Source organism: Solanum lycopersicum, chromosome 8 (assembly GCF_036512215.1).
Source record: "Solanum lycopersicum chromosome 8, SLM_r2.1".
Lineage (NCBI taxonomy): Eukaryota > Viridiplantae > Streptophyta > Magnoliopsida > Solanales > Solanaceae > Solanum > Solanum lycopersicum.
The window spans coordinates 30,753,604-30,825,692 of NC_090807.1; the positions used below are offsets into that span (position 1 = coordinate 30,753,604).

General features: G+C 33.4%; 3 protein-coding genes across 19 annotated transcripts; 1 reads left to right on the forward strand and 2 right to left on the reverse strand.

Annotated features, from left to right (window-relative positions):
- Nucleotides 1-219: 219 nt before the first annotated feature.
- Nucleotides 220-927, forward strand: LOC138337899 (secreted RxLR effector protein 161-like). Its single transcript, XM_069288336.1, has one exon. The coding sequence runs from the start codon at nucleotides 220-222 to the stop codon at nucleotides 925-927; it is 708 nt and encodes a 235-aa protein (XP_069144437.1).
- Nucleotides 928-13,566: 12,639 nt separating this feature from the next.
- Nucleotides 13,567-26,603, reverse strand: GPS (geranyl pyrophosphate synthase). Of its 2 annotated transcripts, XM_069287636.1 has the most exons (13): nucleotides 26,243-26,603; nucleotides 24,570-24,662; nucleotides 23,889-23,969; nucleotides 23,741-23,812; nucleotides 22,776-22,907; nucleotides 21,536-21,622; nucleotides 20,663-20,734; nucleotides 19,202-19,287; nucleotides 17,269-17,401; nucleotides 16,446-16,535; nucleotides 15,648-15,746; nucleotides 14,432-14,634; nucleotides 13,567-13,940 (listed from the first exon to the last, which is right to left on the reverse strand). In XM_069287636.1, the coding sequence occupies exons 1-12, from the start codon at nucleotides 26,363-26,365 to the stop codon at nucleotides 14,455-14,457; spliced, it is 1,248 nt and encodes a 415-aa protein (XP_069143737.1). In that variant the 5' UTR covers nucleotides 26,366-26,603; the 3' UTR covers nucleotides 13,567-13,940; nucleotides 14,432-14,454. The 2 variants fall into 2 exon arrangements, with proteins under 2 accessions (XP_069143737.1, NP_001234089.1); NM_001247160.2 differs by lacking the exon at nucleotides 13,567-13,940 and having other exon boundaries at nucleotides 14,214-14,634; nucleotides 26,243-26,486.
- A 29,641-nt stretch (nucleotides 26,604-56,244) lies between these two features.
- Nucleotides 56,245-71,297, reverse strand: LOC101268594 (putative ALA-interacting subunit 2). Of its 16 annotated transcripts, none has more exons than XM_069287648.1 (12): nucleotides 71,024-71,291; nucleotides 70,508-70,730; nucleotides 68,806-68,867; nucleotides 68,639-68,713; nucleotides 68,452-68,568; nucleotides 62,782-62,852; nucleotides 62,258-62,555; nucleotides 61,505-61,562; nucleotides 61,273-61,419; nucleotides 58,144-58,178; nucleotides 57,468-57,575; nucleotides 56,245-56,598 (listed from the first exon to the last, which is right to left on the reverse strand). In XM_069287648.1, the coding sequence occupies exons 2-9, from the start codon at nucleotides 70,596-70,598 to the stop codon at nucleotides 61,283-61,285; spliced, it is 909 nt and encodes a 302-aa protein (XP_069143749.1). In that variant the 5' UTR covers nucleotides 70,599-70,730; nucleotides 71,024-71,291; the 3' UTR covers nucleotides 56,245-56,598; nucleotides 57,468-57,575; nucleotides 58,144-58,178; nucleotides 61,273-61,282. The 16 variants fall into 16 exon arrangements, with proteins under 16 accessions (XP_069143749.1, XP_069143750.1, XP_069143747.1 ...); XM_069287649.1 differs by having other exon boundaries at nucleotides 58,144-58,228; nucleotides 70,508-70,727; nucleotides 71,024-71,280; XM_069287646.1 differs by lacking the exon at nucleotides 58,144-58,178.
- Between the last annotated feature and the right edge of the window lie 792 nt (nucleotides 71,298-72,089).

The following is a 72,089-nucleotide window of genomic DNA, read 5'->3' on the forward strand; positions in this document are numbered from 1 at the left end:
AGATTGAATAAGGCACTATATGGTCTGAAACAAGCTCCAAGAGCATGGTATGAAAGGTTGTCAAAGTTTCTGTTGAAGAATGGTTTCAAAAGAGGCAAGATAGACAATACTTTGTTCTTATTAAAAAGAGAACAAGAATTGCTTATCATTCAAGTTTATGTGGATGACATAATTTTTGGAGCTACTTCAGAACACCTCTGTGAAGAATTCTCATCACTGATGGGAAGGGAGTTTGAAATGAGCATGATGGGTGAGTTGACATTTTTCTTAGGGCTACAAATCAAGCAATCATCAAATGGAATTTCAATATGCCAGGAGAAGTACATCAAAGAGCTTCTGAAGAAATTCAATATGTTTGATTCAAAACCTATTGACACTCTTATGGGAACAAATTCCAAGATGATAGTAGAAGAATCTGATCCTCTTGTGAATCAGACAATGTACAGAGGAATCATTGGCTCCTTGCTATATCTGACTGCTAGCAGGACTGATATTGTTTATAGTGTTGGAATGTGTGCCAGGTTTCAAGCATGTCCTCGTGATTCACATTTGAAGGCTGCAAAACGCATTCTCAGATACCTAAAGAAAATAGGGGACCTGGTTCTCTTTTATCCTGCAGCTGATACTTTTGATCTGGTTGGCTTTGCAGATGCTGATTTTGCAGGTTATCAAGTTGACAGGAAAAGCACCTCTGGAATGGCTCATTTCCTTGGATCATCACTTGTCTCTTGGGGCACTAGAAAGCAGAACTTTGTAGCTCTCTCAACTGCTGAAGCTGAATACGTAGCTGCTGCAGCTTGTTGTTCTCAATTGTTGTGGATCAGGCAACACTTAGAAGATTTTGGAATCCATATCAAAGCAATTTCTCTCATGTGTGACAACACTAGTGCTAGGAACAGATTGCAGACATCTTCACCAAGGCTCTGAGCAAGGATCAATTTGAAAAAAATAGATTAAAATTGGGAATGTTGATCCCCAAGTGATGCTTTTAGCTTCCAAAGTAGAACTCCCTTGATGGTTAGAATTGCAGTGCAGGTATCCTTTGTGTGAATCTTAAATACTTGAACAAGATTAATCTTTGTATCTTTTGTAGGTATACTCTCAATAGGGACCTGCTCAGCAAAAGAAGAGGCTAGAACAATTAAGGAATGAAGTTAAACTCTATCATGGTACCTGGTGCCTGTCCAGGTTAGCATTTATACATTAAATTTAAACTAAAAATTTTGACCGTTGAAAAAGCCACGTGTCAGTCATCGGTTACTCTGACCGATAAGTCCAATCGTTTCTCCATCAAACGACGCATCTACTCAAGGACCTGGCACCTTTTCACGTCTTTTAAAAAGGGGTCTTTTCTTCTTGAAACTCTCATCCATCTGTTAACTTTATCTCTCTCATTTATCACAAAGGCCTCTCACATTCAAAGACAAATCTGTCTTCATCTTCTTTTTGTTCTTCAACGACCCCTTCCAGTATCACAAATATGTCTTCTTCTAAGAAAATGTTGGACGCCCTTAGTGAAGTTGAGCCTCTAGCATTCTACTCTCCAACAACTTCTCAAGCCAGACTTCCTCCCCCACCCAGTCCTCCTCAAAATACTCCGGACAACCCTTTCTTCTCCATTGACCTAAACACTGCTACAGTACCTGGTCCATGTGAAGACATGTTGCCTGACAACATGTTTGAGGGAGATCTACAAGAACACAGGGCTTAAGGGTCTAATATCCTGGCAGCGAGTGAGGAACTCGTGATTGAGAGCCTGGTAATGATGAGAGAAGAGGCCAGAGCAGAACATACTAACGCCCTGGATGAAGAAGAGGTAAGGCCTTCTCGACCCATCTTCGATAAAACCCCTGCTTTAGGGCGGTACTCTTCTTCCTCTTCATCTGAGTCTGCAAGTGAGGAAGAACCATTAAAATGGAAGATGGAGAGTCGCAAAGGAAAGGAGAAGGTCGTGGAGGAGCCTCCTAAGAGACGACCTAATACAAGGTCTGCTGCACAAAAATTGATGGCTGATGCCTTGAAGGCAAGCGCACGATCTGCTGCTGCAGTCAGAAGTGCACGAACCTTCAAAGTATCAAAGTTTAAGATACCTAAAGAAAAACTGGTTGAGTTGTCTGGAGAAGAGGTTGAAAAGAAAAATAACAAGAAGAAGTCAAATAAGAAAAGGGAAAGGGTTGCAAAGAAGGTTGAAAAGTCACAGTCAAAAGGGAAGAAATCTGAAAGGAAGAGGAAGCGGACACAGGAACCTGGTCCTCAAGCCAGGAAAGTTGAGAATGTCAACTTGCAGGAGGTAGTTGACAGTCTGAGGAAACAAGCAGTTCTCGCTGGAAGAGTGTTTGATATGGGGATTATTACTCTTCCGGGCATGGACTCTCTGCATGACATGGTAGAGATCCAGTCTTGGCTGCACCTGTTCAACAAAAAATCTCCCATCTTCCATGAAGAAGAGGTTCGTGAATTCTATTACAATGTTCAATTTCTGGAAGATGGGAGTCTCCTCACACGTGTGAACAATTTTGCTATTTCTTTAAATGAGGAGGTGTTGGGCAAAATCCTCAGTGTGCCTACAGAGGGGACCCGGTCCGTGCAGGGAAAAACTTGCTCTTCAGAATTTGCATCTCTGATTTCTAAGACTCCCACAACCAAGGTTGCTGGGATCTATAAGAAAATTATGAAGAGTGACTATCAGCTGGTCTTCGAGTTTGTCAACAAAGTGATTCTCCCTCGCACTGAAATGAGAACACTTGCTACTGCTGCTGACTTGTACGTCATGGAGATGCTGTGCAGCTTTGAGGCTCTGTGTCTTCCTAGTCTCATGATTGAACACATTCACAAAACAGTGATTGAGAGGAAAGGAGTACATGGAATGGGGTATGGATACTTTTTCACTAAAGTATTCAAGCACTTTCAGATTCCTCTTGGTGTTGGCAAGGTGGGACAGTTAAACAAACTATCTCTGAGCATACCTTGTTTGAATGTGAATGTATTGAAGGCAGAGGCTTACCAAAAAGCAAGATGGCTCAACTTCTTGAGGACCTGGATCAGCTTAAACATGAGACTGAAGAACTCACTGTGCGGTTGAGTAGTAAAGAGGCTGAAATTGTTGTACTCAAAGCAGAGCTGCTTGCTGCACAAAGTGAGGGACCTGGTTCTTCAGTTGTATACGCACTGGAGAAAGAGAACAATGAGTTGAAGGCGACGATAACTGCCCTGCAAGAAAAGGCCATCAAGGATAATGATGCTGCCAATGCACGACTCACTCTTGTTATTCAGTCTCTATCCAAAACTCCCCCCTCTTCCTAAACTGTGACTCTATCCTTCCTTGTGTCTCTTTTGTTGTGTGGCTAATCATCGTGTTAATGGATTTTTAGCTTGTTTTTAATGTATTTATGTTATAATGGCATGTTGGTTTCTTTATTCCTTTGTTGTTCTTCCTATGTTCTTTTGTGAATGCGTTTCCTCTACTGTTTGATTGCTATTTGCTCTGATCTTGTTCATTATTTGTGTTGACTCAATGGTTTACTGCATATCCTTTTTATGATGCCAAAAGGGGGAAGTAAACTGTAAGTAGCTAAATAAGGGAGAACATACATTAAGAGGGAATATACAGAAAGGGGGAATACAAAGTCAGGGGGAACGATTCTGGTGAAGATTTCAGATCATATCATTGTTTGTCATCATCAAAAAGGAGGAAAATGTTATTTGTAGTTTTGATGATTTGACAAACTTAGGGACCTCATAAAGGTACCGGGTTTTCTACTTGAGTACTGCAGGTGTCTTCTTTGAAGTATTGCAGATAAAACAAACCCAGGGACCTAGTAGAGGTACCAGGCCCTCATGATAATAAGCCAGTCAACTGCCAGCTGGAGACGTACAGAAAGTAGGTGCACACTTCCCGATGGCGTCAGAAAAGTGTGACCTTTCCAACCAATGGCAAAGAAGTTTAGGAAAGTGACTTGCCCATATAAAAGGCACTTTCCTAAACATTTGTTTTTTAGTTTTTGCAACTTGATAAACACTTTTCAAGAACTCTTGCAAAGGCTAACACAAAGCATATGCAGAATCATTCCTAGGACAACAGCAACATCTGAAGCTTTTCGTCTAGTTGTTTAGGAATTTATTCTCTTGTTCTTAAATTGTAAACCACTCCTAAATCTATAAAGGAATTGGTGTGTTGTGTTAAAAGTCTAGGTTGTCCAGGTGGGATAGCTTAGTGGGTAGATTGTTTTTCTACTTTGGCTTGTTGAGCAATAGAGTTCTATTGCTTAACGGTAAGATTGATAACTCTTTCTTACGTTTGGTGTAATCGTGTTTCGCTTTTGCTTTTGAAGATTAGTGAAAACGATTGAAAATCCTGTGAGACAGGTCGTGGTTTTACTCCCTTAAGCAAGGAGGTTTTCACGTAAAATCATTGTGTTGATTTTACTGCATTTAACTTTCTGGTAATTTTCTGAATTAAAGTAAGGGATCTGATCCATTGCTCGTTAAGTGAAGGCATACATTCTATCAATATTGTTTTTATGTGATCCAAATAAAATTGTTTCTATGAGATTTCCTACATACGTACATACTTCCAATTGACTACTTCTTTGTTTTATGTAGATTCATGATTCTTCGTGTTATTAATTATTGTCTCTTTTTGCGATCACGCATGGTGGTTCCTCGAATGAATTATATTTTAATGGAAACAATTTTTCATCTTAACCCTTAGCTTTTTAAAAAAAAAAACTAAAAACTTTCTGCAAATCTTTCTTCATTTCGTAAATTTAATTAAACTACTTTCAAATTAATTTATAAGTCAAAACTGGTGAATTAAATATTGTAAATACTAAGAGCTGCCACCACCAAATACAAATAGATAGTTGTATAGAGAGAAATAGAGTGAGAATGTTGGTTAAACCCTCCGATATTATATAAAATGGTCGATATATTAGCTAGCCATCATCCTGACTTCATTTGCTGCTACTAATTAATATTTTAAGAAGCACAACATGCTAATTTTTAGGCACCTTGTCCCTGGTCTGCTTTATTTTTCGTATACAATAATGATGTATTTCATGGTCTAATCCTGATGATCAGCATTTTTTAAGTCAGACTCGATAAGCCTTTGATTTATATTCCGTGCTATGAAAAAGAAAACCTCATCAGCAAGTGCTTGACCTTTGAATGTAGGAACAATCTTTTTGCTTTCGTCCACGTCAGCCGACCAAAATTTTGTTGTTTAAGCAGTTTCTAATTGATTATATAATATGAAGCACTGCTGACCAAGGGTATTTTAAATTAATTAGTAGTTTAATTCGTTCAATATCAAGCTATATGGTTGCTTGAAAGGCATGTGTTGGAATGTGTGCATTCACTTATTAATCAAAGACCAGGTTCCTTGACTCAACAAGAATATTGATAAAAAATTTGTGTTCACTTATTTCGATGGAACCAGGTCCTCAGCACAGTGTTAAAATAAGTGTTGAAAGTAAAGATTGAACGAACAACTTTACGTGAAAACTTCCTTAATCAAGGGAATAGAACCATGACCTATTCTCAACAGGCTTTTCAAACTGCTTTTACTAATCTTCAACAAGCAAAATTAAAAGCAGTTACAAAATGAGATTAGCTTGCTAATCCTCCACACTAAGCAGTATCTCCTATTACTTAGATGAGCCAGAGCATATACCACACTGCCCACTAAGCTACCTACCTCTAGATAACTTAGACTTTGCTAAGAGGATACCACACCACCCACTAAACCACCTAACTCTAGATGATTAGAGTTTGACTAAGCAACAAAGCTATGCTTCCCACTAAACCAGGTAAACTCAACTGATTTAGGCTTTTAGAAGCAGAATAAAAATCTAATTCCTTTATAGATTAGAAATAGATTTACAATATAAGCACATGAGATACAAAGCTCTAAATACAAAAAAAGACTCTTTAATACTCCATCTGGTCCCTTGTTGATATGAGCAATGTTCTTCCTTGAAGATGACAAATCACCACAAACTCGTTGAGACCATCCCATTGGCTGAAGTCCTACTGTTAGAAAAGTTGTGATCCTGACACATCAAAGGTGACAACTATTCTGACGCTTGTCTTGTCACCTTTTCATTTCGCAGTCTTCCAGGGATCAGGTCCCTTGCAAACTTCTTTGTGAGATCTTTGAAAGACTTGTCGGCTGACTTCCTTCTTTGAATTAATGAATCTATTTGTTGTTTGTCATGTTGGCTAAGTCAATCAAAAAGAGTTAATGACAGTTGGACAAACAACTGTGTCCATTCTGATTGGTGTGGCACGCTGGCGCCTTACCAACATCTAACACGACAACTTTACAACTATTCCCAATAATGGATCTGGACAAGAGAACTTAACAAGGGACCAGTTCCATTTGTTTGTGAGACACTGAAACAGACAATCTCGTCCGCTCTTTCTATTGATGTAGGACACTGCAGTTTTCACCTACCACATGACATGATAGCTTTACAGTTGTACCTCATTTGAATCTGGGTGAGAACACTCTGTCAGGGACCAGGTCCTTACATTGATGAGGATCATCAAAACACCTAGAATATAACATTTCCCTCTTTTTGATGATTACACACAAATATTCCTCACGCTGATTTTATTCATTCATTTTGCTGTCAGCAGTTCCAATAACAAGGATCGGGTTCATTGTTAGATCGATGGGTTTATTAAATCATCAAAACTTCATATCAAGTTCGAACTAACATCTCATATCATCTTCGAACTAACAATATGAAATATGTTTGAGATGGATAAGGTATAAACTGTCACGACCCGAAAGTACCCCCTAGAAGTTAGGGAGAACCCTCTTTCGTAACCGAGCGTACTTGACCCTTTGGGGTCTTGTACAACCCCTTTAACTATCGTTCATTACACATGACATGAAAAGTAGTGCGGAATTTAAAACTTTTCAAGAAAATTTAATAATAACTAGCCTTTCAAAAATATTTATAGAATCTCATCGTCACAAGCCAAACTTAAGACACGACATAATATCTTAGGGACACGGCCCTTTACATTAAAGTAAAATACATATTAAGTCTTTAACTAAGAAATTAAGAAAAGGACTATGCCCTCGAATATATGAGGACATACTTTGCCTTGAGAGAAACCTTCCCAAGCTCTTCCTTCTAGCCTTCAACCTTCAAAATGCTTTCAACCTATACTTATAGTATAGAAATGTATGGAGTTAGTACAAATAATGTACTAAGTATGGCATATCAAAATCATGTAAAAAGGGACATTTTAGTAAAATAAGCTTTCATGCCAAATAATTATAATATCCATGAATTTAGAAACAAATTGACATAATCAGCATCATTTTACACTTAGATAAAGACTCACATAAATTTTAAACCAAAAGACACTTCATAGTGAACTTACCACAACTTAACAGTGAACTCAAATGAACATTACAGTGAACGATTTGAACAATTATAGTGAAGGCCTTCCAGTGAATGGCACATATGAACTCGTTTTCCTTTGAAGCTTCCCTAACCCAAGGTTATTCTAAGATTCCCTGAGGTGAACCAAGAAGGGATCATCCATACACCCCCTTCAAGGCACACCAAAGCGACCCTTAAGACCACCAAATCTTAGGCTTACCTCATTTGGAATTCAAATCCACGCCCTTGGATAACATGTGCAACACACTCATGGAAATATAGGTCACACTAAGTGTAATGTGAAAGTAGCATCCCATACTATCACTCCCACTTAATGATCCTAATAGATACCATTAACTCAAGCACTTCACAGTAATCATCCATAACATCACACCATAACCCTCATTCACACGGATTTCATGAAAATGCTCTTCGCCCATAGAAGGTATAGGTCACATTAAGTGCAATGTGAGAATAGCATACATACTACTACTCCAACTTAGTGCTCCTAATGGTTTCTATTGGATTGAGCACCTCACGATAGTCATTCACAACATCACTAAATAAACATGATAACTTAGTTCAATCAATTCTTTTGTGGGAGTTAGCTTAACCGATAAAGACCATGGGAGCTAGACATGGAATCCCGATAGTAACCCCTATCGGATGAGGAATCCTCACTTGACTAGAGTAAGGTCATGCTTATTAGCTTTCACATGGCTTTCCCAATAGCTACACCTATGCAAGCACATAGTTAAGGGATAAGGAGATTGCTACTAAGTAACTCACTCTCTACTAACGAGGAGTAGTCATCTCAAGAGGTACATTGGAAATACAACATCTCAACTCACGAAGTGTAATCCACTCCCTTTCATATCCTTTCGGTTCTAGGCATAACTCCGCACAGATTCTCAACATTATAAACTATAGGTCAAGGATAACTAGTAAATACCACATCTCAACTCATGAAGGGCATTCATCCTCCAACCTATGTTAGACAGCTCATTAGGAATAATGGGATTGCTACTAAACACTTCATCTCAACTCACGAAGAGTGTCCACCCCAAGACTCCCCTCTTTACTCAACTTAACTTCATACATTCAATTAAGTGTGTGTATGTACATGTGAGCACACCTTTCATGTAAGAATCATTTCATTTATATCAATTTCTATACATGTTTTAGACCTTCATTCATCAAAACACACACTTTACAAGCTTCACATAATTATATACTTCATTTAGACATAATGTAGGTCACATATACAATTCAAGCTTCACAAGACATAATGCAAGACTCATTTTCAATATCACTTCATTTCACCCATTTTATCCTTCAAAACCATATTATAAATGCATACTAAGTAATATCAAGTTCATCAAATAAACACCGCCACCAAGAAGGTGGACCATACCACTAAACAGCAATTTGTAATAAGAACTATATAATATAAGAAACTCACCTTTCTATCAAGCCATCATCACATATAATCAATTTCTCAATATTTCATCATAATAAGGCCCTTAGGACAGTAGCTAAACCTATAATAATAACATAAGAAAATCAAAGTTCATACATTACCCAAACATGCTCATTTCTTAAACTAAAAGTTTGAAATATGCATATACATGAGTTCATTAGGTTTTTAACATGAAGTCATCAATTCATACAAAAATAAACATTGTTGAATCATTAGAACACTTTTACAAGAAGACCCATGCTTAAAATCAAAGATAGAAGGAATTAGAGTTTGAAAAATCCTTTTTGAAATCTTTTGGAAATGACTCCTTGAATGGAAGAGGGTTCAAGGAAGGATATCATACCTCAAAAAGAAGTAAACCCACTAATTTTTGATAAAGACACGTCCAAACCAGATCTTCTTGCTCTCCTTGTGTCTTAGCTCCAATGGTGACTTTGAGAGAGTTTTCTTTAGAGAGAGAGTTTGAATATTTGATGTGAGGGGTCTTGTCTAGGTCTAGGACTTAAAACTAACCTAATATAACTTAAAAACCTTAAAAATTATCAGCCTATGGTCATAAAAGACTTGGGGTGAATACAAAACAACCCAAGACTTAACAGGCAACGTGCAGTTTTTGGGACAACCACCATCGACGGACCAACCAACAGTCCGTTTGTCATGGGACGAGCTGTTGGTGAGGTCTCGTTGGTTGGGGCTGCAACTCCCCAACTTACAGAGATTCTTGTCCAAACAACGGAGCAGCTCGACGGGCCGTTTCCTGGTCTACTGGCCATCGATTGGCTCGTCAATTGCACACTGTTTTGGCAGTGTTGGTCCAAGTCTTGGGCCTTTCATCTAGGGTCACTTGTGGGTCATAAGTTGGGTTGTGCCCGGACGTTACACCCCTAAACTAAGTCATCTAGGTCTTAGGAACACCTCACATCAATTTCAAGCAAAACAAAGATGTAAAACTCACTCAAACACAATAAGACGCAAGAACACTTTCTAAGGCATATCTTCCGAACGTCATGCACGTTTGACCTCCAAACTTAACCAAACTTCACACACTGCCTAAGAACATTAAAGTAACTCATTTTAAAACAAATTTAACTCAAGAAACACTCACGAGGCTCTAGTTCACCTTAGTTCATTCTAGGGCGTTACATAAACACAATATTTTACTTCAAGGAGTAAATTAGTACGCAAGCACTCTTGCTCTTTTAATTTTATTGTTTCCAAATGAATCTATATCCCCTTTCTGCGTATATGCAATCTTTGATATCTACCATTCTATAATAACTCACGTAAATTTAACAATCTTTGGCAATGCTTATTACAATAAACAAGGAGCCATCTTTGAACATTTCAACACTCTTTAACAAGTATAGGTTTCTTACTAACACTATGTTTGGTTCATTGTTATCCATTATATTTTATTGTATCGTATCGTTATTATACCTATAATGTTTGTTTTGATTGTTGCTTAAAATATATTGTACTGTATTTCTAAATTTCATTGTTATGTAACAATGAAAATCCCTATTTTATGGAACAACCAATTTGGTGTGTTTCCGTTGTTACTTTATTTCTTTTTCCAATTATAAATAATATTTTACCCTTTACCTTAATTATTTAAATCTATTCAAATCTCCTAACCTAGAATAATTAAGGATATTTAAGTAATTTATAAATTACAATACCAAACGATACAATCAAACCAAACAATTAAAATGTTACTAAACAACAACAAACAATACAATCTAACCAAATGTTGTATCTTACGTACAATACAGTACAATAGAGTACAATACAATACAATACATTATGAAACAATGGGTAACAATGATCCAAAGAAAGTGTAAGTGAGTTAATATTCTTCTACTGTGGTTATTTATACTACAACCTATCATGTTTGATAGTAATGTATATTATTCGCAAATCTAAAACAAAGTACAAATGCAATAGACAAGCATTTACTACAAGGCAAGATCAATGACACAATAGCACGCAAGTGAATTTGGTAGTCATGACCAACAAATCCAAACTCATACAAATGCAAAAGAATATGGTCATGTTCATTCTGTTGGATAATCCTTGTACAGATGTTGTATTTTCATTTCTCATTTTCACAATTTGCTAAAACTAATTTCGCACAATTGCTAAGGGGTATATATTTTAGTGTTGTGATTCCTTTATTCTTTCTAATGAAATTTATACGAATGCAGATTATTTTTAGATTTTGAAGTGCATATACACACGTGTATGCTAATTTAAGAAATAATAGCTACTATTCAATAACTATAGTGAAAATCATAAATGTTTATCTAATTATGTGTACTAAAATTGCTCAATTGGATAGACATCAGTCTACGTGCTGTCATCACGAGCAAGAATTTCCTTTTAAATTTATTTTTTAAAAAAACTAATCTTTCTCTTTCATGAAAAGATTCAACTTTTATGAAAAATTGTGACTTTAATAAACAGTTATGACTTTTATCAAAAGTTGCGACTTTAATAAAAAGTTATGACTTTTATGAAAAGTTGTGACTTTATGAAAAGTTGTGACTTTTATGAAAAGTTGTGACTTTATGAAAAGTTGTGATTTTAATGAAGAGTTGTGGCTTTTATAAAAGGTTGTAAACTTTCCGAGGGGTTGCAACTTTTCAAATAGTTGTAACCTTTTTGATAAGGCTCAATAAACAGTTTCTCACACTATCCTTTGTTCTCTTTAAGTAGAAGGATTTCCTCTCATTTTAAAACAACAAAAATTCTAATTTTCTTCTTCTACTTCCGCAAAGTTTAATATTCGTGTATTTTGCTCTTGTTGAGTGACTTACTGACACCATTATTTCTATATCATTATAAGTCGGTGAATAAAATTGTTCCATCCTAAGAGGATGTAATTCTTTAAACTTCTGGTGTTGGAGGGGAATAGTTTTCTTAAGTGGAAATTGCAGTGGACTCGATTTTTTCTTTCTATTTCATTCTATTTTACATATCACGGTATGATTTGTTACACTGATTAATTTATGCTTATGATATTAATTGTTGTTTTTGAGTACATGTTTTAAACTCTGTTTTTATGTTTCTACAAAGTTATTTTCTCCGGTCATATTGAAGATATACGCATATAATGTGTATATTCATTGTGTAGAAAATAACTATTGTACTCAATTTCAAGAATTTATGTTTTAATAATTTATATTAAATCTTATAACTTAAAATTACTATATGTAAGCTTTTACGTATTGTCTATTTTTACATAGATATGAAATTTCTCACTTATCAATTGAAAAAATTCATCATACAAGTTCAAAAGTTATAATTGGTTTCATGCTCAAGCGTAGTTTCTTTTTTTTTTTTAATGGACAAATTTCTGAATTTCCTCATAAGACATATATCAAATTGTATAATCTATGCAACTTAAATGTTTCTTTATATTAAGAAATGTCTTTATATATATATTCTTATATTCTTCTTTATTTTTCTTTTGATGTTGATTAAAGAACCAATAATTTATTATTTCGTGAATAATTCATTCATTAGAGGTTCTTGAGCTATGTGATAACGACAAATAATCAAATTCATGTTGAAATATTGCTAAAAGAATTTTAAGAACCTATTCTTTTATTTTTAATGTATTAGTAAAAAAAATTAATTGCAAATTCAATGCAATATTATTTAAAATCGCGCGAAGTGCGGGCAAATTATCTAATTGTCAAATAGTTGAATGAGCATGAGAGAAGGGAATTTTAACAATGTGCGTAGGGTAAATCGGTCATTGAAATGAAGATAATGACCGGAGAATTTTCCATCACCAGAAGATCTTTAATGACCAAATTCAAAATTCGGTTAACTTTTAATAATGGAGCTTTTAACGACTCGTGACGATCAAATATTTTTCAATAATGACTAATAACAATCGAATTTGGACTTTTAACACAGAATTTCTATCGCTAAAAGTCATATTTCATGTAGCGGTGACATGGATTCAGTTTTTCAATATATCTAATTGTTTTGTTTCTTATGTATATTACCTTCATTTCAATATTATGATACATTACAATTTTATCAAGAGTTGATGGTGGCTCCGGTAAGAATTTTAGGTCAAGATCCATAGATGACGCTAGTGGATGAATTAGAACTTTCAATAAGGGGGTTCAAAATTTGAAGGACTAAACACAAACTAATTGAAGGGGGTTCAACATCCACTATATATATATATATATATATATATATATAGTAACCAGGCATAAATAGTAATATTATCTGTCGAAGGGGGTTCGAATGAATACCCTAACAGAGGCTGGCTCCGCCCCTAGGTGACACCAGTGTTGAAAGTGAAAAAAAAGTTACACGAGAAACAAAGGAGAAAGTATGGAAGAATTATTTTTTTTTTTTGCTTTAGTAGATCAATTTTTTATTATTATTCTTTGTTGCTTCCAACGAATATTTTAATGTATCTAGTTGAGTTTGATTCTTAAATCAATGTATAATTCGTTTGTTTCACCTTTACATTACAATTTTATTATTACAATGTATAGCTTTCAAATATTATTTTTGATACATAATCCTAGTTAATTAAAACACAAATTAGTATGTATCATGTTTTTATATATGTAATAGATACGCAACTATTACAAATTTCGTTATCTTTTACTACCATATGCATATATCCAGCCTTGTCCAACTAGAAGTCTATGTATCTGTAGACACAATCAAATATTATTGTTGATATATAAATACTAATACTTTACGACAAAATCAATTTGTATCATATTCATAGTTATGGATATGACATATAACCTTATGTACATAACATAGTTGTATAATGTGATCAAATGTGATGTATCCATATGACCACAACTTTAGGGAGTTTCTGTAAATTGAAAAAGAGGAGAGATAAAAAAATGTAATTTGATCCTTCCTTTTAGTTGCACTTTAATATGATCATAATCACTCAACTGCGAGTCCATATATAGGTATAGGTAGGTGTGCTAGCTTCAATCTCCAAACTTGTAAAGATAATTACTTTTCTTTGGTAGTTTAGCATATTTCCTAACTGCAACCCTATTCCCATCCTGCATTTAAACCAAATTTCAGCTCAGCTTATATCGCAACACTACTGCAAAGTAGATCTGTTTATCCACATATATTGTTACAGACATAAACTGCAAATAATCACCACTTACAATACTAGCAGAGACTGAAGAAGAAAAAAGACAAAGCACATCACCCCTGGCTTGACATTTCCCAAAATACAAATAAATACAAAACTGAACGCAACTCGCACACCTAGTAGATATCCATTAGTCTTTTCAACCTTATGTATCCGCTTAGTTTCGACTGGATTGTACAACATCAAAGTGTATCATTCACATTTAATCTACAAATTCTTTCCAGTACAGAGCGAGCAAAAACAAAGGTCTTACCAAGTTATTATTGGATGAGAAGAATCATAAGTTATCTATCTATAACAAAATCATAATGTAAAGTTAGGGTATGTTGTCCCTAGAAATACAGGATTTCGTGTTGAGGAAAAAAAATACACTAATTGAATCTGTGGCTGCACCTGATAGATTCCCTTTATTCCCCCTATTTTGTTCTTGTGATGACTCTGTGAGTAAGTTCTACAAGTGCTCGTCTTGATCTCTGAACTTCCTCGTCATCGCTTTCTGGAAGAGAGTCAATTGCCGCTGACGCAAGGCTAGCATGCTTTCTCGCAAGTTCTCTTGTTCTCTGTATCCCTCTGCTCTTCCCAAGGTAGTCCAGAGCCTGCAATTTTCAAGAGAAGATTTTGGTAGAGTGGTCACAACTAAATTTCACACATTATATGAGAAAACCAATAGTCAATCAGGACACGGAATGCAAAAGGATTCGTCAGCAACAACACATTTACAACATGATATTCATCAGCAAATCCTAATAAAAATAAATCCAGATATCTAGAAGATCTGAGCATTAATCTAACACAGAACACCAGTTACAACATATTAAAAGCCGAGAACCAGAAATATGCACACCACAATAGGCATTACTAAAACTCAAATCCCAGAGCAGTATAGACTTGGAACAAATGGTTGTATCACAAATTAGTCCAATATTAAACTTTGAAAGGGCAATCTCAGAATAACCAATTCACTCAACTACTGGATTCTGTTGATGGAAACACTCAATGAAAATGATGGTTCATATAGAACTAGGGGTGGCAAAATCAAACCCAACCCGCCCAACCCAACCCAACCCATTTAGGTTTGACTTGTTTACTCACCCACCCATTTGTTAGCTCAACCTGTTAAAAATGGGGATGATATGTAACCCAAATTGATTTTTGAGAAATTTTGCATATATATATATATATATATATGATTATATATGATATATAGTTATCATATAGAAAAATAATTACTAGGTACTAAAAGCTTATAAAATAACAAATAAAGCAATTAAAACTTAGTAAAAAATGGGTGGGTTGGGTTATGACCCGTTACTAACCCGTTTTGACCCAACCCATTTTGGCCCAAACAACTTTGGGTTTGGTTGGGTCTTGACCCATCTTAACCCGCCCAATTGCCACCCCTATATAGAACTAAAGCTTTAGACTTGATAGAAAATTGGCACATATAGAGGGTAAACACACCTCTATCATTTGGATAAATAAAATCATTATCATCATATTCATTAAAGCGCCAAATTAAGAGGTATAAAGGACATTGAACCACAAAGTTTAAAAGAATACAAAGGTGATTATGGACATGCTAGGAGAAAATGAACACAGAAATGCTTACGATCTCCACATTGACAGGATCATCAAAACCTCGGTCCACCAGCGTACGCAGTTGAGGAAATTCCTCCATGGCATACAATATCGGGGCAGTTACAATCCCCTATAAAACACAAGTATTCCAGAGAAGTTCATTACATATGAAAAGGTGATTGAGAATAGCATCGTAAGACACGACTCTTGAATTTGTGAATGAGCACATCATGTAAAGGGTTATCAAAAGAGTATGAAACCAGTTTTCATCATATGGCATCTGGAAACACTAGTCAGTGAGAAAATCAAAACAGCACACGGATGAAAATTTTAATTGGAAATATAAGATGAAATAATCACTTGAGCAATAATCATTGTTGGAACAAAAATAAAGAGAGAAAGGAAGCCTTAGAAGAGTATATGCCTCACTTCTACACTAGTGAAAACAATTCTAAAGAGTTGAAATATTCTAGTAGAAGATCCAAACTCTCAATTCTTCAATTACAGTAGTTTAATTCAATTATCATATAATAACAGTAGTAGAGCAGTCGCGTTGACAGTGGTAATGGTCATGGTAATAGCAGCAGTAATAGTATAGGAACAACAAAAGTAATGGTAATAAGATATTAAAACCATAGAGTGACAATTGCTTGCTATTCTTAACTTATAAACATATCTAACCATGCTGTGAAAATTGAAATCCATTAGATGAGTAAATCTGTACATAAGCCAATGCTCCCGACATACTAAACTGTGTAGCCTTTCTTTTAGATCAACTAAATTGAGGTAAAAGAATAGGAGAAACAACTGACAAGGCCAGAGAAGTTACATGACGAATATCAGACAATGAACCCTTGCCAAGAGTTGCAGATGTGCCCGTGAAATCAAGAACATCATCTATTAATTGAAATGCCAATCCCTGCATAAACAGACTTACAAAAGAAAGAAATCAGGAACAAGGAGAACTCTTAGGGGTCACTTGATGTGAAGGATAATACCAAATAGTCATGGAATTAAATTATAGTGCCATTTAATTTGTTATTTGGTTGGCAAGTCCGGGATAACTTATCCCGGGATTAATAATTAGTACCGGGATAACTTATCCCTCCCCTTGGGTGGTATAGTAATCCCAAGATAACTTATCCCGATATAAAATAGGTAAATGACAAATATATCCCTTTAAACCCTTTTTATACATCACTTTCCACATTAATGAAGAGTACTTTTGTAAACAAATAATTTGTTCTTAAAATTTATACAATGCATATTGTTTTGGATACGACAAACCAAACAATCAATAGGAAATAATCCCATCACAACTAATATCAGCATAAGTTATTCCATCATAACCAATCTCATCATAACTTGTATTCAAACCAAAGGAATCCTTATGGTGAACTACTTAAACAGGTATTCATTTGTCCAATCACAAAGAAAACCATATCCTCCAAACTGAAATTTCTAACAGGAGTCATGTTATAAGATGCATGTCAACAACTTATGAGTATTATATACTAGATTTCCACCCAGACAGAAACAATGGAGAAAAGGTCGGAATATAGAACTATTTTTACTACGTTTTACTGAACCATTATAACTAAGAAGTGAATGTATTACATCAAGTAGGACTCGCAGCAGAAGATTATACAGACCAGATTTTTTCCGTAGTCAAAAGCCAGCACGGAGACTTCAGCACTATGCCCAGCAAGTAGTGCAATTGCTTTGCAACTATTTGAAATCAATGATGCAGTCTTGTAATATGTTTTCTGCATATAATACTCCATGCTGCAACAGATCAATAAGAACATTAAATTCAGAGAAATGTTGGTCAAAATGTCTAACAAACAAATAGATGCGTATAATAATTCAGATTGTAAGCAACTTTAGCACAACGCATACATGACTGATTTTACATGTCACTAACACATGTTTTCACTGATCAAACTACTTGGGCAGCAGAGAGCTAACTATTCTATGTGTCCCAATAAATATCTATAGAAGTTCAAATTGTGAACCCAGTTATTATGGTATACTGAATTGAGATTGTTATAGGAACCCATGAACTTCAAATCTTGGATCCCCCTCTGGAGACAAATGAGTAGAAACACTTGCTGTTCTAAAACAGAGATGATATGGCTAAAGTTAGTTCACATCCTCGCCAGCTAAGGTACCAGGTGAGACAGCTAGGCGAAAGTGCATTTTAAGTATGCATCAGCTGACACGAGATTCCCCATTTATTGGAGCCATAACACCTAATACCCTGAAAGTTAAACACAATGTTATGTCCTTGAAAGAAATATAAGCTGGTCAGGTCTTATTTCCAGTCTGTAAGCATCAATTTGCTCATAGTATCAGAACATTTCAATTTATCAAACAAATAATTATGATTCAGTAGTTCATTCATATTTATCTGTTTGCAGCAGTTTCTTTGTTGCATTTCGAAAAAAAAGGTGTTGTTCCAACAGAAATCTGGTTTAATGATATCCCATTCTCAGTTCTAATGTTCTAATATTGTTATGTAGCCAGAATTTTAACTCTGGATCCCCTTCGTTGTTTTTTTTTATGACAAGGAAAATCTGCAGCAGCTACCCTTTGGATATGCACACGGTAAAACCCCCGCTCTTATGCAATAGCTCGCACCAGATTTCTTTTACCAAACAGATACAACAAGTTTAAATAAATGAAATATAATAAGAAATATCTAGAATTCTACAAAAGATGATGAAAAGAGAAGGAAAAAAATTGTTCATTAATTTTCTCATCTTCTTGATTTCTTTTATTGTACACTGTTTTGTTAATATAATCAGCAAGTTCATAAGAGAAGTGTTTTCAGCCTTTCAGGAGGCCAAATATGGGATTCATGAAGTTGTAGGGAAGTGGGACACGTAATTGGGAAAGAAGATTAGAACTGCTTGCATATTGTAGCCAGTTTTTGTCTAAGTGACTAGTCTACATAGAGAATAAATTGCTAAGTTGGATTATACTTGATGCGCCAGGAGGAAGAAGCTAATGTCGATAACAAAAAGTATTCTGACTGCCTTATATCATTTCTCTTCGATAATTGACTACTCTTGTCATCATTGCCGACTTTATTTGTTCTTATATTCAAGTTAAAAACAAGGTCTAATCTATAGCTATATGGTTTTATCTTTAGTTAAATATAGAGTTCTAAAGACTTGGCTAAAAAAGGGCATGGTGGAGGAATATATCCATATAGATGATACCTACTATTTTTTTTTTAAACAAGTATTGTATTCTTCAGCATTAAGGAGATGATACCAATAATTATTTTTTTTTAAAGAACTGGTAAGTATTGTATTGTTCAGCATTAAGGAGATGATACCTACTAGTTGGTAACAGGTTCTAGTCTTGTTAATACATTAGTCTCTTCCTATCAGCTGCGGCATCTGCACTACCCACTACCTTTAAAAAGAAGTTAAGTGAACAGGGTGATCTAATTTATATGATCAAATTTGGGAAGACATAACTATCTACTTAAGAACTCACGAAGTCTTTATAACATCTCGAGATATCGAGATCTTTTAGTTGACTTAATTTCAATTAAGGTCCATACTACCAGCATACCTACAACGTTCATCAGAAGAAGTCGTCATTTGCATTGTCTCTCCAGTAACAAGATGTTCCACAACAGTTGCCAGAAGACATACAACCTGCAAGATCAGAGCGACAGAGCTGAAGAGAGGATGACAAGAGGTTAACTAAAATAAAGAAACAGAAGGGTTAGCTAATATCAACCTTCTAGCTAACTCCTATCCCTGTTAGCTGGTATTGCCATTTCTCTACTTTTCTTTTAATGGAGAAGAATCAAAATCCATGCATGAACGGAACAGGCAGAAAATTAAGTATGACTTTTTTTTAAATAGGGGAAGAACTTATACATAGTTGTACGGCTGGAAATAAACAAGCAAAAACCTAAGTTTTGCGATACAATGTATGAGGTACAAAAAACTCACTGAATCACCAGCCATAAGAGATTAATTGCATGGAAGTATATGGGTTAATTAGTTTGAAGTGTGTAAAAACAATAATCCTGGACAAATGAAAATTATTTATTGTTGACCATCAAGAAGTTTATAGAAAGAAATAATGCACAATGATGATACATCCACAGAAAAGAATACTCTGGATAAGTAGGAATAGAACAAGCCTTAATAATCATCTTATATACTACTAAAAGTGGGAAGCTCCAAAGTGCAAAGTTCAAACCATTTTACTCCTACACTAAATAAAAAATTTATAAAATATCTAATATAATTAATTAATTAATTTTATCATATTAAATTACAATACACATATTGCTATATGATGTCCCTTAATATTTTTCTCACTCCTTATATTTAACACCCAGCACTTTCACATTTCTGTGCTTAAATTAAAGCCCTCTCACATTTAATTATCTCTATTCAATTTGAAGGTTGAGCTTCCAACACTAATAACAATTAATGTATGGAACTGCTTCAGAGCATTATTTAAATGTGGCCGCACATCAAAAGTACTATCAAATTACCATATCCTATTCTTCCTTTTTTCCGTTAGAAATTTTCTTTATTACTATGTATTTTTCCCAACATCATGACTTCAGACATATTAAGATAAATCTCTCATGTGACTTTCCCTTCCAAATGATTCATCATTTGAATTTTAGTTTCCATTGTTTTGTTTTTTTTTTGAAGATTTTTATATATATGTTCGAGTATGCATTTATCTTTAATTAAAATATTATATATGTCACCTAAAGTATCATCAAGTTTGCAAGAATTTTTAGCCTTAACTTATGGGTACTTACTTTTTTATATGGTTTGATTTCTATTTTATTGTACAGAGGAAGTTAAATAATATATATAGTAATATACTCGTTAAATTTTTCAAATGCAACACAATTTATATTATGTATTTTGGAATAAACATGCAATGCGCGTTCCCAGAGACTAGTAAAAATACTACGAACATCATGGTTCCAACTCTTGTCAATTGTGCAAAAATATTAAATGTTTACTAGAGCCAAGAGGAGAAGGCAAAGTATACCTCTGTGTTCTTCAAGGAGGCAAGTGCCACACATGCTCGGGAAAGCAAAAAGTCTCCGGCTAGTACAGCTAGCTGCATCAAATAGGAGAAGAGATAATAGGGTCAGCAGATACCAAGATAACATGATTCAACGATCTACTTAGCAAAGAGTTGGTTTGGTTTAAATATAAACCCCATTTGTGAAAATTGCTCTACTATCCATCCATTTTTTAAAAATTAAACTATCCATTTCAATACAATTGCTCTCCACCAAAGGAGAGCATAGGTCCTGACCCCCCTTTATCACTCAGCCTGCTCTAGTTCTAAAAATGACTGCTTCCATATAATCTAATAATTAAAAAGTGATACCACTCTCTCTAGTTAGCATGTCATATCCAATGTTCTACTTGGTGATATAAGATACTCCCTCTTATTAATTCAATTTATACAACACCTAATTTTTTCATTACGGCAAGCTCAAAATGTTTGACATTACTCAATTAATAGTATTTTTCTACACATCTTTCACAAGTTTCAAGAATTTGAATCTCTTAACAATAAATAATTTATACTTTCAAATGATATTTTTACTATCATGCTATCTTTTCATCATTACATGAATATTTTCTTCCATGACCATTAAAATAGTTTACAACTCAAATAACTCCTTAAGCTCCTTGAAAATGGAGAAATTCCTGGTAGAGGGCACTTCTCTCGTAATGGGACCTACCTGGCGTGAATTTGAATTATTTGGGCCAGTGAAATCCAGATATCAGATGGTTCAAGAAAAACACAATGCAATCTCACTACTTCAACATCTGTTTGCTTGCATTATATGGAAGACATTAACAGGAAATAACATATTTCAGAAAAGGAAAGTGAAGTACTAAGTACCTTATTTCCCATCACAAAGTTTAAAGAACCTATCCCACGTCTTGTGTCAGCATCATCCAGTACATCATCATGAAGTAGGCTAGCAACCTATGATAGAGTGGAAAAAGAAAACTGACTTGAAGAAAGTTGTAAGGAAATGGCATTTTAAGATCAACTAATAAACTAGAGGAAGAGAGAAAATGAAATATCAACTAAATGGTCATGTTGGTGTTTCTGAATGCAGGCCCATTCATATAATTTGCGCCAACAATGCCATGATTTGGCTCATTGAGCATCAGGGATGAAGGACTACAGGATACATTAAGGAAATATACCAAAAAAGGAAGAGAAGCGGATCTCGGTCTTTTTTTTTTTTGATGAGGTATAGAAATGTATTTTGGTCTTCTTTTTCTTCTCTTTGATGAAGTAAGGCGTAGAAACGCGTTCCGGTCTTACTTGCCTTAAATACGAAATTATATCAAACAATCTGGCAACAGCTGCAGCTGCCTTTTCTGTTGGAAAAGTAAAAAACTAGAGAGGTCACCCTTATAAACCAAGAAAGCAACAATCACCAAACCAACCAACTGGACCAAAACAAACAACTCTGCACCTCTACCGTTCCCATTGAAGGGAATGATCTGCCACCCTTTAAATTTAATACCCCACTGCTGTCCTCAAAATTCAGAATAGAACTCCACAAACTTTTCCCTGTGAATGCAATTTTTCATGCATGGTTATGGGTTCATTAGTACTGATCATACCATATGGAAATTTTTTATAGATTGCTCCGTCCTCCTGTTGCTTCCTTACAAATAAGGCTCAGTATATCCGTTAAATCCAGTGTTTCTCTGTTGCTTCCTTACCAATGAGGTTTATAAATGATATTCTTTTCATGGATTATCTTCTATCCTTGTATACAAAAATCCACCTGAAAGTGTAGTTCATCTATGTCACTTGACTTGTTCATTTTGCCTTTCATGTGCTCGTATCAAAAAGTTTTTTTAAATCAGGTGCTCGTATCAAATAGTTATGACATTGGTCAGGAACTTTTGTGTGGAACCTTCAAATTACAAATAAAACTTGGATTAAGTTGAACGTATTCATATTTGGTATTTGTGTTGTATCCATCACACGTAGCAAAGCCCAGGTAACGTGATATATTAAAATCTTGTCATCAAAGTCAGTATTAAGTTATTAACTATATGTACAATCAACTTGATGGTCTTCCCGTCCTATCAGAACAAAGAGATGGAATACTTACATGGATCATCTCAGTGATCTCAGCTATACACTGCTGCCTTGTACGCAAATCCCCGGAAAAAGAATCAACATCCACCTGCGGAGCAGATCTAGGAATCTGTACGTTCAATGCAGTTGCCATCAATAGCAAAACCTACAAGAAGTACACCAGTCAATTATTTTTCGAGGGAGAATGTAGGATACCATGAGTTGAAATGGATGTTACGTTGACATGATACAAACTTGAAACAAATCTATGTTATGATGGATCAGCCCAAGCAACTGCACTATAAGTCAATAACCTTCAATGCAAATAAGAAGCACCACCAAAGTAAAATGTTTCAAGAGGGTAGTATCTGTGTCGACACCACACATGTACTTGCTTTGAAATTGCATATCTAATAAAAAAAGGAACTATTTCCTCTAAGTGTTGTTTTTATATATAAAATGAAACTTAATATTCTAAAATGAAAAAGGAGACCCAAGTTGTTAAAAGGAGTAGAACTCAGTTCTATTTTGTTAGCCAACATTTTTTGTTTCTTTAGTCTTTTCATGTTTCCCCCTGTTTTATTCACATTCTTTGTTTTGCTTTCAGTCACCTATTTTGGAGCATCATGCTTGAACCTACTACAAGTGCAACTAAGGGAAATTCGTTTTCTTCCTTAGTTGATAGAAAAACGAGTTACAAGCCTTCTGAAAGAAATGTGTGAAATGTGTGCCTCTACTATTTCAAACCCAAACTTCCCTAAACACCAAGCACTTAATTTTCATCAGCATTTAAAAGGAACTCAGTGATTTAAGAGAATCGAGACTTTTTTTGGAAGGTATGCAGCCTTCATCAATGGAAATGTGGATTTTTCTTATCCGACAATTACTTGATGAAGGTGAAACTTTCTCTCTTTGGACTATCCGCAAAAGCCTGTGCACCAAAAAATGATAGATGTTGTAGTACACATAGAAGTTCAGCTTAGGATTCACAAATCATACTGTTGGTCGAAACCTCTTTCCTTCTACTCCCAGTTTGAAGAAATATTCAGCAGCTGAAGCCAGCTTTGGGACCTGCATATAAACGAAACAGGCTGTCATCTATCATCATGAATGTAGCAACCGCCAAACCACAGAACAAGTTATATACCTCCGCGACTACCATTGATCTCAGCCTGTTTGTCAGAAGGGATAATTCATCTGCAACAAGGGAAAATGGGTCCACTTGCTCCTGAGAAAAAGAGAATGTGGAACAATGTGAACTACATTACCCACAATTGTATAAAGCAAGGAGATGTAAAAACAAACCGGCAACGAATAAGATAGGAAAATAAAAGACATGATGATTTGCATCAGAAAGAAACTCGAAATACTCAGAGAACACCTTAACATGGCAGTTTTACAATAATGACACAGACAAAGTCATTTCCGATTCCAAGAAAATTCAGCAACTTGCTCAAAGCTTTAAGTATTTTGAGTTTGATTTGCCCATCCAGACTAAGACAACTGGAGAGGAAAAAGAGAAGGGGCCTTCATTCCCATACACTCTTGATTAGAATATGGAGAAGCAGCTGTGAATATTTCTATAATTGCCTAGACCATATAATCACCTTTTTCTTCTTGATATACTTTTATTTAATCAGTAAAAGATCAGTTTATTAGTAAATAACAGCACTGAGTAGGTTCTGTGGTGTCTTTTCTTGAAATACTGATCACAACATATTACACGAAATATAAACCATAAGATCCACCAGTGAGCATATGATGTTAGCACAAAGACAGGAAGTAATACGATTAGTGTAGATTTATGAAATAAAAATGCTATACAAACCTCTGCTACAGCAGTGCTTTGCTGATGAATTTGTTGCCCAATACCACTAAGAGCATTAGAAACCCATGAATGAATTACTCTGCAACCCAGAACCTAATAATCACCAAAAACAATGATGATAAAGCATGAAAAGTCCCAAATTAGCAATAATAACAACAAATTCAGCAATTAAACTATGCAGTCTTCAAAAAAGAGCTACAAGCGGGATTGGCTATATGAATGAGTAGCTCCATTTGAGCTAATCCAGCCTGATCTTTTACAAAATACAAAATAAAAAGTACCTGGAGTTTTCTATAATTTTCTGTTGGTAAATATAAAGAAACCTTATTTGTTTGAAGTTTTTTGGTCCGAACAGGTCTTAATCATTAAGATCTTGAACAAAGTCTTAATATCATTTATTTTTGTGTGAAAACTTTTCAGCACCACTATATCTGCAATTATCAGTCATACCACTAACCACCTCTATCATCACAACCATCATTACAGTCGCCAACTACTAGCCGCCACCACCAGCAACCATCTTTGTATCACAACCATCACCGGCAATTACTACTAGCTGTCAGACAATACAACACCGATGACCTCCATCACTATAATTGTATTCGTTGACACCACCATCACTGCCACATCACTATTAACCACAACCACTATTGAGGCCAATTCCTGCTACCAACCACCTCCACCATCATAACTAGCAGTGCAGCCAACTGCGGCGAATACATCGTCAACCAGCACACATTCTTCATCATCACCACCAACTAGTAACATCAACCAACTTCACCATCACAACCACCATCAGGCTAGACTACAACACCAGCCACCTCCACCAACACAACTATCCTCACTGTCATTACTAATCACTAATAACAACCATTATCCCCACCACCACTAAAAACCCATTTCTACCATCACTAACAAACATAAACGTTTTATTTTAGTAAATTAATACTTTTTTCTAATTAATTACTTTTTTATTTGAATTGTATCTATATTATGTTTCCAAATAAATAAATGAATGCACGTTCACACATTGCAAAACAAATCATTTTAAAATATGACAACATGTTAAGCATTCAAATGTATATTTAGATTGAGACGCCTTAATGTTAATGAAAACAAGTGAGGTCTAAAAGACTCCTAAAAAGCTTCGGACCTAAAGAAAATGTATTAGATGATTAAAACACACAACTAATTGATCTCACCTATACAGATTATATACTTTCATTGTGCCCTACTAAATTCTAAATTCGTAAAATGAAATGAACTTGAGCATGGAAAACAATGATATAGGGCAATCCCAACTAATTTGGAATTGACGAGTCCTAGATCGATTGGGAAAATGGCAAAACTTAAACCCGACATCTCCTTCAACACATGAACAATCAAAAAATTGCATAATCCCAGACTTGAAACAAGAAGCATTCCATTGCCGGTTACAGATAAAGAAAAGTAACAGTAGCTAATAATGAGCAAAAACAATTATAATAAAGCATGAAAAGTCACAAATTAGCAATAATAGCTACCAAACTATCCAATCCAACTAATTAATTGATTGGCAAGAAACCGAAAACTCAACTCGTTCAAAATACCCGTTCCCCAGTTGGAGCTAAAAAAACAAACCAACAGTAACTAATAAAACTACATGTCCAAAATCAAAAAGAGATTAATTTCACCTTTGGAGGATCGTGGATGTGATTGGATTGATGTAATTGTGGGATGGGACGTAATGAAAATAACCATCGGCATCTGCTGAAGCGGTTTCTGGAAATCTGAGCTAAACCCTTTGAAAATATCATCGTTCGTATTCAATTTCTATTTTGTGTGTGTGTGTACGCTGACTGCTGAGTTTGAGTATATAATTTGAGTTTTAGTTGCCAAGAAGACAGAGGAGAATGGTCATGTAAAGCAAAGCGGTACACAGGCCCAGGGTTGTGAGCAAAAAGCAACCATTCTATGCATTTACCAAATTCCTAATTTGTCCTTCAAATTGTAACTCCTCAAGTATTCAAGAGATTTTTTGGGTTTCCCAAGTCCAAATTGGTGCTTGGAAAACTTGAATAAATATAATATGATAAAATAATATTTACTATCTCTAATAATAACCATATATTTTTTTTCAATCATTTTTAATATAATTTTAATATTTATTAAAAAAATAATTTATTATACACATATAATACAAATTTTATTAATGGTATACTACAATGTGTCAAGTTTCTATCAAACAAGCATAATATATTTTAAAAACAGTTATAATACATATATATTGCATACATAATTCACTTTAATACATATTGTTGATTTAACATAGTATTGTTTTAAATGGTAAGAAACAAAAAATTATCATTAAAATCAGTAATTATTTATTAAAAGGTATCAATCCAAGTAATTATCTGATTAAATTCAAATTGCGCTTTGAATTTAAATTAATATAAATAATGGTCAAAACTATGTATGAATTATGTGAAATAGACCACTTATATCCTTCGTTCAGGGGTGTGCAAAAACCAAACTGAAAAAGTGTCATTGGTTTACTGCTATTGGGTCAACAACTTTTAATCATTTTATAAAAAAGTTTATCGGATTATCGATTCGTTTTGGGTTTCTAATATTGAGTTATTGGGTAAATTGATATTCTATTAACGCCTCACTTGTTTTAATTAATTAAGACGTTTGAATCTGGATACACATCTGAATATTAAGATGTGCATTAAGATCTAGATGTATAAATCTGAATATTAAGGTGTTGTCTCTAAATCTAAACGTTGAATTATTAGGATGTTTGTTCTCAATATCTGAATGTGCATATGAAATTAAATACTATATCAATAAAATATTATACAACCCTCATTTTAGTAAAATAATTTTTTAACAGAAAATAATATTTTGAATATTTTTATGGATAAATTACTTATATACACATTTTTCATTAATTCTATTATTCCCTACCATTTAAAAATATTTCTAAATTTCCTCTTTTTCCTTTTAAACACATTGTTCCAGATACATAAAGTTATACACATTTTTTTTCTATTTTTACTCCTTATTTCACTCCCTCAATCTCTTCCTATTTTCCCTCACTCTATCTCTTCCTATTTTCACTTCCTTCATTTTTTAATTTTCAGATTTATTTTCTCTATTTCAGTAATATCGCTTCGCAATTTTTTCAAAAAAGTCTAAGTTTTCGCTTCACAAAATTTTCCAAAAAATTGTCGGATCCTCCTCCATTTTCACCTTCACAATATGCATAAGAGAAAGGTAAAAGAGATGATGTATCCATATTAGTTCTTTCAATAAAATCATTTCCAGGAGAACCTCTTTTGCTGGTAAAACTACATTATGAAATGAAAAGAAGTAGTATCTACCAAATGTATCATTTTATCATGTAAGTGTTGCTATGTATCTTCTACAGTTATTCAAATTTAGAAGAATGTGTATCCGTACACAATACCAAATTATATTCATGATACATTTGTGAGCAGAGAAATCGAGGAAGGACAAATGCTCGAGCTTTAAATCTCTTGTTTTATAAATTTTTAAAATTTCTCATTTTCGCAAATCAAATTAATGTATCTCGTGCATCAGATTAGTATATCATGCATAAAATGTATATCAGATTAGTATATCATGTATAAAATGTATATCAGATTAGTATATCATGTATAAAATGTAATGTATCGTACTTAACGATTAATGTATCAACGCTTATTTTATTTATGATACGTAAATTCAAATTTATACAAAATGTATCTGATACATAACAATTACCAAACAATAATGTATCAATCTCAAACAACTACTATAATGTAAAAAATAATTAAAATGTAGTATTCTCAAATAAAATAATAAACATAAATAATAATGTATCATACACTATTTTTTTTAGTTATGATACGTAAATTCAAATTTATATTAAATGTATCTACTACATAACAATTAACAAACAATAATGTATCGATCTCAAACTTAAAATCTTATGGGCAACACTTACTTATTTAGTGCATCTAGTAGAAATACAACACTTATCAATTTAAATCAAAGGATCTTCATGATCTCAAACAAAATAAGATACATATATAATAATGTATCATGCACTAATATTTTAGTTTTGATACGTTAATTTGAATTTATACTAAATGTATCTGATACATAACAATTACCAAATAATAATGTATCAATCTCAAACCTAAAATTTTATGGGCAACACTTTCTTATTTTAGTGTACCTGGTAGAAATACAACACTTATCAATTTAAACTGAAAGGATCTTCATGATGTATCTTCTCAAAAATTTTGATATTTTTTAATCAAAATTAAAAGAATCTTTAATGAACTAGGAGAATAATTTTGAAATTCAAAATTTTCAACAATTTTGAATCAAAACGGAAAGGATCTTCAATGAACTGGAGAACTTTTGAATTTCAAAATTTTCGACAATCTTGAACCAAAATCGAAAAGATATCGATGAACTTGAAGATTTACAAAAGAAATCGTCTGTCCAACAACAATTCCATACGATCCTTCATAACTCACCGGACTTTTTAAAATTTTGACAAATCTTTTTAAAAACAAAGAGACCGATGAACAAGAAGATTTTATTTTTTGGTTTGCTACATTATAGGATTTTGAATTCTTGACAATAATTTTGAATGGAATAACGTAATTTATGGGATCTTAATTTATTTTTTAGTCCCCCCCCCCTCCCCTCCCCCTTAATTAGTGCAACAAATGGATACTATGAGATTTTGAGTTGATTTTACAGCTTTTTTCCCTTAATAAGTGCAACAAATTGATATGATGTATCAACAATAATGTATTCAGATCCTTAATTGTGTATATAAAATGTCTAAAAATATATGGAATTCATGTAATTATAAAAATAATAGGGATGGAAGGTAATTAAAGTTTTACACTATGGTATATATGTAAATTATACTATTTTTATTGTAACAATGTAAAATAGTTTACATAGAGTAGTAATATATTGTTTATGAAAATATTTTGTTTTATAATAGACATTTGTTATTGTTATCAATCAAATAATTAATATTTTCTTATTTTCTAGATTTTTTACTAAATATTATACCATGTGATTGCTTATCAAAAATATTAATTAATTTATGAAAGTAAAATGTGTATCTTAAGTTGATACGAATGAGGAAATTATAAGGTAGGCATGTAATTAGTATTAACTAAATAAGAAAACAACGTGACTTTTATGACTTGTTTTGACATATTGGAGTCTTTATCTTTGAGTATGAATAGTGTTGAGATTGTGTTACAGTTCGGATTCATTCAGATCTATTCAGACTCATTAAGAGAGTTATAAGGAAAAAAAACAAACAAACTTAATGTATTGAATCTGAATAGTTAAGATTCGGTCCTAAATAAATAAACACACTTCATGAGGCGAATTTGAATGATTAAGATTAAGACTCTCATTAGGTGCAAATAAATAAGGCCTGAGATTGTAGAAATTTATTATTACCCATACATAGGTATGAAATATTAATATCAATACCTTACTAGTTAATGCATTTGACTTTTAGCCTTCAATTGACACTTTACATTAACTTTAAGTTCACAACTTCACATTATACAAAAATATTAATACCTAAAGTAAGAATCATATTCCTCTTAATTTCTCTTTGTGTTACACTTATATATATTTCTTTTTATGTTAGTTATTATTATTCATTTTAGGAGCCCTTTTAGAGTTACATTATTTTCTTGTCGTGTCAAACCATAGGACCTATCATATATTTATTTATAAGCATTTTCTTATTGGTTAAATCGAAAGTTGAACCGTTAATGTCCAAAACCAATAAACCAAAAATTGATAAAAATATCTTATCGATTTAATGTATTTAAATAAAAAATTAATAAAGTGAACCAATGATAAATATAATTGAACTGAACCGGCTGATGCACACCTACGACTCTATTACATTTTGGGATAAAAAAATACCCCCGATGTTATTCCAAGAGAATACATATATCATCAAAAGTTAACAACTCAATTTTTTAGTTGGAGGTATTAATCACATGAGACTAATCCCTCCAATTAAGTGTTTCCAACTAAGAATTAGTACAAAAGTTGGACCTTTAGCGGCAACAAAAATCACTACAGAACCCCTGAATATCGCCACTAAATGTTTTCACTAAATTTTTAGCATTAGATTGTAAGAATGATTTTTTTTGTTTTTTATTTATTGTTTTTAAAAAAAAATAACAAATGACATCGATCGAAGATAGTTCGAAGACACTATAGTGTTGTTTGGTAGAGTGTATTAGAAAAAATAATGCATACATTAGCCTAGTGTATTTTTAGTACCTTGTTTGGTAATCTTTTCTAATATATGTATAACTAATGTTTGTACACTCTATTCTTTGTTAAGGTGTGTATTGCTAATACAATAAATTTCAAGGTATTAGCAATGTAATGGTTTTAATGTCTGCATTTACATGATTAAAGACTCAATCGCCTCTCAAAACCTTCCTTTACATCCTTCCACCACAATAGTTGAGGATATTGATAAGTATGCGATTTTGACTCATTTGAGGTCTTGTTTTCATAGTTTATTATTCTCAATTGTCTAACTTATGCTCAAAACTGATGTTAAAATGTTGATTTACAACAATGAAGGCAAATGAGCAAGGTAAGAACATTATTGGGGAAAAAAGGAAGAAAAAGATAAAGAAGTTGAAAAAAAGCAAAACTAATGATCGTCAAGACCACTCGGCGAACCACAGAGTGACGCTTCAACTCGCCTAAAGTTCTAGCGTGCCAGCCCTGGGAAAGAACCAACTTGGAGATGGACATTGACAGTTGGTGAACCATTGAATGGGTCTACAACCTCGATCCTGATCGCCTGAAGTCACATAATCCTGAGGGTGAAGAGCCAAGGAAACTCGGTGATGGAATGGAGTCATAGTCGGTGATGCTCAACTAAGGTTGAAGACAAAATTTGAGAACGTATAAATTGAATTTTAAAGAGCACAAAAAGGGAGAATCATTTTTTCCAGAGTAATTTGTCTAGTGTAGAACTTAAAGCTTTCATTCAAGTCTTGTTTTACTTAGTTTTTGGAGTTTTCTAGTAGATTTTGAGTTGGGTTTTCAATATTGAGCATTGTGTATCGTTGTGAAGACTTGAATTGCAATATCCAGACTATGGAAAATATAATCGATATCGATTTCTTCCTTGATATAACGAGTGGCTAAAACTCCAATTATCGGGGTTTGATCATGTGATTATTTGTTCTAATTAGCTTATGGGTATTGTTGTTTACTAATTTAAATATTGTTTTAAAGTGGTTTGGTTGATATTTGTGTACTAACTCATGAATTGTAGTTTCAAATACAATTCTAGCTTAAGTATTTTGGGCTTTCTCGAGAGAGAGGCTCTAAAGCTAAGATTATCAATTGATGATTGTAGTGATTGGGTTGTTGTTAGTTCAGATTGAGAAAGTAAATCTTAACTAGATTGTACCTATCTAGCTCGAGAGAGTAGATAAATTGAGGTTTTCAGTTGTTTATATTTTCATGCTTGTCAATTTTAGAGAGAACTCACTTGAATCGTACTAGTTGTTCGAGAGAATCTATTGCATCAATAGTCTAGCCTACCCACTGGGATTTAACAATTCTTTGTAAATTTCAATTACCCATATAGCGAAATTAGCCTATAATCGATCACATCCCCAAGAATCCCTCTCTACTTATTTACTTCACTATTTTCATAATTGTTGTAATTAATATTTGACACTTTTAACCCCCCTATTGATATTCCTTGTCAACCCATTAACTTACTTTGCTTGGTTTCGATGATGTCTACTTCTATGACCATTAGATCCCACGAGCTTTACTTCTTAAATTAATTTCATATTGTACCGCTCAATGTGGGTTCGACCCCAACTCTTTGTTGGTTTATATACTAGATTATGATCTCCTACACCTAGTATTGGATGAGGTGTAGTTGAGCATTTTATAAAAAATGGTGTCGCTGCCGGGGAGTGGTGTTATAGGAGCTACTAATAACCGATGTAAAATCATGTGAGCTAAATGTGGAATAAAATGCATGCGCCCCATCGAGAAGACCCAAGAACCTTGCCATGGTATATAGGCATGGCTGGCGTGATCACTAACACTGATGACCACAGAGGGGACTTATAAACCTAAAGGGCCACGTAGATCTGGGACTATGAGGGTGACTGACCCTAGTCCAACTCAATATTAAGACTACTCCCAACTGAAAATGTATACAGTACAACACGACTGAAATATATAGAATAGGTCGATATTCGGACATGCTAACTGCAAATGCAACATTAAAATACTGATAATGAAACATTTGAATTGAGGCAAGTATATTTGTTTATCTATTCTAGATGGTGCGATTCCAGAACTAAACAAATCTACACTAGTAGAGTTCTAAGTTTTATGCTAGGAACTAAGAAAAAGTGTTATCATGATGATCCGATTACAAGCACTTAAGCAGCTAAAGCATCACAACTTTATAAAGTTCTAGAAACCCTAGGTCTAAGCAATATATAGGGAATCAAGAATATGACTAAATTCTAGGGACCTAGATAATGAAAGGAATCCACCAGTGAAATCCCACATATTTTGTGATAAATTTCAAAGAGAAAATTTTCAATTTTGGGCTGAAACTAACGAAAACTTGTTGCGTTCTTGGAGAGTGTTTAGTTGATGCTTTAGCTTCCTTTGTGCTAAGTTCTGATTGATTTTTTTAGAATAGTGGATTTCTGTAGGATCTGATTAAGTTACTAGGCTTAAATTGACTAAACCTACACAATTTAGGGGTTAAAAGATATAGTTTAAGTGTCCAACAAATAAGGGAAAAGTCAAAATGGCCTCACTTAAAGTTTGTCATGGCCCAACCAGGGACGTAATGACGTCGCGTCACAAAGGCCACGGTCCGTTGTATGGGTCATGGTAGTTGCCAATAGATATTAGTTCTTGTCCATTCCCTCTACGTCCGACTTCACGGATCGTGTGAAGGATCACGGACCGTGAAGGTCATTGTGGTCCTTCACTTGGGCTAGGGGACTTACTGGTTTGGCTTCACGAAAACCATCACAACTAGTGAAGGGCTCCTTGGTATGATTAATGAGTCAAGTGAGTTCTTCCTGTCTTCCACGAGCCTCCATACGACTCGTGTGGTAGTACACGACCTCAAAAGGTCCCATAGGCCATCGTTTTTAGCTTGGTGTGAACCACTAACAAGTCAATGGGTCGTGGTTCCATTCACGCTCCGTGAACCCTATTGTGGTTTATCCATTTTTTTGTTGTTCTGGTCTAATAAATTTTGAGGTGTTACAATCTACCCCTTGAGAACATTCGTCCTCGAATGAAGCTTAAACTAGTAGAGTATGGAGGGAAAGTGTTGCAAACCCTACTACTAAGTACTAAAAATGATATATGACTGAAATAAGTTCCATGAACATGAAATTACACTGAAAATGCAAGTAAAACTGAAGGAACATGATACTAAGACTGAATTTACACAAGAGTAAACTGAGAGACTAGAGAGGAACTATTACCTCAAGCTAGAATGAAATCATAAAGAAAGAGATGAGGATACTTGGCCTTCATGGCTGCTACCCCTTCCCAAGTAGCTCTCTATGCGGACTGAATCCTCCATAAAAACTTAAGTGGAGCGACTTCTTTGTTTCTCAACCTTCGAACCTAACGATCAATAATTACAATGGGTACCTCTTCATAAGTGAGACTATTTTTCATAGCCACACTCTCTAAAGGTACTATGGATGTTGGATCACCCACACACTTCTTCAACAACAAAGTGTGAAAGACTGGATGGATTGCTGCTGGTTCTACTGGAAACTCTAACTAATGAACCACTTTACCAACCCTTTTCAAGATCTTGTAAGGTCATACATATCTAGGACTAAGATTCCCTTTATTGTCGAATCTCATCACCCCCTTATAGGTGATACTTTCAGAAATTCCAAATCATCTATTTCGAACTCTAAATCCCTTCTTTTTACATTTGCATAGGACTTTTGAAAATACTGGGCTATCTTAAGTCTATCTTTGATGAGTTGAACTTTTTCATAGCATCTGGACCAATCAAAGTTTCTTCATCTACTTCAAACCAACAAACTAATGATCTACATCTACGCCCATGCAATGCCTCATATGCGGCCATCTGGATACTGAAATGGTAGCTGTTATAATAGGAGAACTATACGAAAGGTAGGTTATCACCACCTTCCCTTAAAATTGATCACGCAAGATCTCAACATGTCCTCTAAAGGCTGAATGGTACGCTCTGCCTGACCATCTATTTGTGGATGAAATGTTGTGCTGACATTTACCTGAGTGCCAAGACCTTTCTAAAATAATTTCCTGAAATGACAGGTAAACTGAGGACCTCTTTATGAGATGATAGACAAAGGAACCCCATGCAACCTGACTATCTCATTAATTTAATCTTGTACTAGTCCTCTGCCGAATCGCTAGCCTTAACAATCAAAAAGTGAGTAGACAATTATCCAAATGGAGTCATGTTATTTGGTAGTACGAGGTAAACTGATGATGAAATCTATGTTTATCACTTCCCACTTCCATGTACGAATGTTTATCTCTTGTGTCATACCTCCTGGTTTCTGATGTTCTGCCTTCACCTGTTGACAATTAGGCCACTTAGCCATAAAGTTTGTTATATCCTTTTTCATGTCATTCCACCAAAAGACTTCCCGTAGATCACGGTACATCTTAGTGTCACCTGGATGAATAGAATACCTGGAGTTATAGGCTTCCGTAAGGATTTGTTGTCTCAACTCACCCACCTTAGGAACACATAAACGACCCTAGTAGCGAAGCACACCATCTCTCCCATAGGAGAAAACCTCAAATTTTTGCTGATGAAATGCACCCTCCAGTTGAAGAAATATAGGATCACTGTCTTATTTTTCTTTAACATCCGCTACCAATGAAGATTCTGACCCATTCTAAACTATCTCATGATCATCTAATATGTTTATAAGGCAAACTTATAAGAGAGCAAGTTGGTTTACATCCTTTGCTAATTCCTTCCTTTCTTCCTCAACATGCGTTACACTACCATAGATAGTCTCCTAAGAGCATCAGCTACTACATTGGCCGTACCAGGATGGTAAAACACATTCATATCATAATCCTTCAGGAATTCAAGTCATCTCCTCTGGCGAAGATTCAACTCTTTCTGGGTGAACACATACTGAAGGCTCTTATGATATTTGAACACATCTATGTGAACTCCATACAAGTAATGTGTCCAAATATTTAGGGAAAATACTACGGCTACAAGCTCATGGCCATGAGTCAGATAGATCTCTCATGCACCTTAAGTTGTCTAGAAGCATGAGCTATAAACTTACCTTCTTGCATTAACACACAACCTAGGCTGACTCTAGATGCATAACAATAGATCACATAGCTGATTGAACCCTCTGGCAGGGTCAAAACAGGAGTTATAGTCAACCTCATTTTCAGTTTTTAGAAGCTCTTCTCACACTCATCTGACCAATGAAACTTAACCTTTTTCTGAGTCAACTTAGTAAATGGAGAAGTTATGGATGAAAATCCTTCTATGGACCTTCTATAATAACTTGGTAAAACCAAGAAATATCTGGGTCATTGTTTCACTGCCTCTATTTTATGAGAATTCGCTCTGATCCTTTAGCTAGATACTATATGACCAAGGAAAGCAACTTATTATAACCAAAACTAACATTTGCTAAAATTAGAGAATAACTGATGGTCTTTGAGAATTTGAAGGACAACCCTCAAATGAGTCGCATGTTCTTCCTCATTCCTAGAGTAAATGAGGATATCATCAATAAAGCCAATAATCAACAAGTCCAAATACTGCCTGAACACTCTTCTCAACAAATTTAAGAAGGTTGCAGGAGCATTGTTTAGTCCAAATGACATAACTACAAATTCATAATGACCATACTGAGTTCTGGAGGTTGTTATAGAAATGTCACTATCTCTGACTCATGATAACCGGATTTGAGGTCTATTTTCAAAAAATGATTAGCACCTTGAAGTTGGTCAAAAAATTCATCAATCATGGGGATAAGTATTCATTGTGACTTTGTTCAAATGTCGATAGTCAATGAACATCCTGAGAGAACCATTTTTCTTTTACATGAACAACACTGGTGCACTCTATTAGATGTGGTTTAAGACATTCTAGAATCGTTCTAAACTTTGTGCTCTAATTACAAAGTTTTTCACAACCCAAGGGTACACCCTATATGTTACATGACGTACTTGACCCTGAATAGTCTCATATAATCCCCTAGCATATCATAACATACAATAACAGAAAAGTGCAGAATTTTAAAACATTTTCCATACAATCAAAGTATTTATAAAAGCAAAGCGGAAGTCTTACTACACTTTCTCAGACCATCTAGAACATGAATATCATTGGGACGCAACCCATAAAAAGTCTAAAACATAAAAGGAAGTGGTGGTTATACCCTCAACTCACTAAATCTTCAACTCCTTGATTCAACTAAGAACCTATCCCTGGAGGTGGAACTCAAAATGGTTGGACCCTACATTTGATGAGAATGTAGACAAGGGTATATGTTAGTACAAAAGTACTAAATATGATAGCTAGCATAACATCATGAGAACATAACATAAGGGTTAGTCAACATAAGCCATATACCATAATCATAAGAGATACTTCATGAAACATAAACTATAAGCATAAGAGAAAATAACATAGCTATGAGCATGGTCTTCAACATAAGTATCATATAAGTATTAGTCATCCCTTAGTCTTTCATATCATAAGAAGAACACTTCATAAGTAGCTTCAAGTTATACTTGTGAAATGCATGGATAAGACACCATAATCTCACCCACACTAAGAACTACCATAGGCCATCATACATATTTACCATATTTGACTCCTTCTTAGCTTACTTCTCATAAACAAAGGGAAATCTCTCAAATTTAGTCAATCATAAAAAGGAAGACAAATATATCACAATCTTATCTAAACATACATTATACAAGAGACACTTTCTAGGAAACCTTCATTCATACTTGTGCAATGCATGAATAAGACCCCATAATCCAATTCATACTTAGTACCATTTCAGGTCATCATACTCATACTTCTTGATTATATAATTGGAACACTAGGAGATACTTCTTTAAGCACATCTTAGTCCCTCTTCCTTACTTTTGAATTTTATGAAATACTTACTCAAGCATGTCTAAGTTCATTAGGTTTGAACATAAAGATATTTTTTTAAGCATGTGTTAGTTCAATATTAACTTGGAACACTTCAAGATACTTATTTAAGTATGTATTAACTCCTCAATGATTTTGTACTAGTTGGGATATAACCTTAACCTACATGAGATCACATGAGCTATCACATAATCCCTTCGGATATTACCCACACCGAAATGGGTTGATCTACTTTCCTAGGGTAGAATGGTTTGTTAGCTTAGTTGGATCCACCAACCAACTTTCCTACGAGGCACGTAGTTATGGGATACATAGATTTCTACTAGAAAATACAAACTCCACTTGTGAGGGACTCGTCTCATGAGACATACTTTGGGAAACTCAGACTCTACTTGTAAGAGTTCCCATTTTGGAGAACAGACTCATCTAAGTAAAAGCTTCCATGTCATTTCAATATCCACTCGGTGCTAGGAATAAATCCCGAAAGATAGCTTATTAAGTCTTACTTAACTCATGACTCTTGGGATGTCCTTGACAACCAATCCATATTTCAAATGCTTCTATTTCTTTATGCATTCAAACATTCATTAGGTAGATTAGGTGGGTAAAGTCTTTCCACAACAATGATACTTACTAGTCTATCATTCTCATAGGATTCACTCTCAAATGCATTACACACATAGTTCAACATATTAGCTTTACTCTCAAATCCCAAGCAATCAACATTCATGACTACAAGTCTTACTCTCAAAGCTTTACTTTTTACAATCATCATACACACCTAGATTTCAAGGCATTCTAATCGCATGCTTCATTATTAAGTGATTCTAGTCATAACTCATCATAAAGGTTCAAATTCAAGCTTTACTAGTCATCATTAATCATATATACTACAATCTAATTCAATTAATTTCAATATGCTTCGATTCTTGAACTATTACTACTCATAACATCAATTCTAAAAGATCATCTATAAATCCTCAATTTCACCTTTGATGACATAAATTCGTATGGCTTCAATTTCATCAATCAAACTAGGGTTAGGCATAAAATTATTCAAATTATTTATAATAACATTATTCACTACTAATTCAATCATAGAAAATTAATAAAATTATTCAAATTATTTATAATAACATTATTCACTACTAATTCAATCATAGAAAATTAATATCCACTCAATTGGATTCATACTCAATCATAACCCACAATATAGTAAAAAACCCTAACTAGAGTTGGGGTTGATCTTCACAATTGGGGGATTTCTAGGGGTCTCTTTGGATGGAAGAATCCATGGATGAATAAGTTATCATACCTTGATTATAAGGACCTTAAAAGGCTTGCAACAATGTAGGAATTTTCCCTAACTTGATTCTCTTCTTCTTCTTTGCTTTGTAGATAGAGAATTTCTTAAAGGGAATTGGGTCTCTTTTGGTGAATTGAAATAATGATTTAGAATGACTTAATTAAGGATATAATATCTTTATATAGGTGGCCTAATTTATAATAAAGAGACATCACTTAATAACTAATTAACTCTAGAAAGTTCCCTAAGCCCCTTCACTAACTCACTTAAGGACCAAGGCTGCCTCACCCACGAGACCATGCTGACGGTCGTGGGTCCACCCACGGTCTGTGCTAGTAAAACATGGATAGGTTTTCGAGGCTTGTTTTTGGGTCCCTCACCCAAAGGCCTGTTTCCTCTATGGGGCGTGGGTGCACTGTTTTGGGTAGATTTTAGGGTGGTTTGCTAGGGTCCTCTTCAAGGACCCTTGGTTGGTCCTTGAGGAGTCATACCTTCATTCTAAGTACGGGAGGTAAAATTCACAATTCTAAACCTCACGACAAGCTCTTGAACCCTCACACAAAGCTCTAATTTAGCCTAATAGTTTTCGGGTGTTAAAATATCTCCCCCTTGGGGACATTCGTTCTCGAATGACACTCTAAGCACTCCTTAAGGTTACAATTCTAGTCTAGCAACCTGTCATGAATGAAATCCATCTAAATGCACATAAACAAAGGAGGGAAACTTCAACTCCAAGCTTAACATACTCAATTCAACACAAGGGAGTAGGGACTTCATTTTAACAACACAAAATGCATGAAATTATATATCTACTTATGTTCAAGGAGGAACTATCATCGCCTAGCTAAGACATGCTCAACATACACTCATAGAGCTCATATGCAATTTACTCTTAGAAGCATTTATTCAAGGATGTATCTTTCAACTCCAAACTAAGACATGCTCATTAATTCTTCTCATGAAGTCTATAAGCAACTCTACTCAATGCACTACAAAATGAGGTCGAACAATGCATGTGTCATTTCTATGAAGACCTAAACTTTTTATGAACATGCATATAAGGTATTTATGGCCACACATAAACACACAATGACCTTGTAGTCTAGGCACACTATCTCCCCCTTAGGAGTAAGCCTATGTGGACGTTCTAAGAACCACCATTAACATAACACAACATGAAGCTCATTAATACTAAAGACAACATCAGTCTAGCATATCAAATCACGAAATAAAAGTAATCCAAAATCAACTAAAGCTTAAAGAACGTATGCGTGTATCAACATCCAGAGGTTACTCTTGTTCATTTCTAGCTTGGAGGACATAGAACCTATTCTTCTTTTGAGGCTCCCCATCCGAGCGGCTAGTGGAAACTTCCCTCATTTAACACTTTTTAACTTTCAAACTTTCACAACCGCATATATTTTTACTCTCGTACTAGCTTTCTTACTTTTTATGTGGGACTTACAACTCAAGGAGGATTTTTGGATTCTTTGCTTGCCTTGTATTTCAAATTCTCTACATATAAGGTTGATTTTTCGAACACCGTCCGTACATTTTAGTAAAGTCAAATTCATAATAATTGTGAGGTTCTTTGTGCGTAATCATGAATGGTTAAATGTGTTGTTGATAATAATGCCTAATCATATCATGATTTAATTGATGTTAATGGGCTTTAAATTGTAAAATCTCGAGACAGAGCATGTTTAATTTCGTGGGTTGTGTTATTTTGTTTGTGGATCTAGTTGGGTGAAGTCTGAGTAACCCCGAATTTTGCCGATTGTCGGGTTTTTCCAAATCATTGAGTGATTGACGTTATTTTTAAGGTCAAAAGACATTAATTGGCTAATTTTGGCCAAATCGGGGGAATTCTAAGTACCCCGAGAGCATGGTAGTATAAGTCTTAGCCTAATTGGGTAGATTAATAGTTTAATTTTGTTTTTGTGGGTTGAAGGTTAGATTTTAAAGGTTCGTGGTGAAAATATGAAAGGTTGGACTATTCGGCGAGCTAGGTCGAGCTCATCGAGGTTCGGAGATTCAACTAATGTCCCTTCGATCATATTTTTATCCTTCATTTTGTTGGCTTGAGTTCTATAACTTTCGGTGATGTGTCTGAGCTCGCCGAGTTCGCGTGGCGACTTGCTGAAAATCCATTTTGATCGCTTTCTGCACCCCAAAATCCTGAAATTATTTTGTAAATTTTGGCGAACTATGTATACTTCATCGAATTTTGTTAGTGATCCACCGGATGGCCCTTAGCATCGCCGACATGTTCTGAAATTTGAATAATTTTATTCTAGAACTTATAGCAAGCTCAACCTGGCTCGCTAATTGGGTTCGGCGACACGTTGTTCGGTTCAGCGAGTCTTACTACAAAGTTTTATCAAATTGATTGTTTATTTTAATTGCATCTAACGCTTGTGATTTTGTTCTGTAAAAATGGCTAGACCAAAGGTTGTTGGCAGGAATCAACTGTCCCAAAAGCGGGTATAGGGCAAAGGATAAGGCCCCGTACAACCTACATCAGCGGAGGGGAGCTCCGAAAGTGAGGGTATATATGCTACATACCTCAACCCCTATAGTAATTAGGGCCACTTTGAGGGCAGTTTTCCTGCATCCATATCTGAGCCGCAAGATGATCAACTCTTACAGGCTAGGAGATCGGAACTACGCTCCAAGTCAATGAATGATTCGTCTAGGATCTCGATGACTCATACACCTCTTCTACCTTCAGTTCAGAAATCGTGCAGGTCCCACCTCCTGAACTCCTTCACCTCAGGTCCTTAATATACAAAAGGTCGAGAGTTTGAGGACTATTCTTGAAGAGAAAAAGTTGTTTACTGACGACATAGTAGACTGATACCCTGAGGTGTAGAGCACTATTAAGTTTCACAAATTTAAGGTTTTCAAAAAACCCTGAGGCCCATACATTCCTACTTGGGAGTTTGATTCCACCTATAGGGAGTTGGTGCCAAAAGGTAAAAAAAAGCCAACACATTCAGACCGGTAGATCATGGATGGTCTGAGGCCGAAAGGTGAAGTACACCGGCATAGATATAAATGCAGTACTCGGGTTTTCGTTAGAGTACATGAATTAACATATTGACCACACCCAGAGGAAGACCCTAGATAATCTGAAGGGCTGGTTAACACCTCTAATTTCTAAAGCAATCTAGAGATAGATTGAGTATGGTGTGCCAATTGAGAAGAAGGACTTAAATGTGGCTTCTAAATACTAGTTCAGGTTTATTAGCAGCACCATCATGACTTCACAGAAAGATTTGATCATCCGACAGTCAAAAGTTGCATGCTTAGGTTCTATTATTGATCAACAGAGACTAGATGTAGGTTTGCTTGTGGATCAAGAGATGGTCTTGAGGGCTAAGTAAAGGTAGACTTCTCTACCCTTCCCTGTATTGATCACTAAGTTGTGCAGGCAGTCCCGTGTCCTTATAAATAAGAGGTGGAGGTGACCCTAATCTTTTCTATTGACATCTGATGGATCGAGGATGAGTATTCAAGAGATGAGGCCAATAAAATGAGACATGCATCCACGATACATCCCTGGTAGTTGATGTTGATACATTGTCAATTGAATCAATACTTCATTCTCAAGCCAATGAGCCTGTATGTACCTCTAATCCTTCTACGTTTGCTTCTCTTAGTTCTTCTATTGCTACTGCTTCTGCCTATTGACCCCCTATCACCTAGGCTATGTTGTACAAGATGGGTCATGTGGCTTATTCCACTGATGTGTGTGCCTCTCGAGTAGAGGTCGTTGTGCCTGGAATGATAGAGAGAGCGATTGATGTTGTCTTGGCCCCAATTAGGGCCGAGATGAAAGATTATATGGAGTTTATTGATGTCCACATGTTGATTTGATTGCCCTTATTGTGAGGGTAAAGGCTTATGAGCAGGGCTGGGGTGATTCAACTGTTGTGATAACTTGGTCTGAGGAAAGATGCGTACTAGTTGAAGTCCATAGATTTGTCAAGGTTTTTTTAGAAGGTGGAAGTCCCAGAGGACCCGAGAGTATATGTCCTTGCCAATTCATAGATTCCTCTGGTTGGTATGATAAGAGATGTGGATAGATAGGACACAACTGCTGAGTCTAAGGCGGAGACTGACGAGTAGTAGTTAGGTGTTCGTAATGCGGCTATGTATGATGATATATAGGACCTTGCGGGGTTCATGTTCCAGACAACAATTGATGCATCACTCAAAGAGACGTCAATGATGGGCTCTAGTGCGCCAATGATGTGATGAGACAGACAATGATGCCCCTATAGATGGAGTCACTTACATACAGGCGTCACCCAGTCTTACCCTGACAAAATGATCCTTTTGACCCTCTTTCTGTTATACTTTAGACTAGTTATTAAATTTGCGCATTTGAGGACAACTGTTATATTAGTTTGGCGGGATGAGATATTACCATACCTATCTTTTTTGGGTTGTTTTGTGAATAATTGGTGTTTTAATTTTGATGTATATGTTGGTTTTTGATCTGTTGTTCTTAATTGTGATTGTGGTTGTCTTCCATTATTTTTAATGTGAATGTAGTTTTGACCCCATTTTTTTATAAATTTGCCACCTCTTAGTGTGTGTATGTGGTTGTTCTCTTGTAATTTCAAGTGTTGGTGTGATTAATACTGATGATTGAATATTTATCTTATTTAAACGACACATGTGTGCAATTTCGATGGCGAATTGAGTTACATAAGTCATATATGAACTCGAAGCATCTCATTGTAACTATGTCGATTGTTGAATGGAACTCCTGTTTTGATCATTGCACACTAGTGAAAATGGTTAAGTCTTGTTTGATTATTGTGTCGAATGTCGTGTGTGGTGAGGTTGCCCTAAAATGCATGATTGATAATACCTATAACTTTCCCTATTGGTCCAATTGACTAATGTGAGCGAATAATAGAGATGATCTTAGGCAATTTATGGATACTACAGATAATTTTGTCATTATACTTCTTTGTGACCACTTGTGAGAGTGTGAACCTAGTTTGACACTACTTGAGCCTACCCTTTTCTTTGGATGAATCTTGAACATAAATTACCCTTTCCTTCCCCATCTAAATTCTCCATGGATCATTGGTTGTGTTGAATAACCAACTTATGCCAAAATAGTTGGGGTGTGGTGAAAAGGGAGGAGAATCAAGAGACTTGAGAAATGCACCCTTGAAAGTTCTTGTTGAAAAGATGAACCCCTTCATGTAAAAAAAAAAAAGAGAAATGAAAAGAAGAAAAATATTGAAAAAAAAGACAAGAATTGTTGAAATAAAGTGTGAGTATTGAGAAAATGCAATGGGGTATCCAATGAAGTTTGGTTGAAATAATAGATGGTGATTTTTGAGAAAGAAAGTGTGATAGAAAAGTTTAAAGAGTAAAGTGGAGGTCATACTCCTTGAAGGTACTAGTCACTAAGCCTAAATGTGTTGTAAACTCATTGGAAATCACGTAGCTTGAGGCGTGTTGATGGACTATTCTTAAGGATATTTCACAGGTTAAGGTGTATTCCCTATGATTCAACAAGCTCTTCTAGTACTAAAATTAGGAGCTAGAATATAACAAAAAATATATTTTACTTAAGAAGATCCAACAAATAAATAAAGAAAATTATTTTAATGTAATATATCTTTCTTCACCTTTTAACACACAAAAGTACTATACATACATACATATACATATACATTCATATATATATATATATATATATATATGAATGTATATATATATATATATAGATAGATAGATAGATAGATAGATATATATATAGATATATATAGATATATATAGATATAGAGATAGATAGATAGATATATATATAGATATAGATATATAGATATAGATATATATAGATATAGAAATATAGATACATATACATATAGATACCTATACATATACATATACATATATATACATATATATATACATATATATACATACATATATATATATATGTATGTATGTATATATATATATATGTATATATATATACATATGTATATGGTAAAGACCATACCATCAACTATGTGCACATCTAATAAAATGTAACTGTCAATCTACCATAAAGGCTATAATTTTTAACAAATATAGTTGTGCATACAATGCAATAAGGAACAGAAATATTTGTCACAAATTATATCAAATATTCCAAAGAATTTCTGTAACTTCCAAATCAAATAATAATTGATTAATTCCATAAAGGCAATTAAACACTGTCATATTAAGAAAATCAAAACGTTGCTACACAATTAAAATCTTTAATGTAATACTAATAAGCTAAAGTAATTAAGGTAATAATATATAATAATAATTTCAAATATTAGTATATACTTTGTTAAGATAATAAAGATATTTGATCAACAATCCTCCATATATCTTAACAAGTATATAAAGATATAATATAATAATTAATAAATATATAAAAGATAATTATAGCTGGATTTTAAAAAGAAAGAATAAGGTGTCGAATCTGGTGTCTCGTAGACTATGAACCAGATCTAGATAAAATAAAATTAAGCTTACAGAACATATGGTGAAGTTTAAAATTTTTATGAACTAAAAATTTTGTTGTAAGCTTAGAATCTTATCCTATCACATTATATTTGCACAAACTTGTGGTTATCACGGTTTTGCGCTAAGAGGCCATGTGCAGTCCTAGTATTCATGAATGCTTTAAAAATCCATCACAATTTCATAGAAGAGGCACCACTCCACCCTCGTATAGGTCCACCCATCAATTGTATTCTGCAGAGAAATACACCACCTATAAAGGATGTGGTTATGGATTAAGAGTTCACAAATCAACCTCACTTTCCTTGAAGATTTGCACTATATGCACGCCCTAGTAGATCACAAATGGGACAAAATATAGTGCACAAGATCAAACGATGACTTATTATTATCCATATGAACCTAATTCATGGGATGTCCAATCACATAGGTTGAGTTACCATCATGTATGATTTACAACTTGACAATAGTCCCATTCTTGTTGAAGCTTCATTTATTTATTTCCTCCCAAATTTCAAGTCAGACAATTGGCCAAATTCACTTATGACTTCACAAGATTCATGAATTTAATTTCATCTCTTAACAGTGTTCTATTATTCTTCGTCTATGGAGGTTACTTAACCACTTAACCTTATTATCAGTCGACTCCATTATATTAGCTGATTTTAAATCATCAACACAATAGATAAACACATATTTAATTTTGAATAACAAGACCACATAAAGTACGTTACCCCCATATTTCAAAAAGTTCAACTTAAAAATAGTATTTCTAAATAACAAGTTTACCCAATTTTTCAAATAAGCATGCCATCATAATAAGCTAAAAAGTAACTTCAATTAAAACATTACATATCATCATTCATCTAGTGATCACAAGAAAAAATTAAATTAAATTATAGAATCAAATTGCATAATCAAAAGAGCAATATTTTTTTTCTCTAATCCTTAACATTTTGAAAACTAATCATTAACATAGGAGAAAATTTTATTATCAAAACATAAAATATTTATTTATTCAACTGATTCCAATTTAGCATGCCAAAAGTAAATAATTAAGTACTAGCTTCTTCTTTCATGACTTGAGAAACATTGAGAACATATAAGCCGACCATTATTACAATATCCTTTACCCACAAACACATTATTCTTGGTTATCATTACCTTACCAGATTCAAATGCAACTTTCACCCCCACCTTTCCTAATGATCCCACGGAAATCATATTGGTTTGGATGCTAGAAAAACGTAACACTTCAGTTAATGCCAAGGTTTTTTAGATATGAGTTTCAGAAGAACTTTTTATTTTCCAATGACTTCAGTGGTTGAAGAATCACCAAGATAGAAAACTTCTTCTACTTCATTGACTTGGGTGTAAGACACATAATACGTTTTATTAGCACAAATGTGCCTAGTAGCACCTGAATTTATCACCCAGACACTCATATCTGTCACAATATTAGCTTGGGAAATGATCGCCACTATGATATCATCTGCTTCAGCCAGATTTACTCTTGGCTTAGCAGGATTGTCAGTTTTCCCGCTCTGTTTCTACATTGAACTGCATGGTGGCCTGATTTGCCATACACAAAAAATTACCTTTTTCTTGAAATTTTGATTGTTGACCCTGAGTTTATAATCAAGTTCTTTTTCATACTTGTTATGTTTGTTGTGATTGTCTTCCACAAGATTGACTTTTGTAGCAATTTCTTTTGCTTTGACAAAATATGATTGTTGTCTGTTGATATCCTTAATGATGACGTGTTTCACCAAATCTTCAAGAGATAATAGCTTTTGTTTGTCCTTCAAATTTTGTTTGTAGTCATTCCAAGATTTTGATAGTTTTTGAATCAATATACCAGCCACAAACTGCTTCAATAAAATAATTTTCTCCGACTTAAGATCTTCAACTAGTTTGTAAATCTCGTTGATATGTACCTTTACATCTTTCTCCTCAGTCATCTCTCATGTAAAAATTACCAATAACAAACTTTTATGTAGTAGCATCTTCAACAGTATATTTAGAAAATAATGATTTTCAAATCTCTTTTGCTTTCTTATTAGAACAATACACATCGAACAATTCATTATAAAGAGTACTTAATATTGTGTGCTTACCTTATTTGCATAAATTCATTGATTTAGTTGCTGAGAAGCAGATTACTCCCATTTCGATTTTATTAGTAGAGAAGTCACTCCATACAAGTCATCAGTAGAGAAAATCGTTCATGTCATCTCTTAAAATTTTGTCCACCAAAACCTAAAAACTTTTGAAACATCATGTAAGCATTTGGTAAAGTTGTGTGAAGGCATAATAGGAACAACACCATGAGATGTTTGAGCATTAATGGTGGTATTAGTAGTAACAATAGCAGGTAAATCATTTATGTGAACCATGTTAACCGAAATATCCTTAAGATTGTTGTAAACTTATTGGTAATCATGGAGCTTGAGGTGTGCCGATGGCACTGTCCTTAAGGATATTTTACCGGTTAAGGTGTATTCCCAGAATTCAACAAGCTATTTTAGTACTAAAACAAGAAGTCAGAATCTAACAAAGAATATATTTTACTTAAAATCCAGCAAATAAATAAGGAAGAAAATTATTTTAATATGATATATCTTTCTTCACCTTTTAACACACAAAAGTACTATATATAGATATAGAGGAATATGGTAAAGACCATACTATCAATAATGTGCACAACTAATAAAATGTAACAGCCAATATGCCAAAAAAGCTATAATTACTACCAAATGTAGCCGTGCATACAATGCACATAAGAACAAAAAGATTTGTCATAAAGTCTATCAAATTATATCAAGTATTCCAAAGAATTTCTGTAAATTCCAAATCAAATAATAGTTGATTAATTCCATAAAGGCAATTAAACACTGTCATAATAAGAAAACCAGAACGTTGCTACACAATTAAAATCTTTAATATAATATTAATAAGCTAAAGTAATTAAGGTAATAATATGTAATAAATAATTTCAAATATTATTCTATACTTTGTTAAGATAATAAAGATATTTTATTAACAAAATGATCATAACTTAACCCTCAACCACGATATGAACCTTGAAAGCCCTTTGAGATCTTGATGGGATTTAACACCATGTTGATTGGGAAATAAGGGCAAGCCTATGGAAAAGATTTTGCATTTGTTTTCTTTTAAGAGGGTGAAAGTTGTTTGTGATTCCTACAGTCAATTTTTTTTTATTGGTCTTTGTGTGATGATGGAATCATTTTTGTGGTGAGTGCATTCAAATACTCTTATGGAGTGTGAACTTGCATTAGAAGCAAGCATTAAGAACTTGAATATATTTGAAAACAGGTAGTCACAATTTGAAACTTAGAGTGCACAATTTAACATTGCATGGATAGTTTGACCCTCTTCTGTGCATTCATATTGAGTTTTGAGTAACACTGTTTGTAGACATCCTTGTTGAACTGATTGATCTTGAGTTTTACTTGAGGGCAAACAAAAATTTAAGTTGGGATGCTGGTGAGTCTGACATTTTGACTCATTTAGGATTTTGTTTTCATAGTTTATTTTTCTCAAATGCCTAACTTACGCTTCAAATTGATGTTAAAATGTTGATTTGCAGCAATGAAGGTAAAGGAGCAATGCAAGGACATTACCGGGCAAAAGGAAAGAAAAATCTGAAGAAGTTGAAGAAAATCAATCTTGGTGATTGCCAATATTACACAACAAACCGCCAAGTGTCTCTTCAACTCGCCTAAAGTTTCAGCGTGCCAGCATTGGGGAAGAACCAACTTGGTGATTGAAATTTACAGTTGGTGAACCGCCAAATGAGTCGACGACCTCAATCTTGATCGCCTAAATTCGCAGAACTCTGAAGGTGAAGAGCCAAGAAAAACCAACGATGTAATGGATCCATTGGTCGGCGATGCTCGATTATCCTCGCCTAATGAGACTGAAGACCCAAATATAAGAGCGTATAATTTGAATATTAAACAACACAAAAAGGGAGAATCATTTTTTCACGAGTAATTTCTTCGATGTAGAACTTGAAGATTTCGTTGGAGACTTTGTTTAACTTAGTTTTAGGATTTTTTGTAGTAGATTTTGAGATGGGTTTTAGATATTGAGCATTTTGGATCATTGTAAAGACTTGTATTGCAACACCCAGATAATGGAGAACGTAATCGGTACTAATCTCTTCCTTTTTATAATGAGTGGCTAAAACCCCAATTCATGAGGGTGTGATCATGTGATTATTTGTTCTGATTAGCTTATGGGTATTATTTTTTACTAATTTAAATATTTTTTAAAAGTGGGATTGATTGATAGTTATGTATTAACTCATTGTAGTTGCAAATACAATTCTAGCTTAGTGTTTTTGGCTTGCTCGAGAGAGGGGTTTTAAAGCTAAGGTTATCGATTGATGATTGAATTGTTGTGGGTTCAGTCCAACAAAGTGAATTTTAACTCGATCCTAATTCCTACCTATCTAGCTCAAGAAAGGAGATAAATTGAGGTTTTGGGCTGTTTATATGTCATGCTTCTTGAGTTTCGAGAGAATTCACTTGAATTGTAGTAATCGTTCGAGAGAAAGCTATTGCATCAATTAGTCTAGCCTACCCACTGAGATTTAGCAATTTTTAGTAAATTTCAATTACACATATAGCGAAATTAGCCTATAATCAATCACATCCTCGAGAATCCCCTCTCTACTTGTTTACTTCCCTATTTTCGTAATTATTATAATTGATAATTGACACTTTTAAACCCCCATATGATATTCGTTGTCAAACAATTAACTTACTTTGCTTGGTTTCGATAATGTCTACTGTAACTGATTAGACCAGAAACTTTACTTCTTAATTGAATTCCATACAGTGGCGCTCACTGTGGGTTCGACCCCAACTTTTTGTTGAGTTATATACTAGATTACGATCGCATACACCTAGTATTGGATGAGGTATAGTTGAGCGTATAGTCTATGTATAATTAATGCAAGTATAACCAATACATGCATTGCTAATAGATTCTATTTAACATTATTCTTATATATTTTGCCAAACGATCCCTATATGCTTTATGTTTATATAATATATAAATGCATAACATGTACAATAACTGTGTAATAAGAGATTTGAGTTGAAGAGTAATTTTGATGCTTTTCGTAATAATATTAAATGTTTTTAAAATTGATAGTACATGTAATTGATTTTATAAAATTATGTTGTAACCAAATATTAATTACCATATTTTCTTCCTGTTAGATACTAAATCAAATATAAACTTTGTTGTTAGTAAACTTTTATCTATATGGAGTATTAATTAAATTTACGCATAGAAAAGATTATATATTTTTGTTTTCCTCCTTAAAATCTAAATATACTCCTGACTCATTGTTTTTTCTTCATATTTTTCTAAAACGATTTATTATTTAATTGGATTTAAAAAGACCTCATATATTAAACATTCATTAATAAAATTTAACCCATGTAACTTTGCAGTAAAGCTTAATCAAACCTTTGATAAAGCCCTCATTTTCTCTCAGTACTTATAATTACCAATAGTTGTATATATAGTGCGCAATTTATTTCTCTGCATATTGATGTTCTAATTTCACCTTTTCTATGTATTTTTATTCTTTCTTTTTGGGTATGTGATTCTTTAATTGTTGTGTTCTTGTGCATATTTCATTATGCACTAATAGAATATTTAACAATAAAGATATTATGTATAATTTTACTTTACATTGATTCTGAGCACATATAATAAGTGGTATTTTAGTTTACTTTCTTACATCATTTTTTGTGATGTATTGCTTCTTCCCATTAAAAAGAAAGATCAAATAGTATAAAAATGAGAAAAATACTAGAAAATTATCATGGAGAGATTTGGGGTATTATAATTACTGGCTACTTGACATGAATATCCTTTTTAGTAATCTATTTTTTTTAATAATAAATTTCTTTGAAACAATTAAATAATTTTATTTTATGTATACTTCATGGAACAATCTATTTCTTAAGTTTGCATTATCAGTTTTTACTTTATCTTCTTCTTCTTTTTCATTTCAATTAATATTATTGATTTATATAAATAAATAAATCAATTTATATTTAATTTTGATGTTCACACATATTCTATAAATTATATAAATAATCACGAATCAAAATAATAATAAATATGAAAAGATGTTTAATTAATATATATTACAAAAATTGTAATATTAATATTTATTCATATTTTATATTTCTTTCAACCGCACAAAGCGCGAATAAATACACTAGCTTATGTATTTAGTTGAAAATAATATCTTTTATTTTAATCTTAGCTATCTTTTGAGTACTTGATTATTTATGCAAACACCAACTTTATATTACAACATTTTTTGGATTCATACGTTACTTTTATTATCACATTTGTTTACTATTTACATATTAAAGAATATTTTTAAAATTATAAAAATGAAAGAAACATAGGTTATAAATAACACTTAAGAGTAAAAGTTATAAAGAAGATAAAAGGCACAAATTGTTATAACTTTAATATATAGTAATATACGTTACACATTATAAGTTGCTTTAATTTGTAAAAATAAATAAATGATTAAGAAATATAAGGGGTAAAAATCACAAAAATAAAAGAAAGGATAAATAACTTGATTGCGTAGGAGACGTGCCATATTACAATCACAAAAGACCATAATTAAATAATATATAGGCATAGATTTCATAATAATATAGCTAAGACATAAAAAGTAACCTACATAATTATAATCACAAAGTAATAAAACTGAAAAATAAAACCTCTAAATACATTTTCAGGAAGAAAAAAATAGTGACAATAATAAATTGTTACATGCGTAAAAGAATAAGCAATGATATTATATAATAATTTATTTTATCTTTGATTTTCTTCGAGAGAACAATCAAATATAACTTATTCTCTTGATTGAAATAAGATAGTTATACTAATAGTGTTTTAGAATAAAAAGTAGGATCATAGAGAATTAAATGAATAATGTTGTCAATATGTATAGTTCAGTAACTATTACAAGTCAAAGGAAAAAAAAAACTCTAATAAAGGTAATTCCTAATATGCTTCAAAAATTGTTCTTTTAAGTTTCCTTTATAAGTAGATCCATCACCACATTCCACTTCCAAGTTATGTTAAAATTATTATTATATGTTATCAATTTTTTAAACAATCGTTAATATGATACTGTTTTATGTATGGTATTTATAATATCAATATTCTCATCGATGCAAAATAAGAAAATAATTACATCAAAAAAGAGAAACTGATCTAATCTATAATTGTAAGTTAAGAAATTATTAAGACTAAAATTAAAGGTATGTTATAAGTAATTACTATTTATAAACATATCAAATTAGAAAAACTTAAAATATTAGAAGTTATATTGTCATTTTATAATTAGAAAAATGTCTGAAAGAAAATTTCGACAAATAAAAAGTGTCATATAACTTGGACATAAATTTAACTACCTTATACACACTTTTAGTAACAACAATCACATAGTTAACACAAGAATCAAGCTAAATAGGTATCAAGAAAACATAAAAAAAAAAAAAATAAAGGAAAAAGTAATACAATACAAGCACCATTTTTAATACTTCCATTAACAAAAAATTAAGAATTCAATAAATAAAATCATCAATTCATAATTCTTCAAACTCTTATATTTATCGATATTCATTTCATAAGCGATCTCCGTTGAAGGGTCTTCTTCTTCAAAATTAAAATATGAGTATATAAAATGTATTTTTTCGTAATCGTACTCCCATCTTATCGATATTCTGAATACGCCTTTTGAGGCACCACTATTTTTTTTATCTTTATTGACATTTTTATTTATTTTCTCCTATTTTTTAATTAAAGAAGAATAATTGAATGTATTAAGAAAGCAGAACACATGAATGGAATTTGGAGTGACCTCTCAATTCTTCATTAATTAATATAATAGTTAACATAATAACTTATACACAATAAATTAGTATGATTATTTTTTTAAAAAAAAGACAATTGCATTCGTCTTTTTATTCAAAATTTTGATGTTATTCTTTCTTTATTTCCTTTATTATATATAAGTCTTAAATTCACAACTCTCTCTCTCTCTCTCACACACACACATATATATATATTTCCCATCTGGTACTTATTCAGGTTTTAATCATAAAAGAAGACTCTTCAACAAAGATCGCTTATAAAACGAATATCAATAACGATAAGGGTTCGAAGAATTATGAATTGATGAATTGATTTATTGAATTCTTAATTTTTTGATAATGGAAGTATTAAAAATGGTGCTTGTATTGTGTTACTTTCTCCTTTATTTATTTATTTTTTATGTTTTCTTGATACCTTTTTGGCTTGATTTTTACGTTATCTTTTTGGCTTGATTTTTATGTTATTTATGTAATTGTAATTACTAAGAGCTTGTATAAGGTAGATAAATTTATGCTCAAGTTATATGACACTTTTTTTCGTCTAGATTTTCTTTCTGGCCTTTTTCTAATATAAAATGGCAAATATAACTTCTAACATTTTTAAGTTTTTCTAATATGATATATTTATAAATAGTAATTACTCATAACATACCTTTAATTTTAGTCTTAATAATTTCATAATTTACAATTATATATTAAATCACTTTCTCTTTTTTGATGTGATTATTTTCTTGTTTGGCATGATGAGAATATAGATATTATAAATACCATACATAAAACAGTATCATATTAACAATTGTTTTTATATATATATTTTTTGTGTTTTATATTAGCGTAGTTAAATATTTTATTTTATTTATTGTTAATTGTATTTTAAAAAGATAGCACAATAATGACTTTAATATAGCTTTAGGAAGCGGAACGTAATGATGGATCTACTTACAAAGGAAAACTCAGAAGAATATTTTTTTAAGCATAGTTAGAAATAGCTTAAAATATTCTAAAACTATTGTAAATGGTATAAAATTACTCTTGGTCCACCTATTGACTTCCAAATCGCTTTCATCCATATATTTGTTCCCAAATACCCTTTCATCCACCTTTGGTTCAATATAGACCACTTTTTTAGTGAGTTATCATTTAAATCATTTTTTCTCAAATACGTAACTATCATCTATATATTGGTTACAATTTAATTACTTAAATTAATTTATAACCCCACCCATTACTAGTTATACGTAATTTAAATTGACTATATCCGACCCAAGTTAACTATAACCGACCCAAATTAATTAACCCGTCCTAAATTACATTAACCACACCGATTAAAACAAAATACCCTTCATTCCCAACATTTCACTTCCTCTTCCAACATTCTTCCCCAATGTATTCACTTACAATTTCGAAAAACACTACCTAAATTGACTAGTATTTTCCGAGATTGTAAGCGAATATATTGGAGAAGAAGGCTGGAAGAGGAAGTGAAATGTAAGGAATGAAGGGTTGTTCTGTTTTAATTGGTGGGGTAGATGTAGTTTGGGGCGGATGTAACTAATTAATTTCAATTGGGTATAATGAATACTGGGTAAGTTTGTAAATTAATTTAAGTAATTAAATTGTATCCAATAGATAGTCGCTACGTATTTAAAGTATTATTTAAATGACAATCTGTTGTAAAAATAGTCAATATTGAACTTAAAGATGAATGACAAGGGTATTTGGAAATCAATATATGGGTGGAAGGTAGTTTAGTACAATTTATATTTTTACTTTCATTTATCACTTTTAATATTTCAAGAAAAAATAATTTTTTTATCTTTTACCTTCAATATTAATTAATTGTTCTCCAAATTATATTTTAAGTCCTAAGATTATACATTAATTAATAAAAATATTATAATAAATGTCTATTTTAATTATTACTTATTTTATTGATTGAACGGATAAAATATAAGGTGGACAAATTTAAAGTACTTAAAAATTAAGGTATAACATCAATTGGCTAGGTTTTCGCATAACTTTTAGGGGAACAAGAATACTAATGACTACTGAGACAATAACAAACAAAAAAGTCCAAACAACATTTGACAATGGTTTTATGGTGTGAAGTTATTTTTATGGGTCAGTATTCAAAATAATACATGACCATTAATTTCATCAATAAAACGAGTAGTATCTGTTTTTTGGGTTTATTGTTAATAAGAAATTACTCCCAACCCTACATTTACATACTCAATCAACCTACTATATAAATGAGCATCAAATCACAAATTCTTGACAATAAAATCAAGCAAAAGCAGAAACCTTTTCTTCTTTTTTTTGCCACCTGGTTTTCAGTCCCACAAAAAAAAAAGGGAAAAAAATAATACTGCATGGCAAGGGGATATATTCATAATGTTATAGAAATTGCACCAGCACGATTTATTTGTCCTCGAAGGATTTCAAATGTTCCAAAATTAGAGACAATTGCAGAAGAAGAATATAAAATTGGTCAACTTCATATTGACAAGAAAGTTTTATATGTTGTTTTACTTTCTGTTATTGTTTACACATTTATTAACACGTACTGTATGGTCTAATTATAGGACAAACATTAATTATGATACTCAATTTTAACAATCAATCGTCATTGCACAAGGAGATACATTTTTGTTATAAATGCAGTGTATGTCAGTATATTTCATTTTATATAAAGTTCAAAGTTAAAATGTGTACTAAAACTATTCTATTCTCGGAAATATATTATTTTTTGGAGGTATAATGTATAGGACACTAAATATTTAAAATAGACACCAACATTAGCCTCTTCATAAACGGACTAATACAAATACGAAGCAATATATGCTACAGAACTTATCACCATAAAGTTAACTGACTAGTCAATTGGCCAATTGTAGGAATTGTTTACACTTGTATAATATAATACTTTTTTTTCCTCCTGAGAAACTTTTGATGAATTTCGTTTATATACGAGGACTAGGTACTGTTCTGGAACTTCATCTGCACAGATAACATACATTTTATGGTGTTGTCAAATAACAAAAGACTTAGGTATGCAAACATTATTAGATTCTACAATGAAACTACTTTCAGAAACCATTAAATAACATAAAACATAAAATCAGGGGTGCTTGGTACGAACAAAAGGTTTTCCATGAAAAAAAGAATCCTTGGAAAAATGAGTGATTTCTTATTAATTTTCTAGTGTTTGGTGAGTCATTAGCAAAAAACATTGTCCCAGGATCATCTAGGAAAACCATATGGCAGGTAGGTTTAGGATGGGGGTTGCTAGAGAAGTTGGGTACAAGGGTAATGAAGAGACTATTAGCATGGAATGTCATTTAGTATAACTTGTTTTTCCTGCTCTCACACCAAAGAGGTCATTTTTCTATTATTATTTTTGAAGAATTTGGTTTCCTAGAAAGACTATTTTCCGGAGCATTTCCCCAACCAAACAACTCCGATACCTTTGGATTCACTCCCATAAGAAGGATTTAGTCATTCAAGCAAACATCAAACGTTCAAATATTGCAGAAACTCATGATCATGTACCATTTGATTTTACCAACTTATACTCCACTGACCATCTAGCATGTGAATAGTAAAAGAAGATAATTATGTGATTCGTCTTTGCAAATACATACTAAATAGCTAGAGAGCTAACTTTTACACGCTTAGCCAACAGTCGCTAGGAATTTTGCTAAAGCATTTCGAAGATAAACATAGGTATTAGCATGCCAGAAGAAGTAACTGTAATGATATACCAAATTGTTTGGGTTTATGATCCCAACACCCAACCATAGATTTTATGAAAAAAATGCATCCACATAGCAGATATTCTGTTGTTCTCATTAATTAACTTCACTTACTTCATGAAGCCAAATTTTTCGAACACGAATTTGTAATTTAGCAATAGTCACGCCTTCTAGTTTGACATGCCTTTCCAGTTCCAAGATAAATTTGTATCCCCATAAGGCCTGCATAAAAGGGAGCTTAAAATCAAAGTCCTGACAAGTTGAAAAGGCTGAACAACAATGACTTTAATGGGATTAATAACCTTGTAAAATAAACAGCCATAACAAGGTTAACAAATGAGCACATGTTACATCAAAATATACTAATCATTTGAGGCGAGCAAATTTAAAACCATCTTGATGATACGGAATGAAAAAAACTAAAACCTAGGAATATGTCAAGTTGTCAGCAACTCTACTTATCCAGAGGGAACTAAACACAACAGTTAAGATACCCTATCAACAACAATTACATCAATGGAAAATTTTGTTTGCTGTCACAGGAGCCATATTTTAATGAGCTTCACGTTCACCAATCATATCAGTCTAATCAATAGTTGGTACTGAAATCCTATAGAAGTATTCAGGTAAGAAAGCTGCCACAGAATTCAGAAAAAGAAAAGAAGGTAAACCAACATGCAGCACATGAAAATTGCTTAAACCATACTATCATGAGAACCCAACAGCAGAACTTCAGCTTTTCAGTTGGTGGAGTACAAGCTTCAAAATTATAATTATTAATCAGGCGTACCGAGCAAAAGTCAAGGCCTTAGGAAGGCTGCCAATCTGCATGAAGATTTGTAGAACTCATAATGAGGGTTGTTGAACCATATAATCTGCTATGGAAATTTAAACCGTCATAAACATCTTTTAACCCTCTGAAAATGAACATCCATCTGCTTCAGTGGAGATCCACAGTTCACAGGAAGATGAGTTTTGGACAAAACATATCAGAAAGTATACCCACTAAAAACTTCAGCTCTGGTTCTAGATTTTCAATCATCAACATGTTGGTTCTGAAATCTGGTCATAATATTGTAACCCACTGCAGATACGCAGCCCCGCCCCCACCTAACATATACAATTATGATTCAGAGTTTTGGGTGTAACCGCGATGCCTCAGCGATAAGTAATTTTTTTTCCATTTTATGAATTCCAACAGTTAGGTAAAAAGTTGGATAACATGTCATCTTGCCTTTCTGGTATTATTGGCATAAGGGTAGCCGAGTAAGTTACCGATAAACTGTATATGAACATATTATTATATACAGAATAGAAACTTAAAAAAAAATTCATCTTGAAGATTATTATACTTGATTTTAGCTCCAAGCTCCTTTCCAAAAGGTTGGCGATGTTAAAACTGGTTGTCGTTGAACTTCTTCTCTTTGGACTTCTAGTAACTTAATAGTCACTATTCTAAAATGATGTGTATGATTGATTTATTTATTGCACTTGATATCGCAAGCACAATTTAAGTAAACATTAGGTTTGCCACTATTTGATAGTTAACTTAAAACATTAAATTCAAAGAGAACAATAAAATCTAAGTCTTTCCCTCTCAATCACTTTACATCCTTAAAACCTTTACTGAACCCTTTTCAGTTAGTTAATTAATGCTTTGCCCAACTACCAGAAAGGTACCCTGGTCGTATTTTGTGTGACACACTTTCCTTTTAATTCTATTAAAAAAATTAATACCCATCTCTTTTATGGAAATTATTTATAGTATCTCCATTTTACCCTTTGGGATCGTTTGGTACAAAGATTAATAACCCATGGATTAGTAATGCAGAGATTAGTAGTGCATGCATTAGTAATGCAGGATTTATTTTTTATAAAGTGTTTTGATTCTTGTTTCCCACATAATCTTTTTTTTTTGGATTAAGACTCTACAAAAAAAATTTCAATTATACCCTTAAATACTATGGGGTTTCTATCTTATGTAATATGGTCAAGGTATATAATACCCGACAATATTATTTTTTTGCGGCCTTCTAACTAGCTAGGAGAAGACCACTTTTGTTGTCATGTTTGCTATTTTCTCACTTGAATTATTTGAGGGTAGTGATTGTCATCTTAATAAATTGATCACTTACAAAACATAAATTTTCAATTTTAAAAAGATAGACCATCTACTTTTAAAATACGATAAATGATGGTAAAATTGAATAAACATCTATGTTCACACATAAAAATTGCAAGTTGTAGTTTTAATATGTATGCAATTTTAAAATTGTTCAAAATACAAATAATTAGAAAATGGCATATATATCAACAAATAATACATTCAGTTAAGATCACAAACATCACATGGTCATATATTTGGCCTTTCAATTAGCAATTACTTAGCAACTCACATTTCAAATATTGTATTGATTTGTATTGGATTTATTTAGCAACAAACAACTGTATCTCTTAAGTAATAAAATTTGTAAGCTAATTTATTTAAATAAATGCACTAGTATCAATATAAAACTTGAAATCAAGAAAATAAATAAAATGATTAAAAGAATTTGAGAGAAATTTTGTCTTTACATGGATTAATCTCATGGTATTAAATCCTATGTATTACTAATACCGCCAATTGGAAGATATTTGTTATACATCCTATAATACCATGTAGGGTATATAACTAATCCATGAAGTAGTTATACATAGGCCCAAAACTCATACCAAACATAGTATTAAATAATACCATACATAATACATGAACTAGTTCTCCTAATAATCCCTACCAAAATGACCCCTTAGTGACATGACTTGGCGAGATACCAAGTGATATAAAATTTAATTCTTTTACAAGGAGAGATAAATGAAAATGCATGTGGAAATCTCACCACCACTTCTTAAAGGATAATTTTGATATTTTGCATATATTTGCTACCATGTTAAATGGTTTCTTTAATCTTTCTTACTGCGGCCACAATAAAACACTTAAACATAAAATGGAACAGAGGTGTGATCAATTATTTTCTCCTGGGTTGATCAGGGACCACTACGAAATGTTGCTGCAATTCTTCAACTAGTCTATGATTCATACAGGAAGAGAACGGAGAATTTGTAACTGTTTGTGATGCTTATAGAACCTTGTCTGCAAAAACATGGTGGAATTTATAACAGAACCAAGTTTTTCAGTTTTTCGTATCTTTCTGTAAGTTTGGGGTGGACAGTCATATCTATCTAGTTAAAAAAGGCTGGAAGGCACTAGGAACTATACTAAGAAGTACCTGCTATGAGAAGCCAAGAGGGCATGCCCACCTGGTAGGACTGTTGGACTAGATTAGGTCAATGGGTCGATAGGATTTTGTGTTTTTGCATGAGTAGATACTTGGGTATCAACATGCCTGCTTCAACATGTCAACAGAGGGTATTTTTTGTCATTTTAATTATTGACCTTAATTTTCTTTTCTCCACATGTTGTCCAACCACCACATAAATATACGTGGCTTTCATGCCGCTTCATCTATTTGCTATAATCCTTCATACTTTCTTCATCTTCCTGTGTTTTTCTTTAGTTTCTCAAAATGTTGCTGGACTTTCAAGGTACTTTTAATTTTTAATTTTTGGCTTTGCTCTTCGTATTTTCTTCTTATCAGTTCTTATTTGCATCTAATATGACTGACGAAAGAAAATGAGGGAGGGCTCAATAGTAGACTGCTAATAATGTTCTTGCTAGTAAACGGAAGTCATGTTTTCCTCTCTCAAGAGTGGAAACAGACAAATATAACCAAAAAAGTTGGTTTAACTAGTATGACTGGCATCCAGTTTATCAAGAAGGGTGCCTTCACTGTACAGCATGAAGCATATATGAGTAAAGAACAGAATTTAAGCACATGTAAACTGGTGTCATGAAGAATTAATTTGTATATTGAAGGTTTACCTTGGATTTTTCACATGAAGTAACAAGAAGACAAAAGCGAGGAAGATAAATGAGGAACCGACAGTGACATAGGACATCCCAAGGAAGTTATTTCTGCCTCCCAGCCAGCTGGTTGTTGAAAGAACAAGTTTCTTCCTTCCACCAAAACTGTACGTGTTGTAGTTGTTAACAAGATTCACCATAATTAAGTCACCTTCCTCTAAGTCCACTTCAATTTTTCCATATAACTTACGAAAGGTAGGGAGAGCAGCAGTACGCATCCATACAATGAGATTCTCCTGATCACTTAGCTGATTGATTCCATCAATCCCATTCCAATTGAAAAAAGATCCATGAAAAAGGGCATATTAGAGAAGAGAATCAATTAGAAGTCGAATCCGTATAGTTGAAAGAGAAGACAAGAAACACAAGTTGAGGTCAAAATTTATGCTTAGATCATCGGAATGAATCCGTAACCAAATTAGTGCTAAAATTCCAAACCTTAAGAAAGGATTAAAATCAACAAAAATGATATAAAGACTCGGGTCATGACTGCAACATCACAACGACCACATCTAAGAACAAAACCTAGCAAGAACTTTCAAATTCAGTGTTACTATTTTTGTAATATAAATAGAGACACTGCATCGAGCCATCGACAAAACAGAGATGTAAAAAATTTAATAACCAGCCTCACAACATGCGGACGGGAATCCAGAATAGAGCCATAAGAGCTTTCAATGATCAGTATTTGGCCTTAGTAGTGACTCATGTACACGTTCATCCAGGAAAATATTCAAACGTATTAAGAACAATACCTACTTCCTATTGGTCGTTTCTTGCCCATCTTCTTTAGTCTTGGGATTCAAGAAGAGATATCGACTCTAAAATGAAATATTGCTCCTAAATTAATATGACTTGATTTAACAATTCTGTAAGCACTTCCATATATTTCATTTAACAGAAAAGAATAACCAGACTTGCTGCATCTGTTCTAAGGCCTTACAGGGATGTCAGGGTCCAATGTTGCACCACCAATTAGAGGCCCGCTCTGGAAATTGAATGGATAAACGTCTTTCCCATATTTGTGTTCACGATCACTCCTCCAAGCAATATTTTTCCTGTTGACATTTATAGCATCTGCCCCGTTGAAGAAGGAATATGTGTCGTTAAACAAGCTCCATGCAATCAAACCACAAGGAACAATTGGGAGACCATTGTTTTCGCCTTCGGGATTGCAAGAACTCGTATCATTGTACTGTAATCCATGTAAAAGCTGTTTATCACTTCTGCTTTTGACGTACCTGGATTACAAGGCCAAGCTGAATCAGAAAAGAACAATTAACAGAGATAGATGACAAAATGGACTTCACACGGAGGAAAAAGTGATGAAAAATGCAGACAACACTCCAAAAGGAAGATAATCAACTAATTTTATGCCAGTAGTACCAATCTTCCATGAATTTGTATTACCAGCAAAAATTGGTACTTGAAAAAGAAAAATGAAACAAAGAAGTAAAGAACCTTCACCTTCTGTGGTTCTGGTAATAGTTATCAAGTTGATAATAAATGTAAATTGGAGCTTTCATATTTTGGGGAACCTGCACAGAGACAATTTCCAAACACAAAACAAATCAATGAAGAGGATAAAAAAAAATCCAAACTAGAGTCTTCAATCATTTAAATTTTATCACAAGTAACAAAAAAAAAAAAAGCAAAAGTTTGGCCGTGTTTGCAGAGCAAAGATGGAATGATGTGGTATGCTGCTGGATGAACAATTTGCATTATGGATTGAACAGCACAGTGCCAAACATGTTATACCTCGATATACTTTATACCTTGTTAATGTTATGGTGTTTCTTGACCTTACAAAGGATTTGCAACGAATGGGAGATGATGTATGGAATCGTTCATGGATGAAGTCAAATTCATTTGGTGCTAAACATGATATTTTGGTTCCCAAGATGACAGAATGCTATATTCCTGGAAAGTCAAAGTGTAGACCTTCTAGCATTACTTTTTGACGTCCCTTACATGTTGAGCTTTTCAATACTGTAAATTGTAATTGATTTGCAACTTTAGGAGCTTAACAAATTGCTTTGATGTTGTGAGTTATAACTTTTTTGTTAGTATGGCTAGCTTGAATTCGGCTAATTCATTTGCTAATTTTGATTTGGAAACAATAATGACTTTGGCCAAGTATTACCCGGATTTTGAGATCTCAGTTATCAACTTGACATTTTCATAATGTGCATGCGACGTGGTGATCCTAGGTTCTCTAATTTAAAGGAATTAGTGATTTGGCAAAAGCGTTGGCTGAGGGAGATCTTCTGGAGACTTGTTTACTTGTGAAGTTGACTCTGATTTTACCTGTCGCGACTTCAATCGTAGAAAGAGCATTCTCATCCATGAAATACATCAAAGATGAATTACGAGTACTATTATTTCGTTTTTAGATTATTGTTTAGTTTGTTACTTTGAGAAGTAAGAATTTGCAATTGTAAGCAATGGTGCTATTTTTCACCATTTTCAAAATATGTAAACATGTCGAGTTCAAGTATGAGTGGATGTTGTACTTTGGTTATATAAGTATCAAGTTGATGATATTCGATTATACGTAAGTTTGTACTTTGCTACCATTATTATTGAAGCTTTTGTTAAGACTTGTACGCCGAACTTTGTCGTTAGCAATTGGCGTACAAAAGATAATGGTGCCCCCATTGTGCTCAAATCTTGGGGTCCTTCTCTCATAAGATGGGTTGTCGTGACTTTAACAATGCAAGAACCGTCTCCTTAGATTTTAATAGGTAACTGAAGTTTCATTTACTCATTTATTTAAAATTAACACAATACTATGGAGCAAGTATGCACTTACATGTGAGTGTATGATAATATGAAACATATATGTCACTTGTAAAAATCACTTCTAATTCAGCATTTCTTATGGAAATATAAGCTTACATTGAAGATCTAGAACAACTGGTTCAGATCAACACCACAGACTGTAGTTTTAGGTCAAATACAATTTGCCAGCAGTTTTCTGGATATTTTATTACCTAAGCAATTTTGTACTATTTGAAACCAGAGGTTTCTTTTTCATTGAATTAAATTGTATGAGTTTGGGTTATACATGTACATTAGAGGAAAAAGACTACCAACTTTTCCTTATTCAAAAAAAAGAACTTCCATAAATTATACACTTTCTTCTTTTATTTTCCTGTGGTGTGTAAAGTTCTTTCAAAAGGAAAAGAGAGACATTTTCTAAAATATGTACTTTATCATCATGCATCAGCTAAGAATGCTGTTATTGATGCCTTTTCAGAATCTACTTTGGTGTTTATCTATCATAAAGAACCTGATTGCTTAGACAATAATATGCTATTTTTCAAGGGTCCTTGGAAAATTTATTCCCTGGGTTGTTTTCCATTTGCCTGAATCCTGACAGCAAAATACAAGAGGTTTGGTCCCCACAAGGATGGAATTTGCTCTTTAGGAGATTTCTTAATGATTGAGGAATAGAGTTGGTATACACTAGCTTTGATTGGAGATTTTCCTGGCACAAATCTGGAAACAGATAAATTGTTATGGAGGCATCATACTGACGGTCAATTCTTTGTGAACAGAATGCATAAAAGGGATCTAGCCACAATTATGGGGAAGAAATCAGGGACATGGAGTGCTATATGGAAGAGTGTAGCCCCTACTAAAGTGAAGTGTTTCATGTGGTTGGTAACTAGGAGAGCTTGCCTGACACACGATAAACTTCAAAAGAGGGGAAAAATTATTGCCTCAAGATGCTATCTTTGTAAAGAGGCCCTAGAAACCAACAATCATCTGTTTCTCCACTGCAAAGTAACAACACAAGTATGGGCTCTATTTACCAATATAATGAGTCTAAATTGGATTATGCCAGAACATACAACAGACCTACTAAGTTGCTGGGTCAGAAGGGGAGGTAGTAAAAGCCAGAGGAGGTGGTGGAGAACCGTACCTGCTTGTATCTGGTGGAGCATTTGGAAGGAGAGAAAACAGACAATTTTTGTATGGAAAGAATGCACTATAGAGAAGATTAAGTGGAAAGTAATTACCACTTTAGGTTTTTGGTGTAAAGAAATGAACATAGAAGAAGAAATTCAACTAGTGGATTTCATAAGAGCTTTGTAAGTAGTCCTGTTTTTCTTTTGTTGGTCTTTCTATGTAACTAACACTTTTGGAGGTGGCCAGCATACCCTTTTAATGCTGAGGAATACGATGTTACCAGTTTCCAAAAGAAAAACAATGTAATGTATTTGGCTAGAGTAGTTCCATATTTCTCTACTTTCTAATCCAAAATAGTTTGCACTACACACCTTCAAAAAATATGGTCTCAACCCTTCCGTAAGAAAACCTCTGATATTACCTTCCGTGAATCTTAATTTTATTTTTTAAGTATACGTGTATGTGAGCGTGTAATACATATATATGTAAGTATACTTACGTGTATATATGTGATTTTGCTAATCAACTACTTGGTCGAGGTAGGCGAGGTAGGTTAGCATTGTAACCATTTCTTGATTTCTAAATGCCGTTACCAATACACTACCACACTGACAGGAGGGGCTTTACTTATTCTCCACCCTAACTTTAAACCCAATCCTCCTTTTCCCTCTTCAAGTAGGCGAGGTAGGTTAGCATTGTATCCATTTCTTGATTTCTAAATGCCGTTACCAATACACTACCAAGGAGGGCTTTACTTATTTTCCGCCCAAACTTTAAACCCTATCCTCTTTTCCTCTCTTCATTTTTCCATGTCTCCCTCTTCAATGGTGAGTCCACCAACAACAACATAATATAGGGAAATAGATTAAATACAAAGAAACAATTATTAAAACCATCTTGGATCATGGGAATAGCTTTTCATTGTCTTTTCCTGCCTGTTTCCCTATTTGTTTTCGAATTTCCAGTTGATTTGACCTTGATCAAATCGTTGTTTGAAGAGGTATTATTATTGGATTTTATTCATTCGAATCATATATGAAAACTAAAATTGGGGGTTTCTAGTAACATCTTGAGATTTCAAAGAAGCGGAGGAGGCGCAAAATCTTGCTGAGAGTAGAAGTGAATATGAGATTGAAGTTGGAAATGTCAGATAATGGTTATCTCTTCTTTATTATGGATTCAAAAATCTTTGGTTTATTTCTTAGAGGAGCCAAAGATATCTCTGTTTCTTAAGCTTTCACCATGAATGATGACAAGAAGGAAAAAGAAAAAGAGTGGTGAGAGGGACTTGGATTTTACTTTTGTAGAAGAACAAAAAAAAACCCATCATTATTCTTGTTTAATGTGTTATTGGAGGCATTTAAGAAAAAAAATAAAAATATGGGTGCAGTGCTAACCTACTAGGCTACTACAACCATATAGTAGGTTAACAAGACTCACATCTCTCAAATGGGTGAGTTGGACAGAATTTGGGTGCGTCAAAGCAGGCTAAATTAATAAATGGGTGTGTTAATGACTCGTACAAAGATTACTTGGGCTGAAATGGGCTAAATAATGGGCCATAGCCCAACCAGCCCACTCATTACCATGTTTTAGCTTCTTTGTTTGTTTTCTCATAATTTATTTAATTATCAAACAGAACTCCTCTAAGAAATTATTTTCGAAGTTTTTTAAAATATATTGACAGATTCATGGGTCCATTTTGGCTAGATATGTAGCCCAAGAGGCCAACTATTAGAGGGCCTGAATAAGGCTGGTCAAAACAGACTGAGTTCATAATGGACAGGTCATTATCCTACTCAAAGTTGAGTTAGCTGCGGGGATCATGTTTTCATGGGCTACTTTTGTCACCCTACACACACACACAAAGAGAGAGAGAGAGAGTATTTTGCTAACCTACTACATGACGATAGTAGATTGTACCCACTTTTAATTCACTAAAATACCCTGCCACCTTATTGAAATAAGAACTTTCAGCGGCATTTTGGTCCCTTCTATGCAAATTCCCTTTTTCTATTTCTCAGTCCTTCCCATCTTCATTCTCGTCTTCAATTATCAATTAAACCTTACATTGAAACTTCTTTCAATGCTATTTAATATCTACCTCCATTACTTAACCATTATAACTTCACAATCCAATACACAAAGAACAAACAAATTGAAAAATGAAAAAGCCAGACGTTAATTCATTTCAACATTGATGATGAATTTTGTGGAATTGGGTTTAGAGCTGGTATCTTTTGGAAGTGGGTTTACTGTTAAGCTTCTCATGAAGGAAGAGGAGTTAAAGATGATTTTCGAGTTGGATTTGCCATGAAATGCATAGCCTTGAGTTGAAAGAGTATTGATCTAAATATCTAGGGGAAAAAACAATTTGAGGACTCCAACTCCATCTATAGTTCATCAAGAAGGAAACTTGAACCAGGGAAGTGTTTTGAATCTGTAATGAAAAAGTTTGCAGTAAAGGGAAGCAAAAATTGGATATTCCTGAGAAAGAGAGAGATGAGTGGAAAACGGGGAGGAAGGGATTGAAAAAAACTGGCAAGTTTAATGGGGAGGAAGGACAATTGAATGGATAGGAAGACTAAAATGCCCCTTAAAGCTCATATTTTAATGAGGTGGCAGGGGTATTTTAGTGAATCAAAAAGTGGGAAACAATGTTACCTTCATGCAGTAGATTAGCAAAACCCATATATATATATATATATACATATCTTCTTTGAAGAGAATCTACGCATATTCTGTACAGAATTCTCAATACTAAGTTTGAATGGGAGTTATATAAGATAGTCTCAAAAATATTATGCCTTTAAGATTAAAAAGCTCATATCGAAATTGATTTCTGATACATAGAAGATTTCATTAGAAGCAGCAGATTAGTAATGTTGTCTCAATAGCAAACGAAAAACTGTGTGCTATGTTAAACAAAGCGAAACAGGGGCTAATACATAAACTGGACGTGGAGAAGGTCTTATAACCAGAGAAGTGAAGATCCTTTTATCACTGGGGAAATGGGATATACTCAGCAGATAGGCCAAATTGGTGTCCATCGATGAACTTCAATGAGCAGTCAAAGTATACATCCTCATCACTGGATGTGAAGAAGAAAGCTTAAATGTAGGGTCATATAAATCTGACATGGTAACATGTTATGAAGCAAGGAGAATTAATATATAAGAGAGGCATGCTTGGATGCGAGTTCATAACTCGTAGAAATATCACCTTTAAGTAACGTGTACAATTCTTGGAAACTGAGTTATCTTTGATGTAAGCAACTTTTTGACTCTTCAAATTATCTGGCACACAATCTATATCATATCTGTCAACAATCTCAATAACCTGCAAATGCTTTTCTGATCAGCTATCTATGCCAAACTTATTGATCAGGAACAGAGGAGCAAAAGCTTACACTTTCAGAAGCATAAAGACAGAGAAGTCCAATTGGAATAAAAATGACGCCAATCAAGAAAAACATCGAAATGACCTGTTAAGAAGATGTAGTCAGAGAAGTACAACACCTGTCGATTTAGAAAAGAAATGGGAATTTCAGAGAAAGACTTCTTCTCATTTAATTACCCATGCTGGTGTAAGGACAGGTTTACATGCTGGGAGATTTTGTTGTGTAAACTGATATACAGCTGCAAACGTGAGAATGAAACATGTCAAAATTTAGCGGCTACTTCCATATTTTATAGGTTATGAAGCAAATAGAACTGCATTACACTCAGCTTGAGAGATAATACTGAGAGAAATGAAGTTCAATGGAAAACTGAACTAATTAACTAGATGAGTACCAATTAATATAGAACAAAAGCTTAACTGAAAGAATCATAACTTGATATTTTGATTGAAGATGCATCACTTATCGCAATGTCACAATCACAACCAATTATATATTTTATAGAGAGATGGCATAATGAGCTCCTAAAATTCGCATATTCTCCTTTCTTATATGCTTATTTAAAGAAACAAACATACCCAGACTCTAGCAACAATGGCAAGACCTTAAGTAAGTGAAGTACAACTGGAACCTATGTTATAAAGAAGGCTTTTACACTGTTGAGAGAGCTTATTTAATCCTGTAACTTGATCCAAAATCAGAATTTATAACCAACACATAGACACCAAACTCTTACTTTGTATGGAAGAGGACACTACATCTCCCTTCATGGAAAGTCACTCTTACGTGCTCCTATTTCACTGACCAAAAACAATTACTTTGTTTATTTAACAGTACTGTAGAAATCAAGCAAGTCCTCTGGTAAGACAATGAGATTCCATTTTCTTCACCTAACTACTTGTTGAATGTGTCCATCCAAGTGTTATTACTTGATTACAAGTTTTTCCTAAGGTCTCTACAAGAGATGGATAAAGTCCCATAAAAGGTCTTGATAAATACAAGGAGGATGGCATCAGATCACATCCCTAATTCAGATTGATCATACTCTCACGAGTCCTTCCCAGCTCATCTAAGGGCTAACCAAAGAAACCAGTCTCCATCAATGAATAGCACTATCATCGACTCCCCATCACCACATACCATAAATAACTAATAACCATCGCAAACCACAACCCGACGTAATGGTGATGCAACTCAAGAGTTGATATCTATCAACACCACCCAAAATATCACCAGCATCATCAGCAACACCCACAAAAGAGACATTTCAAGTATCGTGAAAACACAAGAAGTGATTTTCTCTAGTGTAACAATTGGCAGCAGCAATTCCAATTATCTGATTATTTAGTTCGAATATACTCGTTAAAGAACCTGGCACACTGAGAAAATTCTACCCATAAGAGCTTTTTCTTCTCCTTTGTTTTATCGATTTTAATTTATGATACTCATAACAGAAAGTTGTTCTGATCTATAATATCTTCAAGTTCATACTTAGTGTGCACTCTCCATCAAACATGATGAATAAATTTGAGGACTTCCACAGTTTTTCCATTGCTGAGATCTATCACTATTGCTTTTTGCATGACTTTGAAAATTAAAGTAGCTGCAGATCTCTTGATTTGTGGCATTTCCTATTATGGATTGCAATAGTTTGGCCATCATTGTGCTATAACGGTAGATGCCTGGCACCACATTATTATTAATTCTTTCAGCTCTTTGCTTCCACATCTGATAATCGAAGGGGCTATCTTTCCTCAAATAGCTTGAATTTGACCTATCGCATACCAACTCACTTAAAACCAAACTCTTCACAGAACTTAACTATCACCGAAAACCTGACTCATAGGAATAACAAAATTGATTTTAGTTTGAACTTACCATCATCTAAATGTCGTCGAACTGGATGTGACCGAGATTCTACAGACTGTGCACCATTTCCAGACAAAGTACTTGGTCCCTCCACATCCATTCAATCAAATTATGATAGCAAAGCCCTGTAGACTCTGTACTCAAGAATCTTCAGCTAGGGCAAAAAAATCTACAGGTAGTAAATTTTGCATATAAATTTCCACCAATCTAATCTCGAAGACCCATTTGTCTGCTGAGAGAAATCCATAAAGGGTTTTTAGTGAAATGAGCAAATTTTGCAAATCCAAACAAATAATAGTTACACTAAAAAGTGAAAAAAAAAACTGACTGCTCTATCTGAACTATGATCCAATCATTCAAGCTGGAACTTCTTAATTTTCACCAAAAAAAGAAAAAAAAAGAATCTATCAACCATATTATATTTTGAGCTATGAAATTAAGATTCCAGTTGAATTAAGGTGGTTATAAAACATAGTAGAAAGAATTAAACATTGAAGTACAAAGAAGATGAGTGAAAATTCTTACCTGTGAATTAGGTATTGGGAAAATTGCAGTAGCTAGTACAATAGGATTTGGAATCTATAGGGCAAAAAATTGGAGAGTAGGGAAAGGGTGATTGTATTGTATTGTATTGCATATATATTATAATAATATATGAGGGAATGTGAGCGATTGCTTTTGACAAAAGAAAACCAGGGTAGAGGGTAATACGCATATATACGTTTCGACCAAAGAATTGTCTGCAAGTCTCCCATGGAAACCTTCCTTTTTCCTCCCACTATATATTGTTTCTAATCAAATAACAAATAAAAGGGCTTAAATAAGTCTTTTTTTTTTGGTCCCAGTTAAACTAAAAATGGAGAAATTTTATAAATGGCAAATGAATTTTATGAGTATAGTTTATATAATTACATTTCACGGGTATAGTTTAAATTGTTAGGTAAATTTATATTTGTATAAAAAATTAATTAAATTTATATAAAAAAATTATTTTTCAATAAATGATAACAATAATAACAATAGCACAAAAGATGGTCACAATAAATTCACATAATCCCATGTTTCTATTTTTTCTTTTGTATATATTAAGGAATTTGTATAATGTATAATAATTTTGGTATATATATTATAATTATATATGTGCATCTATGATTTCATGTTTTTTTTTTTAAAAAAAATTAATGATTAAATTGATTGTATAATATTCATTTGTTAATTGTAAGTATAGTAAGCTTGAAATCTATTTGTATATTTGAGTGTGTAATGTTTATATAAACAATATTTATTATGTTCATAATTTTTTGTATATATCGATGAATTTGTAATATGTATATTATAATATTGTATATGTATAATAGAGTGATTTTAACAATTTTATTTTACACAAAATTAAATAATTGTATACAAATAGCTATTGTCTCGTAAGACTTTGTATATGTTACATTAATATACAACTCACTATCCACCAATTTTTGTAATTGATATACAACTAATAGAATATACAATTAAGAAGTGTCTCATAATACTTTGTATATATTATCTTAATATACAACCCACTATATGCATAACTTCGTAATTTTTATATAAATTA

What these genes read in the sequence shown, in the direction of transcription:
- LOC138337899 (XM_069288336.1), top strand. Translation starts at nt 220, where the DNA reads ATGGGAAGGGAGTTTGAAATGAGCATGATGGGTGAGTTGACATTTTTC.
- GPS (XM_069287636.1), bottom strand. Translation starts at nt 26,365, where the DNA reads ATGATATTTTCAAAGGGTTTAGCTCAGATTTCCAGAAACCGCTTCAGC. An exon ending in AGATCACTGAGATGATCCAT is followed by an intron (nt 21,623 to 22,775) that starts GTAAGTATTCCA and finishes ACTCTATCATAG; the next exon opens with GTTGCTAGCCTACTTCATGA. An exon ending in CCTCCTTGAAGAACACAGAG is followed by an intron (nt 19,288 to 20,662) that starts GTATACTTTGCC and finishes CTGATCTTGCAG; the next exon opens with GTTGTATGTCTTCTGGCAAC.
- LOC101268594 (XM_010326487.4), bottom strand. Translation starts at nt 70,598, where the DNA reads ATGGATGTGGAGGGACCAAGTACTTTGTCTGGAAATGGTGCACAGTCT. An exon ending in TCGACGACATTTAGATGATG is followed by an intron (nt 68,868 to 70,507) that starts GTAAGTTCAAAC and finishes TCACGTTTGCAG; the next exon opens with CTGTATATCAGTTTACACAA. An exon ending in ATTGTACACGTTACTTAAAG is followed by an intron (nt 62,853 to 68,451) that starts GTGATATTTCTA and finishes GTCTCTGTGCAG; the next exon opens with GTTCCCCAAAATATGAAAGC.